At 39.7% G+C, this 72,089-nt stretch overlaps 2 protein-coding genes across 2 annotated transcripts; one reads left to right on the plus strand and one right to left on the minus strand.

The window, feature by feature from the left end:
• The first annotated feature begins 11,048 nt into the window (after positions 1-11,048).
• LOC110936816 (GDSL esterase/lipase LTL1) lies at positions 11,049-14,675 on the plus strand. The gene is made up of 5 exons (XM_022179223.2): positions 11,049-11,335; positions 11,569-11,696; positions 13,607-13,849; positions 14,014-14,266; positions 14,357-14,675. Exons 1-5 carry the CDS (start codon positions 11,068-11,070, stop codon positions 14,587-14,589), a joined length of 1,125 nt encoding a protein of 374 aa, XP_022034915.1. The 5' UTR covers positions 11,049-11,067; the 3' UTR covers positions 14,590-14,675.
• Positions 14,676-18,491: 3,816 nt separating this feature from the next.
• Positions 18,492-25,118, minus strand: LOC110933661 (GDSL esterase/lipase At5g33370). The gene is made up of 5 exons (XM_035976017.1): positions 24,881-25,118; positions 24,017-24,144; positions 20,234-20,476; positions 18,818-19,070; positions 18,492-18,743 (listed from the first exon to the last, which is right to left on the minus strand). Exons 1-5 carry the CDS (start codon positions 25,116-25,118, stop codon positions 18,511-18,513), a joined length of 1,095 nt encoding a protein of 364 aa, XP_035831910.1. The 3' UTR covers positions 18,492-18,510.
• Between the last annotated feature and the right edge of the window lie 46,971 nt (positions 25,119-72,089).

The raw sequence follows: 72,089 nt of genomic DNA on the forward strand, positions 1-72,089 counted from the left end.
CATCACAATAAACCACGAAATCGTCCGTGCCCTCTGGCAATGTGAGGATAGGTGCACTGCAAAGTCTATCCTTTAAGTGCTGAAAAGCGGTTTCCTGGGAATCTCCCCAACGGTAGGTGACACCCTTCTGTGTCAGTAGTGTAAGCGGCTGAGCAATCTTTGAGAAATCCTTGATGAATCGCCTGTAATACCCCGCCAAACACAAGAATTGGCGTATTTCTGTTGGTGTACGCGGTGCAGGCCAGTTCCTGATCGAATCAACCTTGGATGGATCGACATGGATCCCATTTTCGTTTACCACGTGGCCTAGAAAGTGGACTTCACGAAGCCAGAAGTCACATTTCGAAAGCTTGGCGTATAGCTGTTCTGACCGAAGAAGTTCCAAGATAAGCCGTAAGTGTTGTTCATGTTCCTCCTGACTCTTGGAGTAGATCAGAATGTCGTCAATGAATACAATCACAAACTTGTCTAAGTAGCGTTTGCACACCCTCTTCATAAGGTCCATAAAGACTGCCGGTGCGTTCGTTAGCCCAACTGGCATGACTAGAAACTCGTAATGGCCGTAGCGAGTTCTGAATGCTGTTTTGGAGACGTCCTCATCCCGGACTCTCAGCTGATGGTAACCTGACCTCAAGTCTATCTTGGAGTAGTAGCTCGACCCTTGCAACTGGTCGAATAAGTCGTCAATACGCGGAAGAGGATAACGGTTCTTCACCGTCACCTTGTTCAGTTCACGGTAGTCTGTGCACATCCTAAAGGTACCGTCCTTCTTCTTCACAAATAGTACTGGAGCTCCCCAAGGCGAAGAGCTAGGTCGAATAAAGCCCTTATTCAAGAGCTCTTGTAGTTGCGTAGAGAGTTCTTCCAACTCTGATGGAGCTAATCGATACGGTGCACGTGCTATGGGTGCTGCTCCTGGAGCGAGCTCGATTCGAAACTCGACCTGGCGATGAGGCGGTAGACTAGGTAATTCCTCTGGAAACACTTGAGGAAAGTCGCGAACTATTGGAATGTCCTCTATTCTTTTCTCTTTCGTTGATGCATCAGTAACTAGTGCTAAAATGGCAGTGTGCCCCTTTCGTAAACATTTCTGAGCCTTCAGGAAGGAGATGATGCCAACCACGGCACCACTCTTGTCGCCCTGAACTTCGAGAGGTTCCCTGCCAGAACGAGGGATACGAACAATCTTCTCTTTGCACAATATCTCTACGTGATGTTGAGATAGCCAGTCCATACCAATGACGATGTCGAAACTACCCAAAACTATGGGAATGGGGTCGATCGAGAAAGTCTGACCCGCGAGGATAAGATTACAACCCTGAACTATGTGCGTGGGCTCTAGACTCTTACCATTAGCTAATTCTACGACATGCTTAGTGTTCAGAAGTGTGGGTGTACATTTTAACATTTGGCTAACTTGCAAAGACATATAACTTGTATCCGCACCCGAATCAAACAAAACAGTAACGTAAAAGTCGTCAAGAAGAAACTTACCCATAACTACGTTAGGATCGTTCCTTGCGTCACCCTGACCCAGCACGAAAGCTCGACCCCTAGCTTCATTGCCATTATTGTTCCCACCGTTATTACCATTGCCCTGATTGTTGTTGTTGTTGCGATTCTGGTTCTGGTTTAACTGGGGGCAATCACGTTTGAAATGACCTTCAGCACCACACTGGAAGCATCCCCTGTTGCCTCGCTGTTGCTGTTGTTGCTGGTTTTGTGGGGCTGGTAGTTGCGGTTGCTGGTTCTGATTCGCAGGCCATGGGCTCCTACAGTCTTTGGCCTCGTGGCCCATCTTGAGACACCTTTGGCAACGACCCTTGTTGCACTGGCCACTGTGGTGCCTGTTACAGTTGTGGCACTTTGGGAGATTTCCTTGATACCTTCTCTGCCCACGACTACCAGAAAACTGCTGACTGGGACTCTGGTAGTGGTCAGTCTTCTGCTGCTGAGCCTGAGACTGAACTGTTGCTGAACCTTTGCTAGAATCCCCTTCCCACTTTCTTTTGTTGTCACTGGGGGTAGCAGGAGTAGCGGCTGATGTGGTAGCAGTAGTAGCGCTGATACGTTTCGGTAGCTTGTCCTGATCCACTGCCTGATCAGTGAGGCGATGAGCGAGTCGCTGAATGTCCTGGATATTATCAAGATTAGCCGATGTCACATGGCTCCGGATTTCTGGCGCTAACCCCTTGAGATACAACTCAATGCGCTTGATTGGAGGGTCCACCATAGTTGGACACAAGATAGCCAGTTCGTTTGACCGTTTCGTGTAAGCTTCAATTTCTGACCCCGTCATTTTCAAATGATAAAGCTCCACCTCCAACTTGTGGATGTCATCACGCGTGCAGTATTCTCGCTTGATCAGTTCCTTAAAATCGTTCCAAGGGGTGGCGTTAGCAGCTGCCAACCCTAAAATCTGAACTTGCGCGTTCCACCAAGTTAGCGCAATTCCTTGTAACGTGCCAGTGGCGTACTTGACCCTGCGAGCCTCAGGGCATTCACACATCTCGAATACTGACTCGAGCTTTTCGAACCAATGGAGTAGTCCCACTGCTCCTTCCGTGCCACTGAATGTACTTGGACGACAGTCCATGAAGTTCTTGAAAGTGCAAACTGGTTGCGGTGCGTGTTGACCTATTGTGTGCGAATAGGACAAGGTTAAACACAAGAGTTGGTTTAGGAGTGTAGGACCTAAAGATCCTAGTGTGAGTTATAACTACAGGATATACCTCCTGCTTGTGCGGCTGCAAGTGCCGCAGCAACTTGTTCGTTAATGAGAGCCGTCAACTGGGCTTGAGTCATGTTAACGCGTCCAGACATGATCTTCATAGTAAAAGTAGCATAAGTGAGAATGGTTCGCGAGTAGTGCGATGTCAGAAGAGTGTAAGCACATAGGCATTCTCATGTAATAGGGTCATGTGTATCTAAGCATACTACGAGCAAAGTTCTATGTAATCCAGTAAGTAGGCAATATAAACATAAACCATATTACCTAGAATGTTGAGTCTTGCACGTGGAGCGAAGCGTCGTTGTGGATCGTTGAGAGCACTGTCCTGGTTATAGTCTGGTTTTAATAAAAACGTTTTTTTTCCATATTAAAACCAAGTTCTCTATAACCAATGGCTCTGATACCAATCTGTCACACCCCCGAAATCCACCCGCGGAGTACCACCGCTTGGAGGCGTGACATGACCAGGATCAAGCCACCAATCATATTGAACATAGCATTTAAATATTAAAAGTAATAAAAAAAACCATCACAATATAATTGGTGTTTAACAAAACATAATTTGAGTAGCGGAAGCATAAGTATGTAAATCCAATGTAGATCATAAGTTCAAAGATTAAATGTTAACATGGCATCCACGATCCATGTCCCACAACGACCTGCTCCTCCCTGTGCAAGCTCCATAAGTACCTAAGGTCCTGCAAGGCATGCAGCAGAGAGTCAACAACTAGTTGAGCGAGTTCACAGAAAGTAAGTTCGTGATAGCAAAACGTATGTTCATTTAGTGGGGGCTTCCCATGTATGTATGTACTAATAGTGGGGGTTTCCCATGAATACACTTATTTCTAGTGGGGGCTTCCCATATTTATACTTACTAGACTATTTGCAACCATATGTGTTCTTCTTGACCCGAGAACAGGAATACGTACAAGGTCACGTAGTTTTTACGTGAGTGCCCTTCCCCGAGGACAGTGGTACGCGTGGGGTTTACGTAGGTTTTACGTAAGTGTCCTTCCGACCCGGAAGACAGTAATAGGTATGAGTTTACGTAGGTTTTACGTAAGTGTCCTCCCGACCCGGGAGACAGTGGTAGATACTAATTTACGTAGGTTTTACGTAAGTGTCCTGACTAACCTGAGGACGATGGTATATAGTCTAGCAATAATGTGAGTACGAGTAATTATCCATTTCAATCCTTCCAACCCATTCCCAACCCGGGAATCCCATGCCTTGGCTGTGTGAACTCACCTTGGTTTGCTCGGCAGATACACAGAAAGTAAATCAAGCTATATGGTGATCAACCACGCCCTAGCATGGTTATCATACAAGTCAGGTTCGTATTCAAGTATAGTACGTAGGTTCTACACGTATTGTACACAAGTATAACATAGCATGCACAAGTATTCATAGCAGTTCGATAGCAATCACGTAACAAGTCCAAGTATCCGGTCCAATCAGTTGGGCTCGTAACAGTGAAAGTCCAACAGTGTTCGAGTGTTCGCGGTCTCGAGTCGAGACTAACGATTTCGAGTCGAGACAAGTCGGTCTCAAGTGGTACTGGTTTCCGAAGTCTCGAGTCGCAACAAAGGAGGTCTCGAGTTGTTATGGTCAGGTCGAGACTACATGGTCTCGAGTCGCAACCGGACCCGCAACCGTGGTCTCGGTTTGTGCTGTTTGTGTTGTAAGGTGGTCTCGAGTCGAGACTAAGGGTTCTCGACTCGCAATCCGTGTCGGGACAAAGTGTAACAGATTTCCTGAATTATTAGTAACAATCATTCCGTAATTTCAGCTAACAAGTTAGGCAGTTTCGAATCAGATCAATCAACAATATTCACAGTTTCATATTATCATCATCAGCTAATCATTATAATCATACGAAACATAAACCGCAACATCTATCTATCATGTAACCGGATTCTAGACTAATCATGCCATCCTAACCCGAAATCATAATATCACAGCCGGTTTTAACAAGCATATATTCGGACCAATTATCATATTGCCAATCATACATGCAGCCGATTTCATATGTATTCATAGTCAATATGCACATGAGCCGATTAGCAAGAACACAATCAATCATGTAACAATAGCCCTAGATTATCATGCAAGAAACATCATCAAGCATGAAATCATATAACAATCAGACACTTAAAACACTAACCGGCTTAGGGATGAAACCCGTGAGGTCTCGAGTCCAGGTGGTGTTGTCGCCGGCTTCAAGAGGAAACGAGAGAGAGAGAGAAGGAGTTCTAGGGTTTTGGTATAACTTGTTTGTTTTTGCAACAAATGAGAGGAGGTTACTAATTACCCTAGTGTTATGCGTATACATGAAATGGGCCGGACCCATCATTGGGTTGCCTCTTGGTCTCGAGTCGGCCTAACATACATGGGCCGATTGGGTTTGTGTAGTTGGATCATGCAACCATATAAACATAGCATAACCTTCACTTATTCAACAAAGTTCACATAATCACATATAGTTCATACAGTTAACACGTAATACAAACAAGGGTTCAAAATACGAGTTGTCACATAGTCGCAGTCTACATCAAATCAAGCTAGGAAGTCTACAAACACACCTAAAATCTAGGTTGTCGGATTTGTATTGGGAGAACATAAAATTCGTGACAGCTTATGTGATTGTAATTGTTTATTAGTATGGGATAATGAACGCATAAAATACTGTCGCAATGTAGTTGTTATGGATTCTCTTGAGCAATCTGATTCGTCTAGTGCCGCGCCCCGATGATTCCGCCATCGGTTAGGGTGTGACATTTCAACATGTTTAAACATTGACTTCGTCACAATCTAAACATTTTCCAACTGCTTTCCACTTTTCTTCAAAACTCCTAGCTTTCTACTCAAAACCGATAGAATCTGAGCTCATTCAGGCCTCCTACTCATTCCCTAGTGAAGTGCCGGTTTGAGAACTGATGTCTATCGAAGAGATAACCGACTTAAAGGGTTGAACATGAACAACCGTCAAGAACAGTTAACTGATCGGACGGGGTGATTCACATCCGATCGGATGACTTGGACTTGGAGGGATTTCCGTTGTTTGACACGTTGTCATACCGTCTCGGTCAAACCGCAAACTTTCTAAACTTAACAAATTTTACAAGTTACAAAACGAACAAGTTACCAAACGGATTGTCGTCCTATCGGATAGCCATCCGATCGAACGACGATCCGATTGGACGACTTGTGGTTTCCAACACTTAAACAAAATTTCAAACTTCAAAAGATAACAGTTTCCAACGAATAGTCATCCGATCAGATGACCATCCGATCGAATGACTATTCTCTCAGGAGGACCAAGTCTTTGAAACATCTCACTTGGAACGGATTGCCATCCGATTGAACGACCATTCGGCCGGATGACCGGACGACCTGAAAGGAGAGATACTTCTATCATTTTAAAATGCTACAACGAAAACTTCAAAGTCACATCATACACAAACACATCCATCCCAAACGGATCACCCTCCGACCGAATGGCCATCCGTCTGGAAGGTCATCCGATCGGATGACCCTTCGTCACTTAGTTCACCGACACGCTGTTCAACGCACTGTTCATCGCCTATGCTATCATTCTGTAATCAAGCTAACTTTCCAACGCTCCTTTCAATCCAATCCAAGGCTGTGTTATTAATTTAACACAATCTGTAAGTATACTCGAACCCTTTTTGCTTTACGCAATTTTGGGTGTTACATACGTTACCTATTTCGAATCACTAACAACACACAACGCAAACACTTTTATATGCTGACCGTTACTACATGTTATACGTGTTACTCGATGAATGCTTGTATGTTATGTTTATACAGTGATTGTTGCCTGACACCTTAGCAACGATAGTACTATAGTTTGGACTCAGCACCTGTCGTGGACAGGGGTTGTTAAGGGTATTACTTCACGTGTCACAGTGGTGATCTGTGTTTGCGCATTCTACAACTCGCAGTCATGTCTGTGCATATTTCATTGTCGATAACCTGCTAGCTTCACTTTTCAACATGTTACATGTTGGTTATGCGTAAATCGCTTTCGCTATCTACTTTACTATTAAACTTGTATGCTCACCTTTACACTATGTGTATTGACCTCTATTTTAACGTATGTGACAGGTGTTTAGGATACAGTGCTATGCTAGCTTTTGTGGAATCAAGTTAGGGGAGTCTAGAAACAAAACAATTAATTTATGAGTTGTCGGAACAGTTTTCTATATGTCTTTGAGAACTACTTGTCTGTAATAACTGTGTTACTTTTTATGTTACGGTATGGGACGTAATGCTTAAATAATTAGTAATCGTAGTTGTTATGGAATCTCTTGGACAATCTTTTCGCTTAGTGCCTCACCCCGATGTTTCCGCCATCGGTTGAGGTGTGACAAATAACACTTATATTTTTCACTTTATATTCACTCAATAGTTCATTAGGCTACATGGTATGGTGACCATCCTCCCTTGGAGGAAGATCCGCCACCTAGGCGCCATATCATAGTCCTCTTGAGGATGGTTCATCCCACAAAAACAATAGAAATGGGAGGATGATCCTACCCCACTAGTTTATTATTATTTTTTTTTTAAATCTTTCACTTTTTTAACTTTAACAAATAAACTAGGAAAATACTTTCATTAATATTAAAAAACAATACATAAACTTAAAAAAAATATAAACTTAAAAAATCCTAATAACTTAAAAAACATAAACTTATAAAAATCATCCACTTTGATGCTTCTTGATGATGTCTTCTTGCAATTTTTTTAAAGTTGAGCGTTTTGGTTCGAGATAACTATCAACATCCATCGTCAATATATCCCCACTCTTTGAGCCGAACCTTATCATCAGCCAATCGTAACTTGCTTGCCTTATTTTCACGTACCTTTAATGGGGTGTGTGGACGAGCCTATATAAGCCTTCACTAAGGCTTCTTCCTCGAGTCGCGTCCATTGTTTCGGCTTCGGTTTGGACGGTTGGCTTTGCTCACCTGCAACTTGCTTGCCTTTTTTTTCTCTTGTTTGTTTGCGGTTGGGTCTCGGGAACAACTTCAACAACATCTTCGTCGGGTTCGGTTCAAATGGGTTGCGATGGTTGTTCGGGTTAAACGGGTTGCACGAGTTGGATATTAAAAGGATTACGCATCATCAAGTATTGTATGGCTAGACTTTGTTGCGTGTTCGCAAAAACGTTCCGTGACTTTTGGAAAGCGGCAAAAGCGTTTGCGGAAAATTGACCGAATGGGTTCGGTTCCATCGTGGGATAGTACCCCGGCACCGAAAATACATTCGGGTTGTTTGGGGGGTTCGGGTTATTGGGGTTGTTCGGGTTGTGGGGACGTTCGGGTTGTTCGGGTTGAAGGGATCCATGGTAGAATAATGTTTTATAAAAAGGGAAGAAGGTTTTAAAAAATTAGAGAGAGAGATGAGGTTGTAGTGGGTGAAAAGTGGTGAATATATATAAATTTTGGTATATTTTAGAAAAATAGCGGTTTGTATATTTGAAATTGAAAATTTATTTATTGTTATTTTTTTGAACGGTCAAATGCATGGGAAAGACAAACTTTTTTGTCTTTTAGTGCTTCGTCTCCAACGTCTCCTACTCGAAGGAGACGACAAGGACGGGGGGAGGGGGATGGTGTTTGGGATGGGACGATCTAGGGGACGTTCCCCATACCACCAAGCCTTAGTGGCAGGTGTTACTTCTCCATTACCTGGGGATTGGCCTGAGCTACAATCAAATGAAAGTTGTCATTATCAAATTACAATATGAGCTATTGTGAGGCTAGTTATTAGTAGGGACATTTACTTTTTAGAGGAGAGGTTATTCAAATTTGGGCAAAGGAAGTATTTAAGGATTGATGTAAAGTATTACAGCAGTAACATTTACCATTAATAAAAAATCAAATTATAATATGAATAATTATGAGATAATGGGTTGGAAATGCTTTAGATTACTGAAATTCAATTGCCCGTGACATTATAGCCTAGTGGTATCTTAGGGGTGAGATAAGGCTAGAAGTGTTTAAAACCGGATATCCGAAAATTCGACAAATTTGTTCAGAAATTCAACAATCCAGTGTTTATTCAATAAATCGGTTCATGTGTTCAAGAATCTATTGTTTATTCAACAAACCAATACATATATTCAACAACAAATCCAAAAATGGTTCAAAAAAAATCAGAAAATGGTTAAGAACAGATCTGAAGATAAAGTTAGAATCAAATTAAAAACCATTTGATGTTTTGAAATACAAAACCTAAAAAATGACTGAAGAAATCATGTTACTTTGGTCGTCTGAAGAAATAATTCGGATTCGGAATCTTGGAATTTCGGATACTTCGGATTCGGTTTTGGATTCGATTTTTTTTGCACACCCCTAGAAAAGGCTTAAGGACCATTAAGTCCTGAGTTTGATTCCTACAAGGTGGTTTTTCCTAGATTTATTGTGTTTCCTCCTGAATTGGTGTATAGGCATTATTGCCTAGTGAGGATTCATATGATCGAGTGATTCCGCGGGTGGCACAATGATACTCTAATAGTCTTTTAGTTATCTAAACTTGTTGTTCAAAAAAAAACTAAAAATCAATTTACACACTTTAAGGTAGCGTTTGGTATGAAGGAATGGAAGGTGGAATGGAATGAAACATTCTGATGGAATGAAAATAAACATGTTTGGTTATCATGTGGTAATGGAATGGAGCATTCCAAGGGAATGTAACTCCTTCCAAATATAATAATTTTCATTCCTTGGTATGTAGGTGTTTTTTTTCCATTCCCTCAAGGAATGGAAAGAAATATGTTGTTATTATTATTATTATTATACTTATACTTTTATTTGTATTTGTATTTATATTTATATTTATTAATATTCATACTAATATTAATATATATGAAAAATCTATTACTAATTTTTTATCATTAATATATTATTATTATTATTATTATTATTATTATTATTATTATTATTATTATTATTATTATTATTATTATTATTATTGAGTCAATTATATTTTTGTCGTTTTTAATACAGTTGTGTTTCGTTACTTCATCTTTTTTTGTTTATCAAATTGTACAAAGTAATAATTCATTCTATTCACATATGAGTAACCAAACATCACAATGGAATGGAATGATCCATTTTATTCCGTTGTCCATTCCATTACCTCTTCCATTCCATTCTCTCCTCTATTCCATTACCCCATACCAAACAGACCCTAAGAGAATTCGTAATTAATTCCTTATCCATATTCATATATTTGTACTAAAAACAACTAATTTTTCTCTCATTTTTAATTAAATAATATTTTTTATACCTTTATCATTAATTTTTTTTCTATATTTTTTTGCCATATATTTACAGATAAACAGTAACATTCCCATATATTTTCTCTCTCGCTTGTCCACTCACAACCACTCAAAAATACTAACAACTATTGCTTATAATATAACCAAAACCCGCTCACACACTTTGTTTGTAGGGCACGCGAATGCTCTAATAAATTCATAACGAATGACGTCAAAGGATATGCTTCCTCGAAGTCAACTCTAAGCCACACAAATTCCACTCTAACCTTGAAGTATAAATATTAAATATTAGGGAGTAGGGATGAGCTCGGTACCGACCGGTATCGAATCGTTACCGGAACCGAAAGTACCTGTACCAAAAATCCTCAAAAGTGGGTACCGGTTCCGGTACCGAATATACCCGGTACGGTACGGTTCGGTGCCGGTACGGTACCGGTATTTGAGGGTAAAAACCGGTAAATACCGCAGGGCCGACCCTGAGAATTCCTGTACCATGTTCGAGCTTGGAAAAACGTGCCCTCGGGTCTTAACGAAATAAATAATTTAAACTAATTTTTTCATACAACCGTGAACCGTTGACAAAAATATAGCATTCGATAAACAATGCATTTGGGTATTGGGCTCACTAACATAATCAAATGAACTAACTAATAAAATAATATTTTTGTAAGTGGGCCTATGTTATGTTAGTATTTGTTTGGCTATACTCTATTAAAAAAATTACATATATAATATCAGCTTTTTTTTTAAATTTATGTGCCCTACGAAATCACGGGCCCTGGCCGGTGGTCCTTCCCGCCCACCTCCAGGGCCGGCCCTGAAATACCGGTACCGAACCGGTACCAAAAATGTCAAAAGTCGGTACTGAATCGGTACCGAAAAGGTACCAGGTTCGATAAATTCGGTACCAATCTCGGTTCCCAATACCGGTACCAAGTCCATTTTGCTCATCCTGTTAAATACCCCTTGGTGCCTTTAGCTAATTATATATCACTTGCTTCCCAATAATACCTTCACATACATAAAGATGTTATCTTCACTATCACTTACTATCATTTTCGTGTTCTTTTACTTAAATCTTGTGTGGCAGGCTGGAACAAGCCCCATCGATGGTTCAAAAACTAAAAATAGTCCCCCTGCGTTCTTTGTATTTGGCGACTCGTTGGTCGACAATGGAAACAATAATTTCTTGATTACAAGCGCAAGAGCCGATTCACCTCCTTATGGGATCGATTATCTCTCTCATCGTCCTACAGGCCGTTTCTGTAATGGTAGAACCATGCCAGATCTTATAGGTTGACCCCTCAACTATTCTTGTAATCAAATCTATATATGTTTATTTGTGTACTTATAGTTTCATTGAATTTCAACAAGTATTTAGCTTTTCTGAATGACTTTGCCTAGGAAATTTATTAATGACAAACATACCATGGATGTCTTTTTTTTTTTTTTTTTCTTAACCAGTCATTTTCCTGATTTTCTAAAATAAATACACCATAAACTGCACCTTGCACAATTTTCTTTTCAGGCGAACAACTCGGGATGGATCCGTTATTACCATACTTAGATCCGGAAATGTACGGTAAAAATCTCCTTAAAGGTGCCAACTTTGCTTCTGCAGGGATTGGAATTCTTAATGACACTGGAATCCAATTCGTAAGTTGCTATAACTTCATTATTTATTAAACTCAAACTAGTAAATGTACGACCCTAGATAAATTTAAAAATAAATTAAGTAGGCAATTTAAATAAAACAGTTGTGAAATCTAAATATTTTTCACGAAGTGGTTGCGTGGAGGAAACCACTAGTAGCCAACGAAGACGTTGGCTCTTGAAGACCCTGTTGCAAAGTAGATTTGTCCTATTTGGTCTATAAACCTCATATTTACTACTCATATACCGATGTAGGACAAATCTTAGAGACTTAAACCATACGATTGTTTCAGTCTATAACACACATATATAACTATGCTAAATTAAATTATAAAATCTTGACTATTTTTCGGAAACTATATACATGTGATTAACTGTTCCTATATCAGCTTCTTCCATAAGAAAAAGTTATTTCTAAATAAGAATAATCTATATCAGCTTCTTCCATAAGAAAAAGTTATTTCTAAATAAGAATAATAAAAATTTAATCCATGATTCCCAGAATAGACGGTATTAATAAAAGTTGGTACATTACATTTAATCATAATTCCTAGAATAGATCGGTATTAATTCGTAATTTTTTTCAACAACTAATATTATCCCCTTTAGACTCTGGGGAGTGGGGCGTTTTATGGGGCGGGGGATGTCAGACAACGCTGGCTAACCTACACCGTGCCAGCGTTGGCCACGGCATTGTCCCGCTAGCGTGGCTTTGAAGCCCGGCGTTGGGCGGGGAGGGGGTGTGAGCTGGCTAGCTAGGATTGGTTGTTGAAATTGGACCGTTTGGGGTACTCGTTAGCCATAGCCGTTGGGCATGACAGTTTCAATGTAAAAAATCAAATTTTTAAAAAAACTTACAAATTTTTACCTATAAATACTCATCTCAAACTTTATTTTTTCCACAATTATTTACAAATCTTCTTCAACCAATCTCACACTAAACAACAAATCTTTTTCAACCAAACCAACATCAAAAAACCGAACATGGTGCATTGGACGGAGGAGGAGGAGGAGGAGGAGGAAGAGATCGCACTTGTCACATCGATCGTCAATGCACAACGTACGTTACAATGCGGTCAAACCGTGTATTGGGGACTAGCGTTCCAGCAATACCAACAACACGTTGGGAATGCTCGTCACAATTAAAACGTCTACCAACACAAGTGGCGTGAACTAAAACCGAAGCTGGATCGGTTTAAAATTTGTTTCGACCGTGTCCCTGCGAGGGACCTGAGCCACGACAATCGAATGGAGATCGCGAAGATCGAGTGGAGGCACGACGAGATTTCGGAATTTAAGTGGGTTTCCCACTTTAACATTTATCGAACTCTGTATTTTTTTTTAGGAATTATTAACTACTTTTTTTTTATTTTTTAGGATTTAATAAGTAGTTTTTTTTTTAATTTTTAGGATTTAATAAGTAGTTTTTTTTTTTTTTTTTTTACTTTTAGGAAGTTATGCAACTTTTTTTTAAATTAATATAAGTTTGTGTTTTATTTTATAAATCTCAAGTATATAAAAAAATATAAAAAAACCAACATGGACCACCAACGCCGCTAAAACATGCCGCTTCCACACCCCAATTTTTTTGGGGTGGTCTGTTGGAGCCCACAATCGCCACGTGTCGAGTAATGCCCCTAACCCAAGCCTCCTCCACACCCTATAGTCTTACACAATAATTCTAAGTATTTAGGTTTGAACCTAAAACCTCCCTGTAAGAGTCATATGCCTCTACTAAGTGTGCTACCTTACATTCATTAATTCATCCATTGAAAACTATTTATTAATAAAAACTGCAGATTACAAAATTACAAATAATAAAAATATATGTATCAATAAAAGTTATTTGGTGTCATACATGCATTGTGTCCGTCATATAGCACTTTAACTCGATCTTATTTCAATTTTCATAGGTGAACATAATTCGAATGCCACACCAACTAATGTTCTTTGAAGAATACCAAAAACGTGTTGCTGCTATCGTCGGTAGCCAGAAAACCAAAAAGCTCGTTAACGAGGCACTCGTTATGGTAACTTGTGGAGGCAACGATTTTGTGAACAATTATTACTTGGTGCGACACTCCTTACGATCTGTGCAATATAAACTCCCCGCCTTTGTCAGGTTACTCACCAACGAGTACCAAAACATTTTAATGGTAAGAATTCGCCACTATCATAGTTTTTAATATTTAACACTCAACTATACATTTCAGAAACTATATATTTTATGTAGCGGCGCAGCTTGTTGCCCGTCTACCTGCTATTAGTCTGTAATTGTCTCTGTTTTATTTATCTTTGAATTTTGTTACATCATATGTAGAGGCTTTATACATTGGGAGCTCGAAAAGTACTCGTGACTGCCACCGGACCATTGGGTTGTGCACCATCGGTAATCGCGTTGCATAGCCGGAAAGGAGAATGTGTGACCGAGCTGCAACGAGCTGCGCGCCTGTTTAATCCACAAGTGACAGCAATGATCGGTTCGTTGAATAAGAGATTGGGTAGTAATGTTTTTATTTCCGCCCAAGCGCATCATATATTTTATGATTTCATCACCAAACCTAAAGCTTTCGGTAATCCTCTTACATGGTTTCTATATCTTTTCTTTAAATAAAATATAAATGTAGAAACGAAGTAATCAGGGTGTTAAATGGGTCGAGCAGGATTTGAGGTGACTAACAAAGCATGTTGTGGGCAAGGACCATATAACGGGATGGGACTTTGCAATGCATTGTCACACTTGTGCCCCGATAGGGCCAAGTATGTGTATTGGGATGGCTACCACCCGACTGAGAGGGCGAATCGGCTGATCGTGAAGGAGTTATTCAACGGCACCAAGTACATGAAACCCATGAATCTAAGCACCCTTATGTCTGTCGATTCTAACAAAGGATAAGTTGTTACATTTCACAAGGACCGGTTATATGTGATGTTTGACAAAGCTTATAAATATGCATTACTAAAATTGCAAGTCCGTGAACATATTGTTATATTTTTTTTTATTATTTTATCATTATGATACTTTATTGTTATAAATTCATTTAAACATAACTAGCAATAAGACTCGTGCGTGTTACGACGTGGATACGTCGCAAACATCGAATGGATTAGTCCAAACGTTATGTCATGTGTTAACCATATGAAAATGTGTGTTACGCCGTATCCGATTGAACTTAATCTAACCTATATAAGCATTGCGATTGGATCAAAACATAAAGTAAATCAAATTTATACTGTACAGTTATAACGTATTATATGTGAGCCGACTCATACATAGAAAACGTAACGCATATAACGGAAAAGTTGACATGTATAAATAAAAGAGATTAATTAGAGCTTTTGAAAAAAAGGACAAAAAGAAACCACAATTTGGCTCCACTCTATTCGAAACAAATTTTACGAACATTCATGAAGACATATTATATTTGATCTGACTCGTTTCCAAAAAAAATTATGTTAAAACATACACTAACTCAAATTTATACCAAAATGTACATAAAAATATGCACGTAAAAATAGTCTTTTTAAACCAAAACGTATTATATTTGACCTGACTCATTTACAGAAAAAGTTTACGTCCAAACGTAGAGCAAACCGAATAATACCGACATGTACATAAAAAATATGCACGTAAAAAATTGTTTTTCTAAGTAAAGGAGGTATAGGATAAACTCAAAACAAATTATTAGTAAAAAAATTAATAGGTTAAATTCGTTCGTGAAATCGTGCCAGTAGCACCAATACCACACCACTGCCAGCCACCATCAACATCAGAAGAGCTCATAAAAATAAAATACATAAATAAAGGAAAAAATAACACCGAGTGAAAAAACATACGTAAAATCGTTGAACCTCACACGCATGTTGTGGCGTGTTGACTTGCAAATTTAGAACGAAATGAAAAACTTGCGAAAGATAAAAGTAAAATGGACTAAAGTTGAAAATAAAAAAGAGTTAATGTTAAATTGCAAAAGATGAAAAGATTTGGGTTAAACGTAAAAAAAAATCAAAGAGGGTAAAATGTAAAGATAAAAACCTTTGGGTTAAAAGTGAAAAATCAATATTTTTTTGAAAAACTCTCCATGCATAGGGTACAACAACATAAAGCAACAAAATGTTAATAATTTATAATGTGGTAATCTATTAGTCGCTTATCGCTTTTAATATATTTTATAAAATTCGGAGTTTTCCTTTGCGACGTACTTATTTTATCTACGATTACACATAATTTTTTACTTAAAACCGAGTTGTGAAAGATAACGTACAAGTAATCGAGACACAAACGTACATGTTATAGAAGTTGCCTCGATGGTTAGTTTCTTAGTTATAATATAATATAACGTTGAGTAAATTAAAAATTAGAGTTAAGTGCCATTTTAGTACCTGTGGTTTGGCCATTTTACCAGTTTAGTCAAAAGGGTTTGAAACGTTGTCATTTTAGTCCAAATAGTTTCAAACATTGTCATTTTAGTCCACTGAGTTAACTCCATTTATTTTTTCTATTAACTAGAAGGGCAATTTGATCATTTCATATGTAATTTTGTTAACTAGAAGGGCAATTTCGTCATGTAATTTTGTTAACTAGAACAGGACTGTAACGGTATTTTCAATACCAGTACTGGCTCGATACCGGTTGACACCAACCTTATCCCAACCCGTGATATTAAAAAAATGACTAAAGTTAAAAAGTAAATAAAATAACTATTATTATTAAAATAATAAAAATATTTAAAAAATTATATATTATTATAATATTAAAATTATTATTCATTTGCTTCTAATTTTAATATATAAAATATTAAACTATATCATGTTACCTATAATAAAGTTTTTTCTCTTTTGTAATTTGATCATCAAAATTTCTTCTATTAATACTTTAGCCACATGAAATCTAGACGTATTTTATTTTACTTTACTTTTATAAACCAAATAAAAAATATAAATAATTCATAATTTTATAGTCAAATACTTTTTATTATATATTAAATATGTTAAACAAATTATCTATTATATTTTCCATATATTTTTTATGATATTTAGAATAATTATAGTTTTATCTTATTTTCTATTCAATTTATTTATTAATTGTAATAAATTTGGATAGGTCACGGTTTTACTCGAGTTTAATTTATGATGTAACTTTTCGTTATTTCCGAATATACCGTCACATGTGTTTTTACCTACATTTCGACACAAATGTTTTGTATATACATTCTCATGGTTTTCCTCGAGTTTAATATACGACGTAATGTAGCGTTGCAATGGACGGATATTTTATTTGCATTCATATGGTTTTCTTATATTTCTTACATTTTATTTAGTGTTTGGTTGTTTTACACATTTATATTTTGTAGCTTTATACTACCGGTCTTTACTCATTTAGTTTGTACGCGGATTCCCCGTCACAACGCGCGATGGAAAGTTCCTAATATATATTAAACAACATCATGTTAACTACGTGGGACTTTTTTTATTTTGTTTTTTGCCACAAACTTTTTTTTTTTTACTTTTTTTGTTCTGCTATTAAACTTTATCAATTCCATTTTTAATGATATCCATTTTTACGTAGATATTAAATTACATCATAAACTACAATGTAGTAGTTATAGTAGGTTTGTTTGTTTGTTGTTATTTAATTTTAGTTTAACCTTTTACATTATAAATAGAGTAAAATGCACTGATAGTCCATGTGGTTCATCAAAATAACATGTTTAGTCCCTAACTTTTGAAAATTACATCTGTGCTCCATTTGATTTGACAAGTTGTTATCCGGATAGTCCCTAGAGGTTGCCGGAGAGGTTGTAGGTGGGCAGAGAGGTGGAGGGAAGGTAACTGGAATGAAGATTGAAGAGGAGATGGGGGTGGGTCCCACAAATAATTGATTAACTATAATTTTGTTTTAAGTGTTTTTTAATAAGGGCAATTTTGTCATTTTACATGGAGTTAACGAAACAAACTAACGGTCATCCAATCTAGGGACTATCCGAGTAACAACTTGTCAAACGCCAGGGAGCACGGGTGTAATTTCCAAAAGTTAGAGACTAAACATGTTACTTTGGCAAACCATTACTCCTATAAATAATATACGCCTTTAATCAAATAACTTTATTTTTCTCTTTTGTTAGTTTTGTTTACAAAAACTAAATACGAGATATAAATTATTTTGAAAACAAACCAACCCGATACCCACAAAAAAATTATTTATTTTTTGACAAAAACTAAATATGTTCCCGTTTATTTTTTTTTTTAAATCAGGTCGGCCCCTGCCGCTATAATAGTTAATATTAAAACATAACTTCCTGTTCAACGAACCCTGACGGCTACAACTTGAGTTGCGATGATGCCTATTGCGAGTTGGTAATCTTCGGAGTTCGGAACATGGGGTTGCAACACCACATCATAGGTACTGGTACCATGTCACCATTTTTTCCTGTATTTGTTACATTTTATGTTGTTTTTTTGTTGTTTTACACATTCATATTTTATAGTTTCATACTGGTTTTTACCGATTGGTTCGTATGTGAATTCTCCGTCGCAAAGCGCGGTGGGGAAATCCTACTTATATATTTACTAATAATACATGTGCCTAATAAATAAAGTTATATTGTAGTCTTTGATATATATTTTCATTTCTCTTCTAGTTGATATTGATGGAAATATTACTTTAAACCCAAAACAAAGCGTTACTCACTTCTCTTGTTAGAATAAATTAAAAGCATATCCAGATTAATTGTTCGGACATGAAATAAGATTAAAACTCATAACTTGTAGTTATTTATAACAATAAGAAAATGCATATGAGCTTCAACCCAACATGTTACATGTTGGAGTCTAGGTACATGATGGTGCTTATGTTCATGGGTTTCATGTACTCATCTGCACCATTAATCATCTGTTCTACAATATATCGACTCGCTCTTTCCGTCGGATGGAAGGCGTCCCAAAACACAAACTTGTCTCTGTTCTCACACAACGACGACCATGGGGTGCATAAACCCACCCCATTGAATGGTCCTTGCCCACAACATGCTGTGTTTGAGTTTTCAAATCCTGCAAAATCGCTTAAAACAGTCAAAACGTGTGTTAAAACTTAAAGATAAGTTTAGATGATGGTATGTTCTTACCGAATGCTTGAGGATCTGTGATGATATTATGATGCATCAGTTTGGTATTGGCTGCGATGAAAACATGATCACCCAATTGAGCATTAACCTCTTGAACCAGTTTAACGAGTTGTGGTTCAAACAAATCAGCTGCAGCCTGAAGCTCGGTAGCACATTGACCATTTGAACTGTGCAAGGCTATCTCTGCTGGTGCACAACCCAGTGGTCCAGAACCCAACAGAATTGCCCTTCTAACTCCACTTTCATACAATGTCTGCATCGTTATTAATAACGTTCTAAGCCTCCAACAATATTGTTTAGCACACTAAATCAATATATAATTTATATATGTGTACATATTTGGCGAATTTGTCATATTGTTATGGTTGCTTAATTTGAAGTACACCTTATATTTTGCATTTGCACTGATTTAAACTCACATCACTTTTGTGAGGGAGCAGACACCATATCATTAAACCTCTAGGCATGGGTAAGTAGACACACCTAGTGGTGACATTTTCCAAGACGACTCAAAGCATGATACAAAACTAAAAATAATCATGTTTTGGATTAACATATCCAACCTATTTAAAAAAACGGCCATTTAATTAAGCAGGCGTCGTTAAAAAAAAGCCGTTTAAAAAAATAATAATTAAGCAGATTGAGAGACCAACCTGTTTAATTAAGCATGCCGACCCTCTAACGTGTGTATGACTTTAATTAAGCATGCCGACCCTCTAACCTGCGTATGACTAGTTCAACCCATATTTTTACAACTCACCAACTCGATTGATAACATGTTTACAACTTGGTTGTTACCCGCCAACCTATCTTACAAGTTTAGATAAATGGTAATCAATCGTGTCCACGTTACACGATTTTAAGTGTGTGCAGGTTAGGGTTGTTTTTTACGCGAATAAAAATATGGGTAATGATCTAGTTGAACATTCCAACCCACCAACCTAACACAATCCTCACGTCTCATCCACCCAACGGATCAGGGTAGGTTTGTCCATTTGAGACACATATCTCTAACAAGTTCTCAATATCATGTTAAACGTTTACAACTAAGACTGATTATGATTATTATAGTATAACTATTTTAAATATGAGTGGTTAATGGCTATGGTTGATATAAGATGTTAAAATCATTTAATATTTAGAGATAACTTATTGCGTTGTGCCTTAATGAATAACGTATTCGCCGATTCATATATGACAATCCTATGGTTTTATAAATAGTGTACCCTGTAGTGAATAATTGTATCCACCATATTCACAAGTATTGTATTCACTCGTAGTCAACGATAAATACAGGCTAGAATATCCTAACGATAAATACACGTATAGACTAGTAAATACATGTATAGCTTCAGAGTTAGTGTATGACTTCGGTGAACACGATAAATAAAATGATTTTAAATGATTAAATCTTACCATCATAATCTTGCGATACTCTGATATGAGGAGGGTGACATAATTAGGAAGAGCAAATTGGCGTCGCCTTGCAGAGAAAGGAGTCAAGTAATAGTTGTTCACAAAATCGTTACCACCAACTGAAACAAGGACCAGAGCTTTGTTTACAAGCTCTTTAGCTTGAGATGCACCTATTAAACCACTTATTCTTTCTTGATACTCTCTGAAGTACGCTAACTGTACAGACATCCGAAGTACGCTTGCCTGCGCACAATCCATTATTTATGTTGTTACATATCAGATTATGATACCACATTCACAATCAAAAAGCCCAAATGCAACTTTTTGTAAGAATGTAAAGAGGGTTGGAAACTATGGTTTAACTCAATCTTCTTAAAATGAATTTCCTAAAATCTTTAACTTAATAAACATATGTTTGATAAAGGAAGTTTGCATAGAAGAGTATTGTACTCTAGGCCAAGCTTGTGAAGAGCTAGATGCCACTTGGGGTTGCATCACTACATCATCAAGATTGCAAGATCAAATGGATTCTACTCAAATGTCCTAGTGATTTTTTCATATGTTGTTATTTATATCAAACACTAAATCAATGTATGACAACTTTTTTAATTGTTCAAGGTTTAAACCTACGGGTGTAAACGAGCCGAACTACTCGAGATCGGTTCAAAAAATAAACTCAAAAGGAACCGAGCTTAAACGAACTCGAGCCCAAGAGCCCGAGCCTAAACATAAGCTTGTTTAGTCTACAAATGGTTTTTTTTTTTTCTAAGAAGCCTTATAAACCATTAGATTGTAATTTTGAATGGATAAGATTGATTAATGACATTTTTTTATAAATTGTGTTCTACCTCTAATGATTGATTAATGGCATAGGAGTATAAACGTAATTTCGGCGCGTTTTAAATTCAAAAACTCGAGTGCAACTTCTTCCAATCTTTTTAAACATCGATAACTTTTTTTATACTAATTGGTTTTAAAAAAAACACCATGATAACAAGCGTTTTTTTAATCTTTAATATGAGTATCATATTGACATATAAAAAAAATTACGAGTAAATTGCCGAAATCGTCCCTGAGGTTTAGGTATGTTTGTCAGTTTCATCTAAAACAACTTTTTTTACTAAATAGTCATTCACTTTTGAGATTTTTTGCCATTTTCATCCAAAAGGCTATTTTGCTTTATTTTTTCTGTCAAATATTTGGATGAAAATGGTAAAAAATCCCAAATCTCAGGGACGATTTTGGCAAAAAAGTTAGACGTTCGGATGAAAATGACAAAAAATCACAAAAGTGAAGGATAATATGGTAAAAAAAAAGTTGTTTTGGATGAAATTGGCAAACATACCCAAACCTCAGGGACGATTTTTGCAATTTACTCAAAAATTATGTTTCTACCAGGTGTTTGATGGTTTCTTTGGTTTAACTACATAATATTTTATTTGTAGCGGTTACATGGTATTTTATTTTGTGGATAACAAAGGTTGAATTGTGTAATGTTTTGCCCCCTTACCCTTACCCATGACTCCATGTAACATTACAGAAACTAATTAGGTTTTCTTTCACACAAATAAGTAAAGGCTCATTTCGCATTAGTTATTTCTCCACGTTAATAAATTTCAAGTAAACATCAAAATGGTCCCTGAGTTTAAGTTATTTTTGTCCAAAAATGAAGCCTTTTGTATCTGGTTTTCTGAGGTTTAATTTTTGTTGTCATTTCTATCCAATTACCAAATTGGGTTAGAAATTTCTGTTAACATCTCCTTTTTGTCGTTTTCCTCATTTAAATGGAGGGTATAGTCGTCAATTTATGCCTGAACTCCATTAGGAACATCAAATGAGGAAAACGACAAAAAAGGCAGAAATTTATAACCCAGTTTGCCAGTTGGATGGAAATGACAACAAAAATGAAACCTCGAAGACCTAGATACAAAAAGTTTCATATTTGGATTGAAGTGACAAAAGTGACCAAAACTCGGGACCATTTTGGCAATTCACTCATAAATTTAAGTAATATTTGTAATGGTAAATTAAGTGTTTAGGACATTAATGGATTTAGTTTAATTGTTAGACCATGCGTAGTGACCGTTATAGGGGTGTGAAGGGATTTGGTAACTCCCCCAACACCATCCCTCTAGGCGTTATAGGGGTATGGATAGGGAGGAGCATTTCTGGTATAATGTCAAATGAGAAGAAAAAAATTGGAAATAATAATTGAAAAGACATTAAGACCGTGGGGTATGGTGGGGCGGGGGTTGGGGGCATGAGTTGACACGTGGAGTTCGAGCCCCCCCCCCCCCCCCCCCCCCCCGTGAGTGACGTGTCCGTGGGGTATGGCTAGCCCGCGTGGCTTGGAAGTTTATTAAAATAAAAAAAATTATAAAAAATACACACCACATTTAAAAAAAAGCCTAAAATTTTATTAAATTCCTAAAAATTACAAAGTTCTAAAAAATACAAAAAAAAACCTAAAAAAAGATTACAAAAAAAACCCTAGAGCGTTAGGTAAATTTCAAAAAGAGCGAGCTTGTCGAACGGCTTTCGTTCCTTGCCCCGAAACTCAATATTCGCCACCGCCACCCGGTCTTCGCGGCTTATCTCACCGCTCGGAACGGCTTCGTAGTAGGCTTTGAAACGATCAAGCTTCGGCCGTAGCTCGCGCCATTTATGTTGGCACGCGTTTAAGTTGTGCCGATCGTTTCCCACGTTATGCCGGTAGCTAGCAAAAGCTGTCGGCCAGTAACGCATTTCACCGGGTTGTCGGCCCTTCATTGCGTCAACCACGCTCGTGACAAGAGCTAGCTCTTCTTCGTGTGTCCAAGAGGTCATCGATCAAGTGTGTTTGGGTTGGGGTAGCGGGTTCGATCAAGTGTTTTTAGTTGGGGTAGCGGTGGACAGCCAACAAGATTGTTTGGGTTGAGGTAGCCGGTGGGGTTGGGGTTATATATATAGCGATGTTGACTGATGGGTTGGGGTGAACCGCTTGGCTTGGCCAAATGGTTAGATTTTAAATTTTAAATGCCCCGCTATGACCTGGCCAACAAGCGAATAGGAGCCGGCCACATAGGATCGTTAGCCCGCCCCACGCCCGGCTTTAAACTCCCGCCCCTTGGGCCACGCCTAAACCCAAGCCCACCCGGGGTGGTGGCTTGGCGTTTTCAGCCAACTCATGCCCCAACCCCCGCCTCATACCCCACAGTCTAAGGGACGTTATCAAAAATGGTGTTTGGTAACGCCCCTATATCATCCCTCTAGGTGTTATAGGAGAATTTCTAGTATAATGTGAAATGAGAAGAAAAAAATTGACAATAATAATTGAAAGAACATTAGGATGGTGATACAGACATGTGCTAGTTTTGTAAACCACCTAGAAGTCGATTTTCCTGTATCACTTTCTTATTAAATACTGAATGCCAGTTTTTAATATCTTGTGAAGTTTAAATTTTGATTTTTCATTTCTCTATCTTATTAAATAATAAAGATTAAACCATAAGTCATATTCTTTAATTTCTTGTAAAATCTTTGAGAAATATATAATATGTTAATTAAAATAAATTTTAAAAAAGAATTTATTTAATCTGTGTAATAAATAAGTTTTTAACTTAATTGTTAGATATTAATATTAGTTTGGAGTATACATATTAATTTCGTAAATCATAAAAACACCTTTCATCAAATACGATTAATAATTTTGGTTTGATTTGTAGTCTAATTCTGTTAATTGTAACTGAAAATTCTATATATCTACTAAAATCCTATATAGGTATAGAAATGAGATAAACTTACAAACTGAACTCCAGTATCATTGAGTATTCCTATTCCTGCTGAGGCAAAGTTTGCGCCATTTAGAAGCTTTTCATTCGTCATATCTGGACTCAAGTACGGTAAAACGGGTTCGGATCCCAAATGCTCACCTGATATAACACTCAATTATCACATATATGATGTACCATAAATAAAACATTTAAGATCAATAAAGGCATTGGATCAAGTACAAGAGACAAAAGGCGTGCGAAGGGTATGTGAGATTCTGAGCCTGACGCGTGTCCTTTTTATTTAAGGAGGGAAAGGGTATTTTTCATTTTTTTACCACATAGCAGAAAATACATAATCACGTAACCTTATACAAAATCATGTAACAGTATACAAAAATCACATAACGTTACCTTTGTTTCACGAATAAAATGCATATTACGTAATTACGAACTGAATATAATGAATGTTACGTAATTACGTAGGCTTATGAAATCACGTATTCACGTAACCACGTAGCTTTGTAAAATAATTTTTTTTTTAAATTAACAAAATTATAGCAATACCCTATTCAAATTAAAGAGAATGGAATCTTTGTTAATACGGTGTAATTTTTTTAAAAACAATATTATCATATGAAAATGTTATAGCCGTTTGAAAATCAATAGGGTATTTGGTTGAATGACGGAAATACCCTTTTGTTATTTATTTTCAATATTAATCTCTCTTTATTTATGAAAATGCCACCGATGAAATTGTAACCCTTCATCTTTAGGAATCTAATATCACGATTTCCACATACACTTCGTACGTGAAATCCCTCTTGTACGCAATCCTCCCCCATGATATAAAATAATATCTGTACACATCAAAATAAATTAGAGGAAGACACGAAACTAATGATGTCGGGGATGTTAAGACCATTGGAGAAGCGGCCGCTTGGCCGATGTGACGGAGTGTCGATGCCATAAGGCGGCATGTCGGCCCGTGCATAAGTGACCAAGAAATTGTTGTTGCCATTATCGACTAGAGAGTCACCAAACACGAAAAATGATCGGGGTTGATTTACGTTAGGCGGTGTCCCGCTAACACCGATCACCAAAATGGACCCGAGAAACAACCTTAGAATATCCATACGAGATAACATTTGAGAGAGGAAAAGAAATGGTAATTGATGCTTCTTATTACTTTTTTAAATGGTGAAATTTGCCGAGTCTCCGGCCTATAAATAAATACAAATTTGAGAGAATTTAATGAATATAAGCTGTATCAAATTTCAGTCAATGTATAGTTATTGTTGCAATATTGTGGTTTGAAAGTCAGCGCAGACTTGTGTAAAGTATAGTTTTTTTTTTTAAGGTGTGAATTATTCGTGAATGTCAGGAGGTCTAGTATACGTTGTTTTAATCGGGTTTGTGCTAGAGAGCTCCCTCGCACAATAGATCCCCAATTAAACCACTCAATGAGAAACCCCTATCAGACAGACTCAAACTTAAAACATAAAGATTAAAACTCACTCGAACACACCATAAGAGGAAATTAAATACTCGTAGCCACTTGCTATAGTTATTGTTGCAAATCGTTTCCATCATTCACACAGAAATAAATATTAGTTTCTTGAAAAAAAATATTGAAAATTTAGATTGAACATTTATTGTCAAAATTTATTGATGTGTTGACTTTCTATTTTTTTATAATTGTTACAACACTAAAATGTCAAAATGAAACTTTTTTTTTATCTGGGTCTTTGAGGTTTTATTTTTGTTGTATTTTCATCGCAATCACTAGCTTTAGTTTAAATGTATCCGTTAACTTCTATGGACGATTTTGGCAATTCTCAAACCTAAAGGATGATTTTAGCACTTTCTCATTTATTTTTTTTTTAATTTTAAAAATTTTATTTTTATCTTTAAATCAAAAACAATTATAAATAAATATATATACATATACACACACTTATTTATTTACACACTTATTTTATTGGAAAAATTACGCGTTTTGTCCTTTATCTTTGTACCCTTTTGCAGGCGGTGTCCTTTTCAGCGAATGTTGACAGGTTTTTCCCTTTATAGGGAATTTTGTTACACGATTTATCCTTTAACCCTAACCCAGTTAGATTTTTTTTGTTAAATCTGATCATGTGACTTGCATGTGAGGGTATTTTTGTCATTTCACCTTAAAGGACTAAATATGTAAATAACTTCTGTCACACCCCCAAAATCCACCATGCGGAGTATCACCGCTTGAAGGCGTGACATGACCAGGATCGAGCCACCTGTCACACCCCCAAAATCCACCCGCGGAGTACCACCGCCTGGGAGCGTGACTGACCAGGATCAAGCCATCAATCATATCAAACATAGCATTTAATATAAAAGTAAATAATGTAAACCATCGTGACATGATTGATGTTCCAAAACCAAACATTGTTTAAATAGCGGAAGCATAGTAATGTATCTCAAAATAATTATAAGTTCAGAATAAAGTTCATGATCCACATCCCACAACGACCTGCTCCTCCCTGTGCAAGCTCCATAATGTACCTAAGGTCCTGCAAGGCATGCAGCAAATAATCAACAAACTAGTTGAGCGAGTTCACAGGAAGTAAGTTCATAACATAATGCATAAGTGTAGCTAGTGGGGGCTTCCCATACTAGTGTTCATAATACTGGTGGGGGCTTCCCATATTTAACTTGGCTAATGAGGGCTTCTCATTAACGGTACTTACTAGACTAACTTCCGACCATGTGTTCTTCTTTACCGAGAACAGGAAATCGTACAGGGCCACGTAGGCTTTACGTGACGTGCCCTTCCCCGAGGACAGTGGTACGTGTGGGGGCTACGTAGGCTTTACGCAGCGTGGCCTTCCGACCTGGAAGCCAGTAGATGGTATTGGGTTACGTAGGCTTTACGTAACGTGTCCTCCCGACCCGGGAGACATATGGCAAATGTACTGGGTTACGTAGGCTTTACGTAACGTGTCCTGACTAACCTGAGGACGATGGTCTATAGTCTGGTATATGCGTAAGTACGAGTAATCATTCCATATCCAACATATTCAACCCAATTCCCAACCCGGGAATCCCATGCCTTGGCTGTGTGAACTCACCTTGGTTTGCTCGGCAGATACACAAGGAATATAAGTAGCAAGTAAATGGTCAACCACGTCCTATCATGGTTATTATACGAGTCAGGTCCGTATATAACACGTATATAGTAAACACGTATAGTCATGGCAAACATGTACGCACGTAAGCAGATAAGACATAGCATGTGAGGATCCAATTGTCTAAGTCCAACAGTACCCGGCCCAAAAGCATAACAGTCCACCATTCAAGTCGTTGGGCTCAATGGATTGGGCCCGTGACAGTGAAGGCCCAACAGTGTGCGTGTAAACGATGGTCTCGAGTCGCAACGGAGATCTCGAGTCGTAACCGGAGATTACGAGTCGCAACGGCTGGTTGCGAGTCGCAATGGTGGTCTCGGTTCATCATGGTCTGGTTACGAGTCGCAACGGGACTCGCAACCGTGGTCTCGGCTGGTGCTGTTGTGGTTTCGAGTCGTGACCACGAGGTTTCGACTCGCAATCTGAGTCGCAACCGTGTGACGTGTGTGTGTAACCGGTTTCCATAAATCCTGCATTGACTTATCCGTGATTTCAGCTAACAGTTTGGTCAGTTTGGTAACCAGATCAATTTACATAATTTTCAACAAATCAATAGCATGATATCGATCAAACAGAACAATTGCAACACAATTTCATAAGAACCCTAATTATAACATGCATGAACACAACCAACAATTCATCGACAAACCAACATTCAAGTTAACCCGATGCATACTATAGCCGATTACTTGTTCATTCGGTAATACTACCAGATCATCGATCCTTATGCAATTCATACATTCGCACATATATCCGGTTCATATCTAAGCCAATTACATGATCATCAAAACAGCCGATTTCTATATATCAATACATTCGGTTCTAAACTAATCACAACTACAAACTGATTATATAACAATCCATTCGAGGATCAACATAACCACATAATCTAACCGGCCCTAGTTCATCATCATGCAAATTCTAATCGGTTCGATTTAAGCATGTAATCAAAACATCACTTAACGCACAAGCATAAAACATCATACTAACCGATTACAAAAAGGAGAGTGTGATCCGAGCAAGGGTGTTCCTTGGTGCCGTCGGGTTCCAAACGAACGAGAGAGAGAGCAAAGCTTCTAGGGTTTGTGTGTGTGTTTGTGATTTGCAAAAGTGGTAAAACAAAACCCCTAAACTCGGTTTTGTGTTGCGAGTGGGGAGTGGGCCGAGCCCACTCGGCTGCCTAATGGACCCGAGAACAAGGAGTGGTCCAAAGGGGCTTGTGCACCCGTATTAAGTGTTGTGCGGTTCGGGTCATGATGTGCGGTTCGGTTTTGGTTCGATAAACATACAAACATAATGTACACACATAAAGCACATAACGTCATAACATTTATTAGTTCGAAATGTCACATAAGCACGTAACGTTACATCCAAGCAAGTCTAAAGTTCGAGTTGTCACATTATCCCCAACTAATTGGAAATTTCGTCCCGAAATTTGGTATGCACTCACTGAGGAAGCTAGGTAAACTGTACTGTTCACTGATTTTCCTGGGGTGTCACATCCTCCCCCCGTTGATCTGGAATTTCGTCCCGAAATTCCGAAGTAGTAGCTTCAGCCTCAGTAGTGGTTGCCTGGTTCCCGAATAAATGGGGGTACTTTTCTGTCATCCTGTCTTCGCGTTCCCAGGTGTACTCTGGGCCACGTTTGGAGTTCCAACGAACTCGGACAAGAGGGATTCTCTTGTGTTTGAGGACCTTTACATCCCGGTCCGTGATTTCAACTGGTTCTTCGACGAACTGCAACCGCTCGTCGATAGTGAGTTCCTTAAAAGGAATGATGAGGTTTTCATCTGATAGGCACTTCTTTAAGTTCGATACGTGAAAGACATTGTGAACTGCCCCGAGTTCAGCTGGTAGGTTCAACTTGTAGGCTACCTTGCCAATCTTTTCTATAATTTCGAATGGTCCGACGTATCGCGGATTCAGTTTACCCCGTTTGCCAAAACGAACCACAACCTTCCAGGGTGAAACTTTCAATAAAACCCGGTCCCCGACCTCAAATTCCAATGGCTTTCTACGCTTGTCCGCGTAGGCTTTCTGACGGTCGCGTGCCGCCGCCATGCGTTGTCGTATCTGTGCAATCTTTTCTGTGGCGTCCACTACAATCTCTGGACCCGTAATCTGACTATCCCCCACCTCTGCCCAACAGAGAGGTGACCGGCATTTACGCCCGTACAATGCCTCGAATGGAGCGGCTTGAATGCTGGTGTGATAACTGTTATTGTAAGAAAACTCCACCAAAGGGAGGTGCTTTTCCCAGCCGTTGCCGAAATCGATGACGCATGCCCGAAGCATGTCTTCGAGAGTTTGGATCGTACGCTCAGACTGCCCGTCCGTCTGAGGGTGATAAGCTGTGCTCATGTCTAACCGTGAGCCGAAAGATTTATGCATCGCTTGCCATAGTTCTGACGTGAATCGTGCATCGCGATCCGAAATGATAGATATGGGCACCCCGTGCCTTGAAACAACCTCCTTAAGATAGACGTCTGCGAGTGTGGAGAACTTATCCGTTTCCTTAATCGGCAGGAAGTGTGCAGACTTGGTGAGTCGATCAACTATGACCCATATTGTATCGTTCCCACGCTGGGATCTAGGTAGGCCTGTAACGAAATCCATGGAAATTTCTTCCCATTTCCATTGAGGTATCTTAGGCTGCTGAAGTAGGCCAGCTGGTTTCTGATATTCAACCTTGACTCTTGCACAGGTCAAGCACTTTCCAACGTACGTAGCGATGTGGGCCTTCATACTAGGCCACCAATAAGTAGTGCTAATATCGTGGTACATTTTATCCGACCCTGGATGTACCGAGTAGCGAGACTTGTGAGCTTCATCCATCACAAGTTCGCGTAGACCGCCATAAAGTGGGACCCAAATCCGGCCCGATACATAGTAAGCGCCGTCTGCCTTCTGTTCCATTTGCTGTCGTGAGCCGCGTAAGGCTTCAGCCTTGACGTTTTCGGGCTTCGGTGCTTCTGTCTGAGCAGCTCGTATCTGTGCTGGAAGGCTAGACTGAATCGTAAGCTGTAGCGCTCGCACGCGCCGAGGTAAAGTGTCTTTCCGACTGAGGGCATCAGCCACAACATTGGCTTTGCCTGGATGATACTTGATGGCGCATTCGTAGTCGTTAAGTAACTCAACCCATCGTCGTTGACGCATATTCAAATCCTTCTGCTTAAGGATATGCTCGAGACTCCTGTGATCGGTGTAAATCGTGCACCTGGTACCGTACAGGTAGTGTCGCCATATCTTAAGCGCGAAAACAACAGCTCCCAGTTCTAAATCGTGCGTCGTGTAGTTCCGTTCATGAACCTTGAGTTGACGAGAGGCGTAAGCGATAACCTTGTCGCGCTGCATTAACACACATCCCAGTCCCCGAATGGATGCATCACAATAAACCACGAAGTCGTCTGTGCCCTCTGGCAAAGAGAGGATAGGTGCACTGCAAAGTCTATCCTTTAGGTGCTGAAAAGCAGTCTCCTGAGGTTCTCCCCAGCGATAGGTAACACCCTTCTGTGTCAGTAGCGTAAGCGGCTGAGCAATCTTCGAAAAGTCTCTAATAAACCGTCTGTAGTAACCTGCCAGACCCAAGAATTGACGTATTTCTGTCGGCGTACGCGGTGCAGGCCAGTTCCTGATCGAATCTATTTTGGATGGATCGACATGGATCCCATCCTTGTTCACTACGTGGCCTAAGAAGTGGACTTCACGAAGCCAGAAGTCGCATTTAGAAAGCTTTGCGTACAGCTGTTCCTTCCGAAGGAGTTCCAAAATAAGGCGAAGATGCTGCTCGTGATCCTCCTGACTCTTGGAGTAAATCAGGATATCGTCAATGAAAACAATGACGAACTTGTCGAGATAGGGTTTGCACACCCTGTTCATAAGATCCATAAATACAGCAGGCGCGTTCGTTAACCCGAATGGCATGACAAGAAACTCGTAGTGACCGTAACGAGTTCTGAAAGCTGTCTTGGAGACGTCCTCATCCCGGACTCTCAGCTGATGGTACCCCGACCTCAAGTCTATCTTCGAATAGTAGCACGACCCTTGCAGCTGGTCGAATAAGTCGTCAATGCGTGGAAGAGGATAACGGTTCTTTACCGTCACCTTGTTGAGTTCACGGTAGTCGATGCACATCCTGAACGTACCGTCTTTCTTTTTCACGAAAAGTACTGGAGCTCCCCAAGGCGAAGAGCTTGGACGAATGAAACCCTTTTCCAAGAGTTCCTGCAGTTGCTTTGACAGTTCCTCCAATTCCGATGGAGCTAGACGATATGGTGCGCGAGCTATGGGTGCTGCTCCTGGAGCGAGTTCTATCTGGAATTCAACCTGACGATGAGGCGGTAAGCCAGGTAAGTCTTCAGGAAACACCTGAGGGTAATCACGTACAATTGGAATATCCTCCAATTTCTTTTCCTTTGCTGATGCGTCTGAAACAAGAGCCAGAATGGCTGTGCGACCTTTACGTAAGCATTTCTGAGCCTTCAGGAAAGAGATAATGCCAACCACTGCACCACTCTTGTCGCCTTGAACTTCTAGAGGTTCCTGACCCGAACGAGGAATGCGAATAACCTTTTCGCTACATAAGATTTCTGCCTGGTGTTGGGATAACCAATCCATCCCAATCACGACGTCGAAACTACCCAAAACTATGGGAATGAGATCAATAGAGAAGGCTTGACCAGCTAGGATAAGATTACAACCCTGAACTACGTGCGTGGCTTCTAGACTTTTACCGTTAGCTAACTCTACTACATGTTTGGTGGGTAAAAGTGTTGGTGCACGTTTTAGCAGTTGACACATTTTCATAGACATATAGCTTGTATCCGCACCCGAATCAAACAAAACAGTAACGTAAATATTGTCGAGGAGAAACTTACCCATAACAACGTTGGGATCGTTCACTGCGTCTCCTCTTCCCAAAACGAAAGCTCGACCTCTTGCCTCGTTGCCATTATTGTTGTTCCCGCCGTTGTTGTTGCCGTTGCCCTGGTTGTTGTTGTTGTTGCGGTTCTGGTTCTGGTTCAACTGAGGACAATCGCGTTTGAAGTGACCTTCAGCCCCACACTGGAAACATCCCCGGTTTCCACGCGGTGGCTGCTGCTGCTGCTGGTTCTGTGGAGCGGGTTGCTGAGGCTGCTGATTCTGATTCGCAGGCCGTGGACTCCTACAGTCTTTGGCCTCGTGACCCATTTTGAGGCACCTTTGACAGCGACCCTTGTTACACGGGCCGTGGTGATGCCTGTTGCAGTTGTGGCACCTAGGTTGGCTACCCTGATATCTTCTCTGTCTGTGACCACCAGAGGATTGCTGACTGGGACTCTGATAGTGGTCGATTTTCTGTTGCTGAGCTTGTGGCTGAACAGATGCTGAACCTTTACTGGAATCTCCATCCCATTTTCTTTTACTGTCACCAGATGTAGCAGGAGTAATTGAGGTGGTGACGTTAGCAGTAGCATTAACACGCTTGGGCAGTCTATTCTGATCCACTGCCTGATCGGTGATACGATGAGCGAGACGCTGAATTTCCTGGATGTTTTCGAGGTTAGCCGACGTCACGTGGCTCTGAATTTCTGGCGCCAATCCCTTGAGATACAACTCAATGCGCTTGTACGGAGGGTCCACCATAGTTGGACACAGAACGGCCAGCTCGTTCGACCGTTTGGTATACGCTTCGATTTCCGATCCAACCATTTTCAGATTGTACAGTTCGTCTTCCAGCTTGTGAATATCTTCCCGCGTGCAATACTCACGCTTGATGAGTTCCTTAAAGTCGTTCCATGGGGTGGCGTTAGCAGCTGCCAACCCTAAGATCTGAACTTGGGCGTTCCACCAAGTCAGTGCTATCCCTTCCAAAGTGCCAGTAGCAAACTTGACCTTGCGAGCCTCAGGGCACTCGCACATCTCGAATACTGATTCTAGCTTCTCGAACCAGTGGAGGAGTCCAACTGCTCCTTCTGTGCCGCTGAAAGAGTTTGGACGACAGTCCATGAAATTCTTGAACGTGCAGACAGGCTGCTGCGCGTGTTGACCTATTGTGTACGAGTAGGACGAAGTTAAATACGAGTGTTAATGTAGGATCTAAAGATCCTAGTGTGTGCCTATACTGCAGGATATACTACCTGCTTGAGCTGCTGCAACTGCCGCAGCAACTTGAGCTTGAACGAGAGCCTCTAGCTGGGCTTGTGTCATGTTGATTCGTCCAGACATGATCTTCATAGTAACAAGTAGCATACGTAAGAATGGTTCGCGAGTAGGGCGATGACAGAAAAGCGTAGGCATATAGGTGTTCTCATGAAATCAAAGCATGTGTATCTAAGCGTAATGCGAGCAAAGTTCTAAGCAGTTCTAGCAAACAGGCAATAAACATAAACCTTATTACCTAGGATGTCGAGTCCTGCACGTGGAGCGAAGCGTCGTTGTGGACCGTTGAGAGCACTGTTCTGGTTATAGTCCGGTTTTAATAAAAACGTTTTCCCATATTAAAACCAAGTTCTCTATAACCAATGGCTCTGATACCAATCTGTCACACCCCCAAAATCCACCCGCGGAGTACCACCGCCTGGGAGCGTGACTGACCAGGATCAAGCCATCAATCATATCAAACATAGCATTTAATATAAAAGTAAATAATGTAAACCATCGTGACATGATTGATGTTCCAAAACCAAACATTGTTTAAATAGCGGAAGCATAGTAATGTATCTCAAAATAATTATAAGTTCAGAATAAAGTTCATGATCCACATCCCACAACGACCTGCTCCTCCCTGTGCAAGCTCCATAATGTACCTAAGGTCCTGCAAGGCATGCAGCAAATAATCAACAAACTAGTTGAGCGAGTTCACAGGAAGTAAGTTCATAACATAATGCATAAGTGTAGCTAGTGGGGGCTTCCCATACTAGTGTTCATAATACTGGTGGGGGCTTCCCATATTTAACTTGGCTAATGAGGGCTTCTCATTAACGGTACTTACTAGACTAACTTCCGACCATGTGTTCTTCTTTACCGAGAACAGGAAATCGTACAGGGCCACGTAGGCTTTACGTGACGTGCCCTTCCCCGAGGACAGTGGTACGCGTGGGGGCTACGTAGGCTTTACGCAGCGTGGCCTTCCGACCTGGAAGCCAGTAGATGGTATTGGGTTACGTAGGCTTTACGTAACGTGTCCTCCCGACCCGGGAGACATATGGCAAATGTACTGGGTTACGTAGGCTTTACGTAACGTGTCCTGACTAACCTGAGGACGATGGTCTATAGTCTGGTATATGCGTAAGTACGAGTAATCATTCCATATCCAACATATTCAACCCAATTTCCAACCCGGGAATCCCATGCCTTGGCTGTGTGAACTCACCTTGGTTTGCTCGGCAGATACACAAGGAATATAAGTAGCAAGTAAATGGTCAACCACGTCCTATCATGGTTATTATACGAGTCAGGTCCGTATATAACACGTATATAGTAAACACGTATAGTCATGGCAAACATGTACGCACGTAAGCAGATAAGACATAGCATGTGAGGATCCAATTGTCTAAGTCCAACAGTACCCGGCCCAAAAGCATAACAGTCCACCATTCAAGTCGTTGGGCTCAATGGATTGGGCCCGTGACAGTGAAGGCCCAACAGTGTGCGTGTAAACGATGGTCTCGAGTCGCAACGGAGATCTCGAGTCGTAACCGGAGATTACGAGTCGCAACGGCTGGTTGCGAGTCGCAATGGTGGTCTCGGTTCATCATGGTCTGGTTACGAGTCGCAACGGGACTCGCAACCGTGGTCTCGGCTGGTGCTGTTGTGGTTTCGAGTCGTGACCACGAGGTTTCGACTCGCAATCTGAGTCGCAACCGTGTGACGTGTGTGTGTAACCGGTTTCCATAAATCCTGCATTGACTTATCCGTGATTTCAGCTAACAGTTTGGTCAGTTTGGTAACCAGATCAATTTACATAATTTTCAACAAATCAATAGCATGATATCGATCAAACAGAACAATTGCAACACAATTTCATAAGAACCCTAATTATAACATGCATGAACACAACCAACAATTCATCGACAAACCAACATTCAAGTTAACCCGATGCATACTATAGCCGATTACTTGTTCATTCGGTAATACTACCAGATCATCGATCCTTATGCAATTCATACATTCGCACATATATCCGGTTCATATCTAAGCCAATTACATGATCATCAAAACAGCCGATTTCTATATATCAATACATTCGGTTCTAAACTAATCACAACTACAAACTGATTATATAACAATCCATTCGAGGATCAACATAACCACATAATCTAACCGGCCCTAGTTCATCATCATGCAAATTCTAATCGGTTCGATTTAAGCATGTAATCAAAACATCACTTAACGCACAAGCATAAAACATCATACTAACCGATTACAAAAAGGAGAGTGTGATCCGAGCAAGGGTGTTCCTTGGTGCCGTCGGGTTCCAAACGAACGAGAGAGAGAGCAAAGCTTCTAGGGTTTGTGTGTGTGTTTGTGATTTGCAAAAGTGGTAAAACAAAACCCCTAAACTCGGTTTTGTGTTGCGAGTGGGGAGTGGGCCGAGCCCACTCGGCTGCCTAATGGACCCGAGAACAAGGAGTGGTCCAAAGGGGCTTGTGCACCCGTATTAAGTGTTGTGCGGTTCGGGTCATGATGTGCGGTTCGGTTTTGGTTCGATAAACATACAAACATAATGTACACACATAAAGCACATAACGTCATAACATTTATTAGTTCGAAATGTCACATAAGCACGTAACGTTACATCCAAGCAAGTCTAAAGTTCGAGTTGTCACACCACCAATCATATTGAACAACATATTCAAGTAAATAAAACCAACCACAATACAATCGGTGAGCAAAAGGAAGCTAACCAAGTTCAATTTAAACAGCGGAAGCATAAGACGTTAAACCAAAACATGAGTTCGTAGTTCATAAGTTTAAGACCCAAAAACATAAGGTTCATAACTTCATAAAGTATATTTATTAAGTACGGGACATAACAGTTCGCATCCCACAACGATCGCCTCCTTGTGCAAGCCCCATAGCATCTAGCGACCAGCAAAGCATGTAACAACGAGTCAACAACAAAGTTGAGTGAGTTCACGGTTGGTTGTCCATTTTAGAGTTGTTTCCAAAAACGTAGTTTAACCTTAACCAGCTATCCAGCCGTGGGGGTTACCCCATAGTTCGAAAACGTTTATTAGTTAACCATCCCATGTCCACCTTTCCTGGCTATCCAGCCCGGCACTCCGGCCGTGGGGGCTACCCCATTATTTAAACTACCGGACTCGTTTATCATATCGACTACTAACGAAAATTAATTGTGCCCTAGCGTCGGTGTCTATCATCACCGACGTGCCATAGTCCATTAGTACACACCCGTCCAACAGGCACGGTGTGCGGTTTGTTAAACCTAATAGCGCTACTAACTAATGACCCGCTCGCCATAGCCTCGGCGATTAAGTCGATATAAAAGGGAGGGACTTCGCTGATAGAGTTCTAGTCCAGTAAGTCTAAGTACGTCCAAAGGACAAGGAATTCACATTCCTGAACGCGTCCCAAAGGACAAGGAATCCCTATTCCTGAACCCATTCCCATTCCCACCTGGAATTTACCATGCTTTGTAGAAAAGTGTGAACTCAACTCGGTTTGCTCGGTTAGACTAGTTACTCTAATAATCAGGAAATCAAGCACGTCCTAATAAGGTACAGATAACAATCAATTTCTCATGCACAACACGTATGGTTTATCTACCCATTACTTTTATCACATATCACACAATTTAAACGTCAATGCACTTTGTTAAGTTACATGTTATTTTACCCTTAAATTAGTATAATTATCTCACAAAATAAACAAGTATCCATACAAGTGTCCTATTATAAAATATATATTCTAAATATATATTTATCCATTTTACTTGTAAAAGTCAACCTCCGATACTTTGTATTTTGTAACAAAACCTTTGGCGAAGTTTATTTTGAAAACAAAGCTAAAAATATACTTGCGACACTTGTTTTAGAAAATATTTTCTAAGTGTTGGAATTTTAGAAAATTTCGCCAGAGTCTCCTTTGTAAATGGAGGTATCCATGCTTATTAGCATATCATTTTCTTTTCGGAAGTCATTCCGTCAATCAACAACAAGTTACCAAACAATATTACACTAGTCAAGTGCAACAACAATGCACTTTTACATAACAACATGAACTATGTTTTTCATAAAAACGCGTAGTAACCTAGTGGGGTGTTTAGGGGTTTAGTTACCCTCCAAAGTGTGTCTACTTTATTTAAAATCTCATTCTTGTGATCTTTAGATGTTCACAACTTGTGAACATATTTTACAAAAATATTTATTTACAATATTTTTATGTGTCACTAGTATCCATATACTTCTTTACTTCCAAAATAGTGTAAGGATCATGATCTCTCACAACCGTCTCTTACACTTGGTTTATTTAGGAAAAACCATTCACAAGTTTTAGATCTTACAAGATCACTAGTTCGTTTGGCTTATTATTTTTACAAGAAATCATTTTATCACCAAGTTCATGTCTAAATATGGAGGTGATTCTTTTATGTAAACCCCTAATCACCTCCTAACTTGTTAACTCATGTTTTTAATCATGATTTAACAAGTTCTATGTTATGACCAACATCCATATTAACAAGTAATCATCAAGTATTAACAACATAATCAAAACAACTTTATTTTATCAAGAGCTCATCTTATTTCATAATATTTAAGTTTATGTTTCAAGACTTAAGATTTATGTCTTTTAGAGTTCATGAGATTTCATCATAAAATAACTATTAACCGCCAAAAACATGAAGCAAATGAAGATCAAAGGAGCTTACCACTAGCTTTGAAGCTAGGGAAGAAACAATATGCAAAAGTGGTGGTTAATAGCAAATAGAGAAGCTCCTTCAACTTCTGAGAACACCAAGCTTCGTTATTCACCTTCTTACACCTTGAGACACACTTGGAAGGCTTGAACAAAAATCGAAAATGGTGTATGTAGCAAGAGGGGTGTTTGGCCGAGCTTTCTTAGAGGGAGAGAGAGAGAGGTGTTTGTGATGAAGAAGATGATAAGCTCAAGGGTTATTTGTAGGCTAATTATCTTTGTCCATTGGTCCTCTTGTCCCTAAAGTACACTACACATCCTAATTCAAGATTATAACAATTCGCCATGGAGATTAAGAAGAGATCATGGAAGATTGGAGAAGTCTTGAGTTGTGTGTCCCCTTGGGGACGGTCACACATAGGGGGGGGGGTATGTAGAGTAGGTTTAAACCAAGTTAGTTACTTTAAGGTTAAATTGTAAGTATTAGTTAGGTTTCTAGTTAGTTGATATTTTTATGAGGTGTTATGATGTTCGGAGACATAACTAGCTTAGTAATGTTAAAACAATGCTTCTATCATTATTTTGGTGTTCCGGGTAATGTTCGGTCGTTCGGTTTGATACTGTTCCGTTAAAGTGCTTAATTAATCCGTAATGTGTCCTATATATATATATATATATATATATATATATATATATATATATATATATATATATATATTTGTAACACTTTTAATTTTCAACACTCAGGAAAGCATACCAGACTATTTAGTAACTTTTATGTACACTACTAGTATGTTAACAAGCACATGTAAGTATAACACAGAAATCAGAGAGCAGTTAAGTAATTCCACACAGTCATCAAGCACTTTAATTATCATTAATAAATCGTACGGAATACATGTAATTTTGAGGGTTGTCACATTCTCCCCCTGTTAAGAAAATTTCATCCCGAAATTTAGCACGTGGTTACTGAGGAAGCTAGTTATGTTGCATTGGTTTCCTGGTTTTCCTGGGTGTCACATCATCCCCCGTTGGTTTGGAATTTCATCCCGAAATTCTGCAGTGGCTTCAGCCTCAGTAGTGGTTGCACTTTTCTTAAACAGCTGGGGATACTTGAGTTTCATTTGGTCTTCTCGTTCCCAGGTATACTCTGGGCCATGACGGGAATCCCAACGGACTCGGACGAGAGGTATTCTGGTACGCTCGAGAACTTTAACATCTCGACCAGTAATCTCTACTGGTTCCTCGACGAATCGCAACTGGTCGTCAATAGTGAGCTCCTTTAAGGGAACTATGAGGGTCTCATCTGACAGACACTTTAAGCTGCGCTCCTTTTTCATGGAATAAGCGCCTTTTCTCTTACAGACAAAAGAAATGGATTTATTCCGGCTAGCTTCAGATTCGACACATGGAAAACATTGTGAACTCCACTGATTTCTTCAGGTAGATTCAACCTGTAGGCCACCTTGCCAATTTTCTCAATGATTTCGAACGGTCCGACATAACGCGGATTGAGCTTGCCTCGTTTGCCAAAGCGAACTACACCTTTCCAAGGTGAGACTTTGAGTAGCACTCGATCCCCAACCTGGAACTCGAGTGGTTTCCTTCGCTTATCAGCATAGCTTTTCTGACGGTCACAAGTTGACGCCATGCGTTTTTGTATCTGAGCAATCTTCTCGGTTGTATCTACTACGAGTTCTGGGCCTGTGATTTGACTGTCACCAACTTCTGCCCAACGAAGAGGTGATCGGCACTTCCATCCATACAATGCCTCAAACAGAGCGGCCTGGATGCTGGTGTGGTAGCTGTTGTTATACGAAAACTCCACTAGCGGGAGGTGCTTTTCCCAGCCATTACCAAAATCGATTACACATGCCCTAAGCATGTCTTCAAGGGTCTGGATGGTGCGTTCAGATTGCACATCCGTCTGTGGGTGATAAGCGGTGCTCATATCTAAACGTGAGCCAAAAGACTTGTGCATGGCTTGCCACAGTTCCAAAGTAAAACGCGCGTCACGATCAGAAATGGTGGAGGTTGGCACTCCGTGCCTTGATACCACTTCTTTTAGGTAGATGTCTGCTAGAGTAGAAAACTTATCTGTTTCCTTGATGGCCAGAAAATGTGCAGACTTGGTCAGTCGATCCACGATCACCCAAATGGTATCGTTTCTGCGTTGAGATCTGGGCAGGCCAGTAACGAAATCCATGGAAATTTGCTCCCATTTCCATTTAGGTATCTCTGGTTGTTGAAGTGGACCTGATGGTTTCTGGTATTCGACCTTGACCCTAGCACAAGTCAAGCATTTACTGACGTAGGTTGCTATGCTGGCTTTCATACCAGGCCACCAGTATGTAGTCTTTAGGTCGTGGTACATCTTATCCGAACCAGGATATACTGAATAACGAGACGTATGTGCTTCATCCATCACAAGCTCGCGTAAGTCTCCATAAAGTGGAACCCAGAGGCGTCCGTTAATATAGTAGGCATCGTTTTCCTTTCGTTCTAGCCGCTGCCTCGATCCTCGTAAGGACTCAGCCCTGATGTTATCTGCTTTCAATGCTTCAACCTAAGCATCGCGAATCTGAGCGGGAAGGTTGGATTGAATGGTAAGTTGTAATGCACGTACATGCTTAGGTATAGTATCCTTTCGGCTGAGGGCGTTGCCACAACATTGGCTTTGCCCGGATGATACTTAATCGCACATTCGTAATCATTCAAGAGTTCGACCCATCGGCGTTGTCGCATGTTTAATTCCTTTTGCTTGAAGATATGCTCGAGACTCCTGTGATCAGTGTAAATGGTGCACTTGGTACCGTACAGGTAATGTCTCCAAATCTTAAGCGCGAAAACAACTGCTCCCAATTCCAGGTCGTGTGTAATGTAGTTCCTTTCGTGAACCTTAAGTTGGCGTGATGCGTAGGCAATGACCTTGTCACGTTGCATCAACACGCAACCAAGTCCTTGAATGGAAGCGTCACAATAAACCACAAAATCTTTTGTGCCTTTAGGCAATGAGAGGATAGGCGCGCTACAAAGCCTACCTTTCAAGTGCTGAAACGTAGATTCCTGTGCATCACCCCAGCGATAGGTGACACCCTTCTGAGTCAGTGAAGTGAGAGGTTGCGCAATCTTGGAGAAATCCTTGATAAACCTTCTGTAATACCCTGCCAAACCCAAGAATTGGTGGATTTCTGTTGGTGTCCGGGGTGCAGGCCAGTTCTTGATCGAGTCAACCTTGGATGGATCAACATGAATCCCATACTTGTTTACCACATGGCCTAGAAAATGGACTTCGCGAAGCCAGAAGTCACATTTCGTAAACTTGGCATACAACTGCTCTTTTCGAAGAAGTTCCAGAATAAGCCTCAGATGTTGCTCTTGTTCCTCCTAACTCTTTGAATAGATCAGGATGTCGTTGATGAAGACAATGACAAATTTATCCAGGTAAGGTTTGCACACTCGGTTCATGAGATCCATGAAGACTGCAGGTGCATTCGTTAATCTGAAAGGCATAACTAGAAACTCGTAATGGCCGTAACGAGTTCTGAACGCTGTTTTGGGAACGTCCTCCTCTCAGACTCTCAGCTGATGGTAGCCCGATCTCAAATCAATCTTAGAGTAATAACTCGACCCTTGCAACTGGTCGAACAAGTCATCAATGCGTGGAAGAGGATAACGATTCTTCACGGTCACCTTGTTAAGTTCGCGGTAGTCAATACACATTCTGAAGGTACCGTCTTTCTTCTTTACGAATAACACTGGAGCTCCCCATGGCGAAGAGCTAGGATGTATGAAACCCTTTTCCAAGAGTTCTTGTAGTTGCGTAGACAGTTCTTCGAGTTCTGATGGAGCTAGACGATATGGTGCTCGAGCTACTGGTGCTGCTCCAGGAGCTAGCTCGATTTGAAACTCACCTTGGCGATGAGGCGGAAGACCAGGTAATTCCTCAGGGAATACCTCAGGAAAGTCGCGTACAATAGGTATGTCTTCTATCATCCTTTCTTTCGCGGATGAATCAGAAACGAGGACAAGAATAGCGGTGTGGCCCTTTCGCAAACACTTCTGGGCCTTAAGGAAATAGATGATGCCTACAACAGCACCACCCTTGTCGCACGAATAACTAGGGGTTCTTTACCAGAACGAGGGATACGGACGATTTTCTCCTTGCAAATAATCTCCGCTTGGTGTTAAGATAACCAATCCATCCTAATAACAACATCAAAACTACCCAGAACGATAGGAATGAGGTCGATGGAAAAGGTCTGATCGGCAAGGACAAGCTTGCAACCCTTAACTACATGTGTAGCCTCTAAACTTTTACCATTCGCTAACTCTACGATGTGCTTGGTGTTCAAAAGTGTTGGAGTACGCTTAAGCATCTGACTAACTTTTAAGGACACGTAGCTAGTATCGGCACCCGAATCAAACAAAACAGTAACAAAGAAATCATCCAAAAGAAACTTACCCATCACAACGTTGGGGTCGTTCCTTGCATCACCCTGACCAATCACGAACGCACGACCCCTTACCCCATTGCCATTGTTGTTTCCCCCATTGTCGTTTCCATTCCCCTGATTGTAGTTGTTCTGGTTCTGATTTAGCTGGGGGCAGTCCTTCTAGAAATGGCCCTCAGCACCACATTGAAAGCACCCTTTGTTGTTACCTTGTTGTTGCTGCTGCTGGCGTTGATATGGTGGGGCTTGCTGATGCTGCCGATTCTGATTCGCCGGACGCTGACTCCTGCAATCCTTTGCAATGTGACCAAGCTTGTTGCACCGATGACAGTTGCCTTTGTTACATGGCCCGCTGTGGTGCAAGTTATAGCGATTACATTTGGGGTGATTTCCCTTGTACCCACCCTGACCTTGATTCCCAGAAGACTGCTGACTGGGGCTCCTCTACTCATCTGTCTTTTGCTGCTGGGCCTGATACTGAACAGAGGTAGAGCCTTTGCCCGAATTTCCATCCCATTTTCGCTTGTTATCATTGGGAGCATCAGAAGCAGTAGCGCTAATACGCTTAGGCAGCCTGTTCTGCTCAACTTCCTGATCGGTGAGACGATGAGCCAACTTGATGATTTGCTGAATGGTGCCAAGATTAGCTGAGGTTACGTGGCTTTGAATTTCTGGCACCAAGCCCTTAAGGTACAGCTCAATACGCTTGATAGGAGGATCCACCATTGTAGGACACAAGATGGCCAGCTCGTTTGACCTCTTCATGTATGCCTCGATCTCAGACCCCGTCATCTTCAAGTTGAAAAATTCCACCTCCAGCTTGTGGATGTCGTCACGACTGCAGTACTCTTCTTTGATCAGTTCCTTGAAGTCATTCCATGGGGTGGCATTAGCAACCGCCAACCCAAGCAGTTGAACCTATGCTTTCCACCAGGTTAACACAGCACCTTCGAGTGTTCCAGTAGCATATTTCACCCTACGATCTTCAGGGCATTCACACATCTCGAAGACAGACTCGAGCTTCTCGAACCAGTGAAGAAGACCTAGAGCTCCCTCTGTGCCGCTGAAAGTACTAGGTCGGCAATCCATAAATGTTTTGAATGTACACACAGGAGGCTGAGCATGCTGACCTCCTGCAGGGACAGCTGTGAGTGCCTCAGCAACTCGTTCATTGATGAAAGCCGTCAACTGGGCTTGAGTTAGGTTGATACGTCCTCCTCGTCCGTTCATGATCTTCATAATGAAGCAACGTAAGTGAGGAAAGTGTCGCGAAAATGCGTAAGTGTGGAGTGACAGAAGAGATTAAGCACACAAGGTGCAAATAGCAATTATCACGTATTAATGCACAGTGTGAACTATCTAACCGACAATATAACATAAATCATACCACCTATTGTGTCGAGTCTTGCACGTGGAATGAAGCGTCGTTGTGGATCGTTGAGCACTGTACAGGTTATAGTCTGGTTTTATCAAAAAGCTTTTCCCTTTTTAAAAGCAAGTTCACTAAAGCCAATGGCTCTGATACCAATCTGTCACACCCCCAAAATCCAACATGCGGAGTATCACCGCTTGGAGCCGTGACATGACCAGGATCGAGCCACCAATCATATTGAACAACATATTCAAGTAAATAAAACCAACCACAATACAATCGGTGACCAAAAGGAAGTTAACCAAGTTCAATTTAAACAGCGGAAGCGTAAAACATTAAACCAAAACATGAGTTCGTAGTTCATAAGTTTAAGACCCAAAAACATAAGGTTCATAAGTTCATAAAGTTTATTTATTAAGTACGGGACATAACAGTTCGCATCCCACAACGATCGCCTCCTTGTGCAAGCCCCATAGCATCTAGCGACCAGCAAAGCATGTAACAACGAGTCAACAACAAAGTTGAGTGAGTTCACGGTTGGTTGTCCATTTTAGAGTTGTTTCCAAAAACGTAGTTTAACCTTAACCAGCTATCCAGCCGTGGGGGTTACCCCATAGTTCGAAAACGTTTATTAGTTAACCATCCCATGTCCACCTTTCCTGGCTATCCAGCCCGGTACTCCGGCCGTGGGGGCTACCCCATTATTTAAACTACCGGACTCGTTTATCATATCGACTACTAATGAAAATTAATTGTGCCCTAGCATCGGTGTCTATCATCACCGACGTGCCATAGTCCATTAGTACACACCCGTCCAACTAGCACGGTGTGCGGTTTGTTAAACCTAATAGCGCTATTAACTAATGACCCGCTCGCCATAGCCTCGGCGATTAAGTCGATATAAAAGGGAGGGACTTCGCTGATAGAGTTCTAGTCCAGTAAGTCTAAATACGTCCCAAGGACGAGGAATTCACATTCCTGAACGCGTCCCAAAGGACGAGGAATCCCTATTCCTGAACCCATTCCCATTCCCACCGGGAATTTATCATGCTTTGTAGAAAAGTGTGAACTCACCTCGGTTTGCTCGGTTAGACTAGTTACTCTAATAATCAGGAAATCAAGCACGTCCTAATAAGGTACAGATAACAATCAATTTCTCATCCACAACACGTACGGTTTATCTACCCATTACTTTTATCACATATCACACAATTTAAACGTCAACGCACTTTGTTAAGTTACATGTTATTTTACCCTTAAATTAGTATAATTATCTCACAAAATAAACAAGTATCCACACAAGTGTCCTATTATAAAATATATATTCTAAATATATATTTATCCATTTTACTTGTAAAAGTCAACCTCCGATACTTTGTATTTTGTAACAAAACCTTTGGCGAAGTTTATTTTGAAAACAAAGCTAAAAATATACTTGTGACACTTGTTTTAGAAAATATTTTCTAAGTGTTGGAATTTTAGAAAATTTCGCCAGAGTCTCCTTTGTAAATGGATGTATCCATGCTTATTAGCATATCATTTTCTTTTCGGAAGTCATTCTGTCAATCAACAACAAGTTACCAAACAATATTACACTAGTCAAGTGCAACAACAATGCACTTTTACATAACAACATGAACTATGTTTTTCATAAAAACGCGTAGTAACTTAGTGGGGTGTTTAGTGGGTTTTGTTACCCTCCAAAGTGTGTCTACTTTATTTAAAATCTCATTCTTGTGATTTTTAGATGTTCACAACTTGTGAACATATTTTACAAAAATATTTATTTACAATATTTTCATGTGTCACTAGTATCCATATACTTCTTTACTTCCAAAATAGTGTAAGGATCATGATCTCTCACAACTGTCTCTTACACTTGGTTTATTTAGGAAAAACCATTCACAAGTTTTAGATCTTACAAGATCACTAGTTCGCTTGGCTTTTTTGTGAACCCCTAATCACCTCCTAACTTGTTAACTCATGTTTTTAATCATGATTTAACAAGTTCTATGTTATGACAAACATCCTTATTAACAAGTAATCATCAAGTATCAACAACATAATCAAAACAACTTTATTTTATCAAGAGCTCATCTTATTTAATCATCTTTAAGTTTATGTTTCAAGACTTAAGATTTATGTCTTTTAAATTTCATGAGATTTCATCATAAAATAACTATTAACCACCAAAAACATGAAGCAAATGAAGATCAGAGGAGCTTACCACTAGCTTGGAAGCTAGGGAAGAAACAAGATGCAAAAGTGGTGGTTAATAGCAAATGGAGAAGGTCCTTCAACTTCCGAGAACACCAAGCTTCGTTATTCACCTTCTTACACCTTGAGACACACTTGGAAGGCTTGAACAAAAATCAAAAATGGTGTATGTAGCAAGAGGGGTGTTCGGCCGAGCTTTCTTAGAGGGAGAGAGAGAGAGGTGTTTGTGATGAAGAAGATGATAAGCTCAAGGGTTATTTGTAGGCTGATTATCTTTGTCCATTGGTCCTCTTGTCCCTAAAGTACACTACACATCCTAATTCAAGATCATAACAATTCCCCTTGGAGATTAAGAAGAAATCATGGAAGATTGGAGAAGTCTTGAGTTGTGGGTCCCCTTGGGGACGGTCACACATAGGGGGGGGGGGTATGTAGAGTAGGTTTAAACCAAGTTAGTTACTTTAAGGTTAAATTGTAAGTATTAGTTAGGTTTCTAGTTAGTTGATATTTTTATGAGGTGTTATGATCTTCGGGGACCATAACTAGCTCAGTAATGTTAAAACAATGCTTCTATCATTATTTTGGTGTTCCGGGTAATGTTCGGTCGTTCGGTTTGATACTGTTCTGTTAAAGTGCTTAATTAATCCGTAATGTGTCCTATATATATGTTTTTGTAACACTTTTAGTTTTCAACACTCAGGAAAGCATACCGGACTATTTAGTAACGTTTCTGTACACTACTAGTATGTTAACAAGCACATGTAAGTATAACACAGAAATCATAGAGCAGTTAAGTAATTCCACACAGTCATCAAGCACTTTAATTATCATTAATAAATCGTACAGAATACATGTAATTTTGAGGGTTGTCACATTCTCCCCTTGTTAAGAAAATTTCGTCCCGAAATTTAGCACATGGTTACTGAGGAAGCTAGTTATGTTGCGTTGGTTTCCTGGTTTTCCTGGGGTGTCACAACTTCTCTCCACCACCACCAAACACCCTGCTGCCACCGTGACTGCCGGCACCAGCCACCACAAAATTAATCACAGAAATCAAATTACAGATCAATTTGAAATCAAATTACAAACAATTGATTCAAGTTGAAGCAACAGAAACAAATCTAATCTAAATACATCAAAAATCACAGATCAATTTGTAAATATGTACAGAACATAACCTAACTTAAACTTTTGTAGTCAAGAATTAACATACTGAATCAAAATCTCTTTATCCAACAAAATCACGTCGCAAGATGTAGATATCCGTCACAAAATCACGACGAAAATAACGGGGATTCTTAAGAGTTATGGCTGAAAAGGGAATTTTTTTGTAAATACTCACACCGGCAACCATCATCCGCCACCAGCAACCACCGCCCCCCACCGGCAACCACCGTCCGCCACCAGCAACCACCCCACCCACTTAAGTCCCTACTCCTTCTCTTCCTTATTTTAACTCACGATCAACACAATAATTTCTCCTTTGTCACAAATCGCTTGGTGGAATCAACAGATCTGGAAGGAAATGGCGTTTGGGTGCGGCGACGGGGGTTCTAGGTTTCTAGTTGAATCGACATATCTGGAAAGTACGACACAGGAATCGGAGCTCTGCGTGATTTCACTTTCGACACTTGTTTCGTCTTCTTTAGAAACTCGTGGTGGGACAAAGCAACAAAAGATCACAGAGAAGAAGCTGATAAGTTGTGTATTAAATGAAGATTTTGATAGAGAAATGAAAGCTCGTTAGTTTTTGAAAGAATCAAGCCCAAATTGCAAAGAGGTGGGAGGTGATGGAGATAGAGAGAGCTGTAGAGAGAGATGGGGAGTGTGTGATATAGAGAGATAAAAGAGAGTTGTACTAATAATAATAAATAATATTAAATAAAGAGGTAAAAAGACTAAAATACCCTTGGGTAATCAGATTTAACAAAAAAATCTAACTGGGTTAGGGTTAAAGGTCAAAACATGTAACAAAATTCCCTATAAAGGGCAAAACCTGTCAACACTCGCTGAAAAGGACACTGCCTGCAAAAGGGTACAAAGATAAAGGACAAAACGTGTAATTTATCCTATTTTATTTTTAGTTTTCTTTTTTACCTTTAAATAAAATTAATAATAACAGATTAATGATGTTTGGTACGACGGGAGAGACAGATGATACTGATGTTTAGGACGATGGGTTGATGAGGGGAGATGAGGTACGAGTGCCGAGATAGACGGGGTGGTTGTGATGATGTTTGGTACGACGGGAGAGACAGATGGTACTGATGTTTAGGACGATGGGTTGATGAGGGGAGATGAGGTACGAGTGCCGAGATAGACGGGGTGGTTGTGATGGCGGTAGTGGTGGAGAAAAGAAAATGATAGAAAGAAAAAGTGTATATGGTGTGTGTGTGTATACAGTGGCGGGGCGTGAACGAAAACTCAGTGGGGGTCGGACTCTCAAAATCCAAATCAGTGGGGATCGGACTCTTAAAAAAACAATATTATACACTACAAAAAAAAAGTCATAAATTGTAGGTAAAGTTATCATCCCCAATAAAGATTCATCAATGTGTGTATATATGTATATATATCATGGTTGATTTATAATTTTTTTTATTTTTAAAAGTAAAAAAGAAAGTTAAAAAAATAAGTGTGTATATATAAATGTGTGTGTGTATATATATATGTATGGTTAGGTTCATTTGTAAACAAACCCCTTGATTGTGAACACTAGCGAACTAATCCTAGCCCTTGATTATCAATACACAAATGTAAATCAATGGACAGGATTTGTTCACTCAGTTCACAAATACACTAGTGTTCACTCTAGAACTCACCCTATCAACCACCTCCAGTTGCGAGAACCGCAGGAACCACTTATCAACCATTGATCTTTTGTGATGGATGGTTGAGAATAAAAAAACATTTTAAAATCTTTATATCTTATTATGTTTTTAATATTTTAATGTTAAAAGAGTAGTTTAGTAAACTTACTTTTTTTGTCTTATTGCATTTATTGTTTTTTATTACTTTTTTTTGTCTTGTTGCATTAATGGTTTTTTATTAAAATCATATTTTTTATTAAAAAAATTAAAATCAAATTATTTCATTAAAATCGGATTTTATTATTAAAAATGTTTTAAAACAAATTTTTTTACAGGTTTAATTTTTTTACAACCCGGTTTTAGAACATTTTTTTACGACCCGGTTTGGAAACATTTTTTTACCGGTTTAAACTTTTTTACGACCCGGTTTTAAAACCTTTTTTACGGGTTTAAACAAAAACTTTTTTACGCCAAACAAAAAACTTTTTTACACCAAACAAAAATTTTTTTACGGTTGTAAAAAAACATTTTTTTACAAAAAACAATCTTTTACATGTTTAAACAAAAAACTTTTTTATGGTTGTAAAAAACATTTTTTGCAAAAAAACATTTTTACAGGTTTAAAAAAAAACTTTTTACGCCAAACAAAAAAAATTTACAAAAACTTTATTACAATTTTTTTTCCAAAACTTTTTTACAAAAAATTTTTACGTCAAGCATCTTTTTACGCCCCCCCCCCCCCCCCCCCCCGCGCGGGGGACCATGATTTCAGGTTTACAAAATTTGAGAATCTTAACAAATGAACTCACCCAAAAATCACGACTCAACAAACTGTCTCAAAAAGTTGAAACTTATTATCATCAACTGAAAAAAAAATATAAAAACCAACAACAAAAATCAAAAAACGGGGTTTGGCTCAAAGTTTCCAATAATCATGGCTGCAAAATTGGGGTTGCAGGTTTAAAAACCTACTTTCCGCCATCCTTGCCACGCCATCATCATCAATTGTCGGAAAAAATGTTTTACGTACTATCACTGTCAAACGCAAAAAGACCACCGGCACCACCTGTAAATCATATAATCTATCACCCAAGAGATGCAAACAGTAATGTAAGTTGTAACTATGACATTGACCCACAAATGTGAATGCGGACTATGTCGATTAAACCTCTACTAGAACACATACATCTCAAGTATCCTTTAAATTTTCTGGTTGCATATATAACATGTAACCGGTGCTTATGGTTTGGTTCAACTAGTTTCGACACAAATTCTGATCACACCGTTAACCACATTTACCAAAAACGACAAAAACGAAACTACAGGTTGGGTGGGTTAACCGGGTCCGGGCGTTCCAGTTTGGGTTTTTACAATTTCAACTGATATAAAAAGGACGTGTCGAAATGAAAATACATAGAAAAATAGAGAAAAATAATTGAATTTACATATTCATCAACCCCTAAAACAGGATAAAAAGACGTTTCGTACTATCACTGCCAAACGCAAAAAGACCACCGGCACCACCAGTAAAAAAATACCAACAATCACCAAGATTGATGTTATTAAAAAAAACCCAATCTCTTTTCAGTGACCAATCGGCACCATCGCACCACCGGCGCCACCGGGCACAAACCATACCAAATCATATAACTCCAATCAAAACAGCAAAAACATAAAAAAAAAAAAAAAAAAAAACTAACATTTTCAACCTCCAAACCCATAAAAAGGGTACATAATCATGATAGCTTGGTCTCCAATTTGAACACCCATCACCGTCACCGCCTTCGACACACCATCAAACCACCCCGCGACATCAACAGTGACTGCATATTACCCATCATCGTCACTGCCTTCGACACACCTCCTGTCACACCCCGGCCACGTAAAACAACAAAATGTGGCGGAAACGTCGGGGAGTGTTGTAACAGAATCATTGTTTCACAACCATGGATTAAACAGTTTCGTTTTATTGAATTAAATGTATTACATTACATTGGAATTGGAAACAAAACAGGAACAAATAAACTTTCTTTATTGTTAAGTCACTAAGGCCTCGTCCATTCCTATGTGAGCGTACACAAGTATCATCATCAAACATCATCAACTATGGTACCTGAAACACATGTGAAAATACGTCAGCATAAAAATGTCGGCGAGTACATAGGTTTTATGTGAGTGTCAGATTCATGGCTCGTTTTACATGTTGCAATACTTATTTAAAAACCTTATTTTGAAAAGTATAGTATTGCGACATAATTAACCAACTCAAATCAAGTTGGATATGATTTATAAAATCTCGTAGCCATGATTCTTAACTCCAAAACATTTGTTTTATGAAATCAAATTGTAAAATATATCGTAGAAACTCGTTAACAAAACTCGTATGGTTTATATTATTCAGAAAACATCATTGTGTGACATCGTTTCAAAATCGTTTACCCAAGTGATCTAGATAACGCAACGATATATAATGTGTTAAAAGCACTTATATATAGGAAGTACCAGCGGCGTATCCACCATGCTTTTAACACATTACACCCGCCCCGTTACCTAATCACTTCCCTAACCCAACGGTTGAAACAGTTACAAATGGTTCACATATATCAAATGGTTACAAATGGTTCGCATATATCAAAGGATTATAATGGTTCACATAGATCAAATGGTTACAAATGGTTCGAACAGTTCAAAATGTAAAACAATGGGCTAGCATGTTAAGTGAACATACATAGCAAAACATGATGAAATTATGTACTAATAGTGTACTAATGAACATAGCAAGTATATGATATGAAAACATGGAAAGCATGAAAGTAGCAAGTAGGCACATGTGTTTCACCCCAAAATGTTTGAAAAATAGTAAAAGAGGGGACTATGTACTCACTTGAGGGTGCTTAGAAGTCTTGAACAACAATCAAGCAAAGCTAGAGGGATCACATAATCAAACGACACCTAATATAGGTAACTATGTAAATAAACCGGACCTAAATCGGAAGATCAGATAGAATGAGGTTTTGTAAAACAAATGAGTTTAGGAACTCATGTAATATGGTTTAACAAAGCCTACTTTCTAAAAGGAAACCTATCCTAAGTGCTTACGACCCGTCTAGGTAGCTTACGCTACTTTAACGCGTCGTTCGCGTAAAACACGTTCGGACCGCCTAACTAGTCCTATGACAAGTAATATATGCCTTAACATGTCTAATAATGTTACCTAATCAGTTTAGATGTCAAAATTTAGGTTACATATGCTTAAAATGAATTTATGCGTAAAAAGGGCATTCTGGTCATTTACCTAAGGCATATAAACTACCTATCATATAACTACTTAAACGAAGTGACCATAAGGTATAACCTCGGAAGGTTATTCCCTGTGCAACTATGGTCACATAATATGCTTGGTCGGATCCTAATGATCGACCAAACGGGTCGGGTTCGAAAGTCTAAGCGGTTGTTTAGACCGCTTATTCTACGACCCTATATAAGCACTAAACCTAAAGTGACGAGTTAAACATGTTAGAACATGTTTAACGAAGTTTGAAAACAAGTTTGATATCAAGACAAAGGGTCTTGATACCCAAAAGTAGTTTGGTTGCAAAATACGCAAGAATACGTATTTTGACCGAAACTACGACTCGTCACTACACCTAATCAATGTGGTAATCAGTAGGTATAGTCACAAGGGACTATGACCATCGTGATTATGCTCACGTTGCGAAGTTCAACGGACTTCGTGTTGACCAACTCGTGGTCAAAGCAGAAAGTCAAACACTGTTTGACTTTCGTGCTAAAAACGCATAAAAACAACGAAAGAGACTTACAAAGGGTCCAAGCTTGGAAGTTTTGATTCAAACAAATCAGGTATGAAGTAATAGCTTCAACTTAGAGCTGATTGAACCAAAGTGTGAGTTGAAATGAAGTGAAGGCATAGGTTTATATAGGATTCAGTAAACCGTTAGAATCGTTCCTCGCATTTCGTGCTTTGATCTTGGCCCTCCACTTGGGCTCATGGTTTTCAAAACCACGGGAATGTTTAAAACCAACAAATTTGAGCCCATAGCATCCAAAACCAGCCATTAAAACCATCAACACTTCAAAATTGGACTAGGTTCATTGAATCTGGTCAGAAATTTCAAAAATGGTCCCTGCACTTGTAAAACTTGATTTTTTGCGCTTTTAAACCCCGTTAACCCCATTTAAAAGCTCTAAAATGATGTTAAAGTATTGGGAACTTAAAATATGCTCAAAAACAACTCGGATTTTGGTTCGTTTGGTCGTACGGTTGCGTTGTTCGGTTAATTACGACGGAAGTCGTAACGAACGCAAAAACGATCCAAATTAAGCGACAAATGGAATTTTATCACGCCAATCACAAAAATAAAATATTTTAATGATTACATAAATTTTTTGATGTCCGGATATATTCAGAACGTTAGATATGCGCGAAAATGCAAACTTGTGCACTTTTTGACGCTTTTAGTCCCTATTGATCAAGAAAGTTAATTTTTGCGCACAAAACATCTCAAAGCCTATTTCTAAGCTATGTAAAGGATATTTAGGGCATATTTAACTTATGATCAAGTTCCGGAATGTTTGTTGCAGTACAAATCGGCATACTTTCGCAGTTTGTCGAAATTAGTCCTTGTAAGCGAATAAACTTGATTTCGCCACACCAAACCCTCCAAAACTTATTTCTATGTTATGTAAAGTTTATTTAAGATATGTTAAGCCTATTTCACTATTCCAGAGTGTTCGTTGCATTAAACTGGTTATATTTACGCATCAGTGCGCGTATAACTTTCCAGAAAGCGATTTAAAGCTTAAAATCGAACATGAATTGATATGTGCAAACGATACACATATTTTTACAAATCCCAAGTGTGAAACACAATATTTCATAAATTTGGTATTTGTTTGATGGTTGCAGAGGCACAGGTGTCATAGTCTCCCCTACTTTAGGAAATTTCGTCCCGAAATTTATTCGTAGAAGTCTGTCTGTGACGCTGTGATAAATAATTGCCTTGCATGGAAGCTAGGGTTTTTATCTATTTGCGTAGAATAACCCATCAAAGATATGCAAGGCATAATCCTGTTATTTCTCTCAACGGACATTCTTCAGAAAACGAAAATGAACGGAATGAGTCATTTTCCTCAATGGGTATTCTTTAAAATGGAAATGAAGGAAAAGTCAAGGATATTCATTTCCCTCGATGGGTATTCTTCAGAAACGAAAATGAACGGAATGAGTCATTTTCCTCAATGGGTATTCTTCAGAAATGGAAATGAAGGAAAAGTCAAGGATATTCATTTCCCTTGATGGGTATTCTTCAGAAACGAAAATGAACGGAATGAGTCATTTTCCCCAATGTGTGACAACTGTGTTCAGTAGTCGTGGTTCAATATGAAACAATGTTGATTATTAATAAAACAATGTGCTTTGGTGTTATTATATATGTTTTTGTGTTATTATGTGTGTATTTATGTTTGGTAAGTTTTCAATTCGATTCGATTCCGATTTCAAGCTCTAAATCGCTTTCTGGAAGGTTACATGCGCACCGATGCGTAAATATAACCAGTTTAATACAACAAACACTCCGGAATAGTGACATAGGCTTAACATACCTTAAATAACCTCCACATAACTTAGAAATAAGTTCTGGATGGTTTGGTGTGTTGAAATCAAGTTTCTTCGATCGCAGGGACTATTTGTGTCAAACTGCGAAACTATACCGATTTGTGTAGTAACGAACATTCCGGAACTTGATCATAAGTTAAACATACCCTAAATAACCTTTACATAGCTTAGAAATAGGCTTTGAGGGGTTCGGTATGCTAAAATAAACTTATTTGATCAATAGGGACAAAAAGCGTCAAAAAGTGCATAAGTTTGCATTTTCGCGCATATCTTACGTTCTGAATATATCCGGACTTCCAAAAAAAATTTATGAAATCATTAAAAGTGCCAAAAAAATCAAGTTTTACAAGTGCAGGGACCATTTTTGAAATTTCTGGCAGATTCAATTAACCTAGTCCATTTTGAAGTGTGATGGTTTTCACCCATGGTTTTGCAAAACCATGGGCTGGTATTCTATGAACATAGTCCATATTAGGGGCTCCCATGGTTTTCGAAAACCATGGGCACACATGTAAGGTCTAGATCAAAGCTCAGTTTTCGAGGAACGATCTTAACGGTTCTAGAAATCCTATATATACCCCATCCATTTCACTTCAAAACCCACAATTTGAAATCTGATTTATGCTCTCTAAGTGGAAGTATATGCTTCCTACCTGAGAGAAAAATCGGAATCAAATCTTGCGGGGACCTTCTGTAAGTGTTCTTTCGTTCTTTTCATTCGTTTTTATCGTTAAAGTCAAACTGTGTTTGACTTTCTGCTTTGACCAGTTTATGGTCAATGCGAAGTTCGTTTGAACTTCATAACGTGAGCGTAATCACGATGGTTATAGTCCCTAGTGACTATACCTACTGATTACCATGTTATCTAGGCTCAGCGACGAGTCGTAGTTTCGGCCAAAATGCGTTTTCTTGCGTATTTTGTAACCAAACTACTCTTAGGTATCAAAACCGTTTGTTTTGATACCAAACTTGTTTTCTAATTTAGTTAAGCATGTTTTAACATGTTTAGCTCGTCACTTTTTAGTTTAGTGCTTGTGTAGAGTCGTAAGTCAAGCGGACTAAACACCCGCTTCGACTTTCGAACACGACCCGTTTGGTCGATCGTTAGGATCCGACCAAACATGTTTAGTGACCATAGTAGCATAAGGAATAACCTTCCGAGGTTATGCCTTATGGTCACCTAGGTTTAATTAGTCGCATGATAGGTAGTTTATATGCCCTTGGTAAATTACCAAAATACCCTTTTCATACATAATTGGTATTTAAGCATATGTAACCTAAACTTTTGACACGTAACTGATTATGTAACATAATTAAACATGTATGGGCGTATAATACTTGTCATAGGACTAGTTAGACGTCTTGAACGCGCTTTTGCGCGCACGATGCGGTAAAGTAGCGTAAGCTACCCTAATGGGTCGCAATGGGTCGAAAGCACTTAGGTTAGGTTCCGATTTAGGATGTAGGCTTTGTTAAACCATATCACATGAGTTCCAACACTCAATTGTTTTACAATGCCTCATTCTATCCGATCTTCCGATTTAGGTGTCTATTGTTTGACTAGTGATTCGATTACTAGGTGCTATTTGATTTCTATGGTTTGCTCGAGTTTGTTGAAGTTCTATTGATTGAGGATACTTTGCACTCCATGTGAGTACATAGTTCCCCTATTTTACTGTTTTTAAATGTTTTGGGGTGATTCATATGTACGAAATGTTTTCAAAGTTTAAACGATGATTTCAAAAACGATTAAAACGATTTTTACTAAACTAAGAACGATTTCGATAAAGTGAACAAACTTATTGGTTATGGTTACATAACGAATGACATTCATTAGCATTGATCAAGCCGACCAGTATTAGGTTATGGTACCATAGGATCTGACAAATCCCGTTACTTTACTACACCCATGGTTATGTGTGGGGGTTGTGGGTAGCGACTGAATCTGATGTTTGTTCACTTACTCTTTGGTGGTTTGTTAACTCGAGAAGCGAGAAGCGAGGTGATCGAGTCACGAAGGTTTGAATGTTGTTAATGAGACGACCATAAATAGTTTTTTCACAATTAAAACGAGGACGATTTAAACGATTTGAAGGAGTTAACGATTTGGAAACGAATTGGAAAACGATTTTAACAAGTTAAACTATTTGGGTAAACGATTGGTTTTTGGTTAGTGTTTAGATAACGGGACGGGTGTGATATGGTGAAAACATGGTGGATACGCCGCTGGTACTTCCTATATATAAGTGTTTTCAACATATTACATACCGTGGCGTTATTTAGTTCACTTGGGTAAACGATTTTGGAACGATATCACACAAACGAGGTTTTTGAAATAATATAAACCATACGAGTTTTTAACGAGTTTTTACAAGATGTTTTACAAGTTGGTTTTCTAAAACAAATGTTTTTGGGGTTAAGAAGCATGGCAACGAGATTTTATAAACTATAATCCACTTGATTTGAGTTGGTTAACTATGTTGCAATACATTTTTCAAAATAAGGTTTGTATTTTGACTCTTGTAGTCTAATAAAGTACTGCAATATATAAACGAGCCATGATTCCGATACTCTTATAAAACCTATGTACTCGCCAGCATTTCTTTCCTGACTAAGTTTTTACATATGTTTCAGGTGTTGATGCTTGATTTCTAGGATGCATGCGTCACGTAGGATCTGGACAAGGCCTTAGTGACATAATAACTATGATAGTCAATAAGAAACTTGTTTATTATGTGATAAGACAATATTAATATTTAATGTTATCAATAAAACGAAAAACTTTTTGTATCCATGGTTATGAAACAATGGCTTCTGTTACAACACTCCCTGACGTTTCCGCCACGGTTTGTTGTCCTACGTGGCCGGGGTGTGACAGAAGAAGTTGGTATCAGAGCCAATGGTTATAGGGAATTAGGTTATTAGTAATGCTTTGACCTAGACTATAACTTTTAGGACCCTAACGCATGTTTCTCTGCGTTTAGATTTTTAAAACAATACTGTCACCTATCCTTAGGTGATGACCACAACGTGAACACAAAATTCGAATCCGCTTTGAAAACTAATCATCTGTTCTAGGATGATTGATTATTTTTGACCCACTTATAGGCGAGCATGTCTTCGCGATACATTATTTTTGACCCATTTGCATTGCTTAGTCTTTGCGTGTCGTTTGTTTGTTCAAGGCAACGAGCAAATGATAGCCTCTCTTGTGTTTTATCGATGCCTCTTGTGTTTTTCCAATTGTCGATCCCGCTCATGGAGGAGCATTCAATCAGAATGCAAACGAGGCTCGAGCTAACCACCTCGTTGTTAATGGTACCATTCTGGTGAACGGTACGTTTCTTGTTAACAATCGACCTGCATCTATTCTTTTTGATTCTGGTGCCGATCGAAGTTTTGTTTCGTTATCTTTTGAACCTTTGCTTGCGATACCTAGAACTAAATTGAGGAAACCCTTATCTGTCGAAGTTGCTACTGGTAAACCCTTAATGGTACCATTCTGGTGAACGGTACGTTTCTTGTTAGCTCGTCACTTTTTAGTTTAGTGCTTGTGTAGAGTCGTAAGTCAAGCGGACTAAACACCCGCTTCGACTTTCGAACACGACCCGTTTGGTCGATCGTTAGGATCCGACCAAACATGTTTAGTGACCATAGTAGCATAAGGAATAACCTTCCGAGGTTATGCCTTATGGTCACCTAGGTTTAATTAGTCGCATGATAGGTAGTTTATATGCCCTTGGTAAATTACCAAAATACCCTTTTCATACATAATTGGTATTTAAGCATATGTAACCTAAACTTTTGACACGTAACTGATTATGTAACATAATTAAACATGTATGGGCATATAATACTTGTCATAGGACTAGTTAGACGTCTTGAACGCGCTTTTGCGCGCACGATGCGGTAAAGTAGCGTAAGCTACCCTAATGGGTCGCAATGGGTCGAAAGCACTTAGGTTAGGTTCCGATTTAGGATGTAGGCTTTGTTAAACCATATCACATGAGTTCCAACACTCAATTGTTTTACAATGCCTCATTCTATCCGATCTTCCGATTTAGGTGTCTATTGTTTGACTAGTGATTCGATTACTAGGTGCTATTTGATTTCTATGGTTTGCTCGAGTTTGTTGAAGTTCTATTGATTGAGGATACTTTGCACTCCATGTGAGTACATAGTTCCCCTATTTTACTGTTTTTAAATGTTTTGGGGTGATTCATATGTACGAAATGTTATCAAAGTTTAAACGATGATTTCAAAAACGATTAAAACGATTTTTACTAAACTAAGAACGATTTCGATAAAGTGAACAAACTTGTTGGTTGTGGTTACATAACGAATGACATTCATTAGCATTGATCAAGCCGACCAGTATTAGGTTATGGTACCATAGGATCTGACAAATCTCGTTACTTTACTACATCCATGGTTATGTGTGGGGGTTGTGGGTAGCGACTGAATCTGATGTTTGTTAACTTACCCTTTGGTGGTTTGTTAACTCGAGAAGCGAGAAGCGAGGTGATCGAGTCACGAAGGTTTGAATGTTGTTAATGAGACGACCATAAATAGTTTTTTTCACAATTAAAACGAGGACGATTTAAACGATTTGAACGAGTTAACGATTTGGAAACGAATTGGAAAACGATTTTAACAAGTTAAACTATTTGGGTAAACGATTGGTTTTTGGTTAGTGTTTAGATAACGGGACGGGTGTGATATGGTGAAAACATGGTGGATACGCCGCTGGTACTTCCTATATATAAGTGTTTTCAACATATTACATACCGTGGCGTTATTTAGTTCACTTGGGTAAACGATTTTGGAACGATATCACACAAACGAGGTTTTCGAAATAATATAAACCATACGAGTTTTTAACGAGTTTTTACAAGATGTTTTACAAGTTGGTTTTCTAAAACAAATGTTTTTTGGGTTAAGAAGCATGGCTACGAGATTTTATAAACTATAATCAACTTGATTTGAGTTGGTTAACTATGTTGCAATACATTTTTCAAAATAAGGTTTGTATTTTGACTCTTGTAGTCTAATAAAGTACTGCAATATATAAACGAGCCATGATTCCGATACTCTTATAAAACCTATGTACTCGCCAGCATTTCTTTCCTGACTAAGTTTTTACATATGTTTCAGGTGTTGATGCTTGATTTCTAGGATGCATGCGTCACGTAGGATCTGGACAAGGCCTTAGTGACATAATAACTATGATAGTCAATAAGAAACTTGTTTGTTATGTGATAAGACAATATTAATATTTAATGTTATCAATAAAAACGAAACACTTTTTGTATCCATGGTTATGAAACAATGGCTTCTGTTACAACACTCCCCGACGTTTCCGCCACGGTTTGTTGTCCTACGTGGTCGGGGTGTGACACAATGGGTATTCTTCAGAAATGGAAATGAAGGAAGAATCAAGGATATTCATTTCCCTCGATGGATGTTCTTCAGAAACGAAAATGAACGGAATGAGTCATTTTCCTCAATGGGTATTCTTCAGAAATGGAAATGAAGGAAGAATCAAGGATATTCATTTCCCTCGATGGATATTCTTCAGATACGGAAATGAACGGAATGAGTCATTTTCCTCAATGGGTATTGTGACAACTCGAGTTTCTGACTTTCACTTTCGCATTAAATGCGCGTTGACTTTGACTGTTTAGTTGTTTGGATTGTGGACTTGAAATTGTACGCGTTGTGTTTTAATGAAACGTATTGTCTTTTTGCCTATATGTGATTACTTGCTGTGGTAGAAATTAATATTAGAATTATTATTAAAACACTTAGTCTAGATCACGAAACATGGCATACAGTTCGAAGGATTCGAAGGACCACGAAAGATAACCTTCGATTCGAAGGATCAACTTTCGGTTCGAAGGACCACGAAACATATCCTTCGACCAAGGATTCTATCCTTCGACATCTTTCGGCCCAGTCTTTCTAATGGGCTTGGCCCATTCCTGTGATACGTTTATATACGTGAATGCATGTAAGTCGACGGTTAGTTTCGAAAACCCTAGTTCCCTTGTGTGTGTGTGACGGCATATAGCAGACCTACTCTCTGTTCGAAGGATTTCATTCCGTAATCCAGATTTCCGGTTAGTGTGTGATGTTGTTTATGATGCTTTGATTTCATGAGTAATAAATTGTCTTGCAATATATTGTTAGTATGTTAATCGGATCTGTTTTGATGATGTTCAATGATAATGTTTTGTGGATCGGCTATGATAACCGGATATGTATGTTAGTATTGCAATATGTTGTTTGTATGTTAACCGGATATATATGTTAATCGAATTGTTCATATTGTAATCGGTTGGTATGTATGTTTTGGAGAATATTTATGTTAATCGGATTGTTACGCCATGGGTTCGAGTATTGATCTTGATTAGTTATGAACTTGTCGTGTTTTAAAGTTAACCTGATTGAATGTAAATAGGTTGTGTTCATGTATGGTTCGATTAGGGTTCTTGTGAAACAATTGAAATCTGCCTGTTTGATCGATGACGTACTGAAACTGTTAGGAATTGATAGTTGACCGAAAGATATTGTGTTGACCGAAAGATATTGTGTTGACCGAAAGATATTGTGTTGACCGAAAGATAGTAGTGTTGACCGAAGGATAGCATTGACCGAAAGATAGTGTGTGGACCGAAACATAATCTGTGTGTCGAAAGACAACCATGAATCATGAGATGATAACTGTGTATCGAAAGACGTGTCGAAACATAATTGTGATAGTTGTGATAATTGTTAGACCGAAGGATGAGCAATGCATCGAAGGATGGGTAATGTGAATCGAATGATAGTTGATGATTAAGTGTGAAATAATACGTGTTGTGCCGATATGCAATCTGACTGTTGTGTGAACATTAAATTGCATGCGTATCATTGTGAACATGAACTGATCTGTTATACGTGCATACAATAGGACGTGATTAATTACTTGTGAGTGCATAACCTAGCATACCGAGCAAACCAAGGTGAGTTCACACTCTTACCAAGGCATGGGATTCCCGGGGTGTTGGGAATGGGATTGAAAGGATAAGTTTGAATAGATATGCTACTGACACTATGACTGGACTACCACATTACTATCCTCGGATGTGAAGGATACTTATACTGATCACTATCCTCGGATGTGAAGGATACCTATACTGATCACTATCCTCGGTTGTGAAGGATACATACACTGATCACTATCCTCGGATGTGCAGGATACTTTACTTATATTGATCACTATCCTCGGTTGTGAAGGATACCTATAGTTACGAGTAGTCTAGTGGTTATACAACGTGGAACACCACCACCAATAGAACATACAATCGGCCCAGTAGAGCCACCTGTTACAAACAAACTTACTATTACGCATTTACTTTCTGTGAACTCGCTCAACTAGTTTGTTGATTATTCTGTTACATGCCTTGCAGATCGTTAGGTACTGGGAGCTTGCACTGGAGAAGCGGGTCGTTGTGGACAAAGATCGTGGCTTTCCTGTTGAACTATTATGACACTTAAAATTGTTAACTACTACTGGATTATTTACTATGCTTCCGCTACATTTTGAAACTATGGTTTTGTTTGAACACCTTTCGTGTTGAATGGATGGTTTACTTTTATTTTACTTGATATTAATTGCATGTTCAATATGATTGGTGGCTTGATCCTGGTCAGTCACGCTCCCAAGCGGTGATACTCCGCAGGTGGATTTTGGGGGTGTGACAGATTGGTATCAGAGCCATTGGTTATAGAGAACTTGGTTTTAATATGGGAAAACGTTTTTATTAAAACCAGACTATAACCAGAACAGTGCTCTCAACGATCCACAACGACTCTTCGCTCCACGTGCAAGACTCAACTTCCTAGGTAATAAGGTTTATGTTTATTGCCTACATTGCTAGAATTTGCATAGAACTTTGCTCGTAGTATGCTTACATTACCTTGCTCACAACTTGTCATTGCATGAGAATACTTATGTGCTTACACTCTTCTGTCATCGCACTATTCGCGAATCTTTCTCACTTATGTTGCCTTTGATGTGAAGATCAATGGCCGCACGAATTACCATGACTCAAGCCCAGCTAGAGGCTCTCGTTGCTGCGGCAGTTGCAGCCGCCCAAGCAGGTAGTATACCCTGCAGTATAGACACTAGGATCTTTAGATCCTACATTAATTCTCGTACTTAACTTTGCCCTATTCGTACACAATAGGTCAACCCGCTCAGCAACAACCTGGGTGCACCTTCAAGAATTTCATGGAATGTCGTCCTAGTTCGTTCAGTGGCACGGAGGGAGCAGTTGGACTCCTCCACTGGTTTGAAAAGCTCGAGTCGGTTTTCGAAATGTGTGAATGCCCTGAGGCTCGCAGGGTGAAGTTCGCCACTGGCACACTTGAAGGGATTGCGCTCACTTGGTGGAACGCACAAGTGCAGATCTTAGGGTTGGCAGCTGCTAACGCCACACCCTGGAATGATTTCAAAGAACTGATCAAGAGGGAATACTGCACTAGAGAAGACATTCACAAGTTGGAGGACGAGTTGTATAACTTGAAAATGGTTGGTTCGGAAATCGAAGCTTACACCAAGAGATCAAATGAGTTGGCTGTGTTATGTCCAACTATGGTGGACCCTCCATACAAGCGTATTGAGTTGTATCTCAAAGGTTTGGTACCAGAAATACAGAGCCACGTTACCTCGGCTAACCTCAACAACATCCAGGAAATCCAGCGTCTCGCTCATCGCATCACCGATCAGGCAGTGGATCAGAATAAACTGCCTAAGCGTATCAGTGCTACTGCTACCGCTACTGCTTCTACTACACTTGCTACTCCCAGTGAAAGTAAGAGAAAATGGGATGGGGATTCTAGCAAGGGATCAGCTTCAGTGCAGTCGCAAGCTCAACAGCGAAAGACAGACAGTTACCAGAGTCCCAGTCAGCACTCCTCAGGCAGCCACAGACAGGGAGGGTATCGAGGAAACCTTCCAAAGTGTAACACCTGCAACAAACATCACAGTGGCCAGTGTAATAAGGTACGTTGTCAAAGATGCCTCAAGATGGGTCATGAGGCCAAAGATTGTAGAAGCGCTCGACCCGCAAACCAGAATCAGCAGCAACCTCAAACACAGCAGAATCAGCAGCAGGGTAACAAAGGGTGTTTTCATTGCGGTGCAGAGGGTCACTTCAAAAGGCATTGCCCTCAGTTGAACAGGAACCAGAACAACAACAATCACAACAACAATCAGGGCAACGGGAACAATAACAACAATAACGGGGGAAACAACAACAATGGCAACGAAGCTCGGGGTCGTGCTTTTGTGCTAGGTCGGGGTGACGCAGTGAATGATCCCAATGTAGTTATGGGTAAGTTTCTTCTCGACGATATTTATGTTACTGTCTTATTTGATTCGGGTGCTGATACAAGTTATATGTCCTTGAAAATGAGTAAATTATTAAAACGTACACCAACACCCCTAGACACCAAACACGTCGTAGAACTAGCCAATGGTAAAAGTGTAGAAGCCGCGCAGGTAGTCAAGGGTTGTAGTATTGTTCTAGCGGGTCAGACTTTCTCGATTGATCTCATACCCATAGTTTTGGGTAGTTTCGACGTCGTCATCGGTATGGATTGGTTATCCCAACATCACGCGGAGATCTTATGCAAAGAAAAAGTTATTCGTATTCCTCGCTCCAGTCAAGAACCTCTCGAAGTACAAGGTGACAAGAGTGGTGCTGTGGTTGGCATCATCTCATTCTTAAAGGCGCAGAAATGTTTACGAAAGGGACATACTGCCATTCTGGCACTTGTCACTGACGCATCAGCAAAGGAAAAGAAGCTGGAGGATATACCAGTTGTGCGTGATTTTCCTCAAGTGTTTCCTGAAGATTTGCCTGGTTTACCTCCTCATCGTCAAGTCGAGTTTCAGATTGAGTTAGCTCCTGGAGCAGCACCAATAGCCCGCGCACCGTATCGTTTAGCTCCAACCGAATTGGAAGAACTGTCGAAGCAGCTACAAGAGCTCTTGGAAAAGGGCTTTATTCGTCCAAGCTCTTCGCCTTGGGGAGCTCCAGTGTTATTTGTGAAGAAGAAAGACGGTACGTTCAGGATGTGCATCGACTACCGCGAACTCAATAAGGTGACGGTGAAGAACCGTTATCCTCTTCCGCGCATAGATGACCTATTCGACCAGTTGCAAGGGTCATGTTACTATTCCAAGATTGATTTAAGGTCAGGGTATCATCAGCTGAGAGTCCGGGATGAGGACGTCTCCAAAACCGCTTTCAGAACTCGCTACGGTCATTACGAGTTTCTTGTCATGCCATTCGGGCTTACGAACGCGCCTGCAGTCTTCATGGATCTTATGAACAGGGTGTGCAAACCTTATCTTGATAAGTTTGTTATCGTTTTCATCGACGACATTTTGATTTACTCCAAGAGTCAGGAGGAACACGAGCAGCACTTACGTCTTATCTTGGAACTTCTTCGAAAGGAGCAACTGTACGTAAAGTTTTCAAAATGCGACTTCTGGCTTCGTGAAGTCCACTTCTTAGGCCATGTGGTGAACAAGGATGGGATTCATGTCGATCCGTCCAAGGTTGATTCGATCAGAAACTGGCCAGCACCACGTACACCGACAGAAATACGCCAATTCTTGGGTTTGGCGGGTTACTACAGGCGATTTATTAAAGACTTCTCAAAGATCGCGCAACCACTTACTATGCTAACACAGAAAGGTGTCGTTTACAGATGGGGTAATACGCAAGAGACCGCTTTTCAGTACTTAAAGGATAGGCTTTGCAGCGCACCTATTCTCTCATTGCCAGAGGGCACGGATGACTTCGTGGTTTATTGTGACGCATCGATACAGGGGCTTGGTTGTGTATTGATGCAGCGGGATAAAGTTATTGCCTACGCTTCGCGGCAACTCAAGGTTCATGAACGGAACTACACGACGCACGATTTAGAGCTGGGAGCTGTTGTTTTCGCGCTTAAGATATGGCGACACTACCTGTACGGTACCAGGTGCACGATTTACACCGATCACAGGAGTCTCGAGCATATTCTTAAGCAAAAGGATTTGAATATGCGTCAACGGAGATGGGTTGAACTTCTAAACGACTATGAATGCGCCATCAAGTATCATCCAGGCAAGGCCAATGTTGTGGCTGATGCCCTCAGTCGGAAAGACACTCTACCTAAGCGCGTGCGAGCGCTACAGCTTACTATTCAGTCCAGTCTTCCTGCACAGATACGAGCTGCTCAGTTAGAAGCACTGAAACCCGAAAACGTCAAAGCTGAAGCCTTACGCGGCTCAAGGCAACGCATGGAACAAAAGGAAGACGGCGCTTACTATGTAACGGGGCGTATTTGGGTCCCACTTTATGGCGGTTTACGCGAACTTGTAATGGATGAAGCTCACAAGTCTCGCTATTCGGTACATCCAGGGTCGGATAAAATGTACCACGACATCAGCACTACTTATTGGTGGCCTAGTATGAAGGCTCACATCGCTACGTACGTTGGAAAATGCTTAACCTGTGCGAGAGTCAAGGTTGAATATCAGAAACCAGCTGGTCTACTTCAGCAGCCTAAGATACCACAGTGGAAATGGGAAGAAATTTCCATGGATTTCGTTACGGGCTTACCTAGATCCCAGCGTGGGAATGACACTATTTGGGTGATCGTTGATCGACTCACAAAGTCTGCTCACTTCTTGGCTATCAAAGAAACGGATAAGTTTTCTACTTTAGCAGACATTTACTTGAAAGAAGTTGTTTCGAGGCACGGAGTGCCCACCTCTATTATTTCGGATCGCGATGCACGATTCACGTCAGAGCTTTGGCAAGCGATGCACAAATCCTTCGGCTCACGATTAGACATGAGCACAGCATATCATCCTCAGACGGATGGGCAGTCTGAGCGAACTATCCAAACTCTAGAAGACATGCTTCGAGCGTGTATCATCGATTTCGGCAACGGCTGGGAAAAGCACCTCCCTTTAGTGGAGTTTTCATACAATAACAGTTACCACACCAGCATTCAAGCCGCTCCATTTGAGGCATTGTACGGACGTAAATGCCGGTCACCTCTCTGTTGGGCAGAGGTGGGGGATAGTCAAATTACGGGTCCAGAGATTGTTGTGGACGCCACAGAAAAGATAGCACAGATACGACAACGCATGGCGGCAGCGCGCGACCGTCAGAAAGCCTACGCGGACAAGCGTAGAAAACCATTGGAATTTGAGGTCGGGGACCGGGTTTTATTGAAAGTTTCACCCTGGAAGGGTGTGGTTCGATTTGGTAAACGAGGCAAACTGAATCCGCGGTACGTCGGACCATTTGAAATCTTAGAAAAGATTGGCAAAGTAGCCTACAGATTAAACCTACCAGCTGAACTCGGTGCAGTTCACAATGTATTTCACGTGTCGAATCTGAAGAAATGCCTATCAGATGAGACCCTGATAGTTCCTTTTAAGGAACTCACTATCGATGAGCGGTTGCAGTTCGTCGAGGAACCAGTTGAAATCACGGACCGGGATGTTAAGGTCCTCAAACACAAGAGAATCCCTCTTGTTCGAGTTCGTTGGAACTCCCAGCGTGGCCCAGAGTATACCTGGGAACGCGAAGACCAGATGAAAGAAAAGTACCCCCAGCTATTCGAAACCAATGCATCCACTTCTGAGGCTGAAGCTACTACTACTGAATTTCGGGACGAAATTCCAAATCAACGGGGGGATGATGTGACACCCCAGGAAAACCAGTGAACGATGTAACTTACCCAGCTTCCTCAGTAAGTGCGTACCAAATTTCGGGACGAAATTTCTTTTAAGTTGGGGATAATGTGACAACTCGAGTTTCTGACTTTCACTTTCGCATTAAATGCGCGTTGACTTTGACTGTTTAGTTGTTTGGATTGTGGACTTGAAATTGTACGCGTTGTGTTTTAATGAAACGTATTGTCTTTTTGCCTATATGTGATTACTTGCTGTGGTAGAAATTAATATTAGAATTATTATTAAAACACTTAGTCTAGATCACGAAACATGGCATACAGTTCGAAGGATTCGAAGGACCACGAAAGATAACCTTCGATTCGAAGGATCAACTTTCGGTTCGAAGGACCACGAAACATATCCTTCGACCAAGGATTCTATCCTTCGACATCTTTCGGCCCAGTCTTTCTAATGGGCTTGGCCCATTCCTGTGATACGTTTATATACGTGAATGCATGTAAGTCGACGGTTAGTTTTGAAAACCCTAGTTCCCTTGTGTGTGTGTGACGGCATATAGCAGACCTACTCTCTGTTCGAAGGATTTCATTCCGTAATCCAGATTTCCGGTTAGTGTGTGATGTTGTTTATGATGCTTTGATTTCATGAGTAATAAATTGTCTTGCAATATATTGTTAGTATGTTAATCGGATCTGTTTTGATGATGTTCAATGATAATGTTTTGTGGATCGGCTATGATAACCGGATATGTATGTTAGTATTGCAATATGTTGTTTGTATGTTAACCGGATATATATGTTAATCGAATTGTTCATATTGTAATCGGTTGGTATGTATGTTTTGGAGAATATTTATGTTAATCGGATTGTTACGCCATGGGTTCGAGTATTGATCTTGATTAGTTATGAACTTGTCGTGTTTTAAAGTTAACCTGATTGAATGTAAATAGGTTGTGTTCATGTATGGTTCGATTAGGGTTCTTGTGAAACAATTGAAATCTGCCTGTTTGATCGATGACGTACTGAAACTGTTAGGAATTGATAGTTGACCGAAAGATATTGTGTTGACCGAAAGATATTGTGTTGACCGAAAGATATTGTGTTGACCGAAAGATAGTAGTGTTGACCGAAGGATAGCATTGACCGAAAGATAGTGTGTGGACCGAAACATAATCTGTGTGTCGAAAGACAACCATGAATCATGAGATGATAACTGTGTATCGAAAGACGTGTCGAAACATAATTGTGATAGTTGTGATAATTGTTAGACCGAAGGATGAGCAATGCATCGAAGGATGGGTAATGTGAATCGAATGATAGTTGATGATTAAGTGTGAAATAATACGTGTTGTGCCGATATGCAATCTGACTGTTGTGTGAACATTAAATTGCATGCGTATCATTGTGAACATGAACTGATCTGTTATACGTGCATACAATAGGACGTGATTAATTACTTGTGAGTGCATAACCTAGCATACCGAGCAAACCAAGGTGAGTTCACACTCTTACCAAGGCATGGGATTCCCGGGGTGTTGGGAATGGGATTGAAAGGATAAGTTTGAATAGATATGCTACTGACACTATGACTGGACTACCACATTACTATCCTCGGATGTGAAGGATACTTATACTGATCACTATCCTCGGATGTGAAGGATACCTATACTGATCACTATCCTCGGTTGTGAAGGATACATACACTGATCACTATCCTCGGATGTGCAGGATACTTTACTTATATTGATCACTATCCTCGGTTGTGAAGGATACCTATAGTTACGAGTAGTCTAGTGGTTATACAACGTGGAACACCACCACCAATAGAACATACAATCGGCCCAGTAGAGCCACCTGTTACAAACAAACTTACTATTACGCATTTACTTTCTGTGAACTCGCTCAACTAGTTTGTTGATTATTCTGTTACATGCCTTGCAGATCGTTAGGTACTGGGAGCTTGCACTGGAGAAGCGGGTCGTTGTGGACAAAGATCGTGGCTTTCCTGTTGAACTATTATGACACTTAAAATTGTTAACTACTACTGGATTATTTACTATGCTTCCGCTACATTTTGAAACTATGGTTTTGTTTGAACACCTTTCGTGTTGAATGGATGGTTTACTTTTATTTTACTTGATATTAATTGCATGTTCAATATGATTGGTGGCTTGATCCTGGTCAGTCACGCTCCCAAGCGGTGATACTCCGCAGGTGGATTTTGGGGGTGTGACAGGTATTCTTCAGAAATGGAAATGAAGGAAGAATCAAGGATATTCATTTCCCTCGATGGATGTTCTTCAGAAACGAAAATGAACGGAATGAGTCATTTTCCTCAATGGGTATTCTTCAGAAATGGAAATGAAGGAAGAATCAAGGATATTCATTTCCCTCGATGGATATTCTTTAGAAACGAAAATGAACGGAATGAGTCATTTTCCTCAACGGGTATTCTTCAGAAATGGAAATGAAGGAAGAATCAAGGATATTCATTTCCCTCGATGGATATTCTTCAGAAACGAAAATGAACGGAATGAATCATTTTCCTCAATGGGTATTCTTCAGAAATGGAAATGAATTGAGTCAACTCTAGACACATGACAAAACTTGTTGTGGTTTCTGTGCACTGAATTCCATAATTATGTATGCATCCATAATTACGTAATTCCATGCACAGTCTGCACAGTTCGTTTTGTAATGTGAAGGGGAAGAAAATCAAACCTGTGATGAGTGTGACTAGACTACCGTAGGGTCCTTTTTAATTAGATCGACAAATGATCTCTTTAATTAGACCGCCAAGGAGTCTTTTCAGCTATATCATCACATGATATTCCTAACTGGATTTTTGGATCAATTTGTTTAACTAGACCACTCAAGAGGTCTAATTATGGAGTAGTACTTTATAATCCAAGGGTCTTAACTATTACGTAGAAGCCCATTAAGGATTTAAGGTAGTACCTTTGGATGTCCTACTATGAATCCCTTATACGAAAATATGGAAGATTCTACGAGGATTTGGATAACAAAACTTTGGATCACATAAAAACATAAAAGGGAACACATAAGCACATAAGCACATAATTGTTTAACTTGATTATTGATTTGTTATTAACTTGTTGTCGATTGAACATGGATATTCAAGGTACACCAGGAAACCAGCCGATGGACTTCAATGTCCTCAAGAATCTATCTGAAAAGATAGGATGATCTTCCAAAAATTCGATTTTGTTTTCAAAGAAACGTAACATTCGAATTAAGGAACACAACAATTTTAGGATTTACGGAAATACCCTTAGGTACCCTATTAAGGATTTATAGTGGTACTTTGGGTATTCGTCCAGAGTTGTAACTGGAGCCTTGTACTTCGTTTTCTTGGAAGAAACGGGTATTTAGGATTTTTGTGGAAAACGCAAGAGATCATAAAATGGAAGAATTTTGGGGGTAGTCTGCTCTTCAAGGAATACAATTCCTTGATTGTCGGTATTGTAGGGGATATGTTGTTTATACATGCAACCACATAAATATATTGCAATGTAAATAAAAGATTTATTTATAAACAACGATAACAACTATTTCATGGACCTTGACAACAACAAAAGAAAATAATACATAAGACGTGATTATTTCTAAAGGGTGTTGTCTTCTAGCCGGTCAGATGCTCATCCCTGTGCCGGATTTGCATTAGCAAGCTTTGGGCAATTTCTTCGGAAATGACCCATCTCGCCACAGTTGTAGCAAGAACCTGGTGGAAAACGAGCTTGAGCAGGATTGTTGTCAGCTTGATTTGGTGCAACTGTAGCTCGGCAAACTCTTGTTGTATGACCTATAAGTCCACAAATTTGGCATTTGCGGCACTTCACACTAGCATGATGATGAAGGTTAAATTGGTTGCACAAGGGTGCAGTTCCGTTGTATGGCTTCCTAGCAGGGGGTTGAGCTGGTTGGTCGGGGGCAGCTTGATCATTGTGAGCAACCATGGCGAAGTTCTGGGAAGCTTTTCGCTTCTTTGACTTCTTGGAGGATCCAGTCTGTTCATCTTTGGGTTTCGATTCCTCGATTGGTTTCTTATCACCTTTTCGGAAAAGTTTACCTTTCCTGATTTGAGATTCAGTCAAGGTAGCAGATAGCTCAATGGCCTGCCTAACTGTAGTGGGGTTACTACCAGTCACAATGTCTTGTACTGGGTCAGGGAGGCCATCAATGTACTTTTTGATTGCCTTATCCAAAGGCGTAACCATATTCGGGCATAACAAACTTAACTCCTCATAACAATCCGTGTAGGCTCGATGCTCACAGCTATCTTGCTTAAGATCGTCGAATTCCCTTTCCAAGGCCCTGATCTCGTGACGAGGACAAAATTCCTTCATCATCAGAGCTCGAAGCTCTTCCCACATTTGAGCCAGTGCCACATCGGCACCCCTATCTCTTATCACACCATTCCACCATGTCAAAGCTCGTTTCTCAAAGACACTAGATGCGAATTCTACCATTCGCTCATTTGGGCATTGAACATGCCTGAAGGTGCTCTCTAAACTCTCGAACCATTGCAGAAGTGTAGTAGCTCCTTGAGACCCAGAAAACTTTGATGGCTTAGCCGAGTTGAACGTCTTGAAGTTGTAGGGGGCATTATTGTTGTTGAGAGCTTGGTTACATTGAGCAACGATGTTCGGGATTGCAGCAGTCATTTGCTACGTAATGACAGCTGCCAGCTCTTCAATAGGTACCTGATTTTCGCGTTGTGGAGACATTCTAAAAAGGGGAAACAAGAGAGAAAACAAATGAAATGGGATTGGGTAAGAATAGGATGTTACAATTACCGACCAAAATCATGGGTGATGGTCAGTT

The sequence above is a fragment of the Helianthus annuus genome, chromosome 8 (assembly GCF_002127325.2).
Source record: "Helianthus annuus cultivar XRQ/B chromosome 8, HanXRQr2.0-SUNRISE, whole genome shotgun sequence".
NCBI lineage: Eukaryota > Viridiplantae > Streptophyta > Magnoliopsida > Asterales > Asteraceae > Helianthus > Helianthus annuus.

Coding starts and splice junctions, on each gene's coding strand:
- LOC110936816 (XM_022179223.2), top strand. CDS start 11,068: ATGTTATCTTCACTATCACTTACTATCATTTTCGTGTTCTTTTACTTA. Junction 11,697..13,606: donor ATGACACTGGAATCCAATTC/GTAAGTTGCTAT, acceptor CAATTTTCATAG/GTGAACATAATTCGAATGCC. Junction 13,850..14,013: donor AGTACCAAAACATTTTAATG/GTAAGAATTCGC, acceptor CATCATATGTAG/AGGCTTTATACATTGGGAGC.
- LOC110933661 (XM_035976017.1), bottom strand. CDS start 25,118: ATGGATATTCTAAGGTTGTTTCTCGGGTCCATTTTGGTGATCGGTGTT. Junction 20,477..24,016: donor ATGATACTGGAGTTCAGTTT/GTAAGTTTATCT, acceptor GATTGTGCGCAG/GCAAGCGTACTTCGGATGTC. Junction 18,744..18,817: donor CACAGATCCTCAAGCATTCG/GTAAGAACATAC, acceptor GCGATTTTGCAG/GATTTGAAAACTCAAACACA.